Genomic DNA, 72,089 nt, shown 5'->3' with positions numbered 1-72,089 from the left:
CACTGTTCTGGAGTCCTGGGGTTGAGGGAGTTAGCAGTCAGTGCCAGTGCCACCTCTCTCCAGGTACCCACACTCACGAGTCTGTTCGTCGTACCTTTAGTGCCTTTCAGGAGGTCTGAATGAGTAACATTTTGTGATATTCTCTGGCTTGGTGCCATGGCCTGCTGATAGGAAAATCAGACGGAGTGTATAACGGATAGCCAATCCGCTACCCCTCCCCTCTTTTTCTGCCCAGCAATAAAGGTCAAAATTACTCACATATATTTAAAACTTTATTGGGTAAACTCAGTGATTCTGTGCTCCCAGTGCAGAGGCCTGCTGCAAGTGCTATCAAGCGGCACTTACTCACTAATAACCTGCTCACTGATGCCCAGTTTCAGTTCTGCCAGGACCACTCGGCTCCAGACCTCATTACAACCTTGGTCCAAATATGAACAAAGGAGGTGAATTCTAGTGATAGAAACATAGAAAAATAGGAGCAGGAGTAGGCCATTCGGCCGTTCGAGCCTACTCCAGCATTCAATATGATCATGGCTGATCCTTTATCTCAATACCATATTCCCGCTCTCTCCCCATACCCCTTAATGCCTTTTGTGTCTAGAAATCTATCTCCTTCTTAAATATATTCAGTGACTTGGGTTCCACAGCCTTCTGTGGTAGAGAATTCCACAGGTTCATCACCCTCTGACTGTGACCCCTCTTTCTAGACCCCCCAGCCAGGGGAAACATCCTTCCTGCATCCAGTCTGTCTAGCCCTGTCAGAATGTTATAGATTTCAATGAGATCCCCTTTCATTCTTCTAAACTCTAGTGAATATAGGCCTAGTCGACCCAATCTCTCCTCATACAACAGTCCTGCCATCCCAGGAATCAGTCTGGTGAACCTTCGCTGCACTCCCTCTATGGCAAGTATATCCTTTCTTAGGTAAGGAGACCAAAACTGCACACAGTACTCCAGGTGTGGTCTCACCAAGGCCCTGTACAACTGTAGTAAGACATCCTTGCTCCTGTACTCAAATCCTCTTGCAATGAAGGCCAACATACCATTTGCCTTCCTAACTGCCTGCTGCACCTGCATGTTTGCTTTCAGTGATTGGTGTACAAGGACACCCAGGTCCCTCTGTACATCAACATTTCCCAATCTAGCACCATTTAAATAATACTCTACCTTTCTGTTTTTCCTACCGAAGTGGATAACTTCACATTTATCCACGTTATACTGCATCTGCCATGTATTTGCCCACTCACTCAACTTGTCTAAATCGCCTTGAAGCCTCTTTGCATCCTCTTCACAACTCACAATCCCACCTAGTTTTGTGTCGTCAGCAAACTTGGAAATATTACATTTGGTTCCCTCATCCAAATCATTGATATATATTGTGAATAGCTGGGGCCCAAGCATTGATCCCTGCAGTACCCTACTAGTCACCACCTGCCACCCCGAAAAAGAATCATTTATTCCTACTCTCTGTTTTCTGTCTGTTAACCAATTTTCAATCCATGCCAGTATATTACTCCCAAACCCATGTGCTTTAATTTTGCACACTAACCTCTTATGTGGGACTTTATCAAAGGCCTTCTGAAAATCCAAATACGCCAGATCCACTGGTTCTCCCTTATCTATTCTACCAGTTACATCCTCAAAAAACTCCAGTAGGTTTGTCAAACACGATTTCCCTTTCATAAATCCATGTTGACTTTGTCTAATCCTGTTGATATTTTCTAAGTGTCCTGTTTTTATATCCTTTATAATAGACTCTAGCATTTTCCCTACTACTGATGTTAGGCTAACCAGTCTGTAGTTCCCTGTTTTCTCTCTCCCTCCTTTTTTAAATAGTGGGGTTACATTTGCCACCCTCCAATCTGCAGGAACTGTTCCATAATCTATAGAATTTTGGAAGATGACAACCAATGCATCCACTATTTCCATGGCTACCTCTTTGAGTACTCTGGGATGCAGATTATCAGGCCCTGGGGATTTATCGGCTTTCAGTCCCATTAATTTCTCCAGCACTATTTTTTTACTAATACTAATTTCCTTTAATTCCTCCTTCTCACTAGACCCTTGGTTCCCTAGCATTTCTGGGAAGGTATTTGTGTCCTCTTCCGTGAAGTCAGAACCAAAGTATTTTACCAAAGTCAGTCCAGTGTTGGGAGCGGTGAGAGTAGAGGTTCAGTGAGTATTTAAACTCACTTTTGCGGGCTTTTTTTCACAGGCCATTGCCGGGAGCGGTGAGAGCGGAGGCTCAGTGAGTATTTAAACTCACTTTCGTGGGCTTTTTTACAGTGGCTTACTAATCTCGCAGACCGGCAGCGGCGTTCAAGAACCACGTCACAATTCCAAACGTGACGCAGGCAGGAGGAAGCAGCTGATTGGGTGAGTACTTATACTGCTCTATAGTTTGACAGTTAAGGTTCATAGTTTATAAAGTTTAGAAGGTCTTAATTTTGTAGTTATTGTTTCTAAGGTCTCTGTTGTGTAGCGGGGAGTGCTAGGAAACAAGGGCCCTTGAGTATATCATTTAATTGTAGTATAATTGGTGGTATTGATTTAATTTAAATTAATTAAAGGGTAAGTCATGGTAGCAAAGCTCGGCCCCGTGGCATGCTCCTCCTGCACTATGTGGGAAATCAGGGACACTTCCTGTGTCCCTGACGACCATGTGTGCGGGAAGTGTATCCAGCTGCAGCTACTGGCAGACCGCATTGTGGCGCTGGAGCTGCGAATGGATACATACTGGAGCATTCGCGATGCTGAGGACGTCGTGGATATCACATTTAATCAGTTGGTCACACCGCAGGTAAAGGCTGCACAGGCAGGAAGGGAATGGGTGACCGCCAGGCAGAGTAGTAGGCGCAGGCAGGTAGTGCAGGGGTCCCCTGTGGCCATCCCCCTCTCAAACAGATATACTGCTTTGGATATTGTTGGAGGCGATGGCTTATCAGGGGAAGGCAGCAGCAACCAACTTCCTGGCATCATGGCTGGTTCTGCTGCATGGGATGGGAGGAAAAAGAGCGGGAGAGCTATAGTGATAAGGGATTCTATTGTAAGGGGAATAGATAGTCATTTCTGCGGCTGCAAACGAGACTCCAGGATGGTATGTTGCCTCCCTGGTGCAAGGGTCAAGGATGTCTCGGAGCAGCTGCAGGGCATTCTGGAGGGGGAGGGCGAATAGCTAGTTGTCATGGTGCATATAGTACCAACGATATAGGTAAAAAATGGGATGAGGTCCTAAAAGCTGAATATAGGGAGTTAGGAGGTAAATTAAAAAATACGACCTCAAAGGTAGTAATCTCAGGATTGCTACCAGTTCCATGTGCTAATCAGAGTAGAAATAGAAGGATATTTCAGATGAATATGTGGCTAGAAGAATGGTGCAAGGGGGAGGGATTCAAATTCCTGGGGCATTGGAACTGGTTCTGGGGGAGGTGGGACCAGTACAAACTGGATGGTTTGCACCTGGGCAGGACCGGGACCGATGTCCTAGGGGGAGTGTTTGCTAGTGCTGTTGGGGAGGGTTTAAACTAAAATGGCAGGGGGTTGGGAACCTGTGCAGGGAGACAGAGGAAAGGGAAGAAAGGATAGAAGCAAAAGACAGGAAGGAGAAAAGCAAAAGTGGAAGCCAGAGAAATCAAGGATGTAAATCAAACATGGCCGCAGTAAACAATAATTCTAAAAGGTCTAAGAGTGTTAATAAAACAAGCCTGAAGGCTTTGTGTCTTTATGCGAGGAGCATTCGTAATAAGGTGGATGAATTAGCTACACAAATAGATGTAAACGGATATGATATAATTGGGATCACGGAGACATGGCTCCAGGGTGACCAAGGCTGGGAATTCAACATCCAGGGGTATTCAATATTCAGGAAGGACAGGCAAAAAGGAAAAGGCGGTGGGGTAGCATTGCTTGTTGAAGAGGAGATTAACACAATTGTAAGGAAGGATATTAGCTCTGATGATGTGGAATCTGTATGGGTAGAGCTGAGAAATACCAAGGGGCAGAAAACATTAGTGGGAGTTGTATACAGACCCCCAAACAGTGATGCAGAGGTTGGGGATGGCATTAAATGGGAAATTAAAGATGCGTGCAGTAAGGGCACAGCAGTTATCATGGGTGACTTTAATCTACATATAGATTGGTCTAACCAAATTAGTAACAATACTGTGGAAGAGGAATTCCTAGAGTGTATACGGGATGGTTTCCTGGACCAATATGTCGAGGAACCAACTAGAGATCAGGCCATCTTAGACTGGGTATTATGTAATGAGAAAGGATTAATTAGCAATCTTGCTGTGCGAGGCCCCTTGGGTCGGAGCGATCATAATATGATAGAATTCTTCATTAAGATGGAGAGTGAAGTAGTTGATTCAGAGACTTGGGTACTGAATTTAAATAAAGGAAACTACGATGGTATGAGGCGCGAGTTGGCTAGGATGGATTGGGGAATGTTACTTAAAGGGTTGACAGTGAATAGGCAATGGCAAACATTCAAAGATCGCATGGATGAACTACAGAATTTGTTCATCCCTGTTTGGCATACAAATATAACAAAAAAGGTGACTCAACCATGGCTAACAAGGGAAATTAGGGATAGCATAAGATCCAAGGAGAGGACATATAAATTGGCCAGAAAAAGCAGCAAACCTGAGGATTGGGAGCAGTTTAGGATTCAGCAAAGGAGGAAAAAGGGATTAGTTAAGAGGGGGAAAATAGAGTATGAGAGTAAGCTTGCAGGGAACATAAAAACTGACTGTAAAAGCTTCTATAGATATGTGAAGAGAAAAAGATTGGTAAAGTCAAGCGTAGGTCCCTTGCAGTCAGAATCAGGGCAATTTATAATGGGGAACAAAGACATGGCAGACCAATTAAATACATACTTTGGTTCTGTCTTCACAAAGGAGGACACAAATAAACTCCCAGAGATGCCGGGGAATATAGGGTCTAATGAGAGGGAGGAACTGAATGAAATCAGTATTTATAGGGAAATGATGTTAGGGAAATTGACGGGATTGAAGGCCGATAAATCCCCAGGGCCTGATAATCTACATCCTAGGGTACTTAAGGAAGTGGCCCTAGAAATAGTAGATGCATTGCTGGTCATCGTCCAAAATTCTATAGATTCTGGCACAGTTCCCATGGATTGGAGGGTAGCTAATGTAACCCCACTATTTAAAAAAGGTGGTAGAGAAAAAACAGGGAATTATAGACCGGTAAGCTTGACATCGGTAGTGGGGAAAATGCTAGACTCCATTATAAAAGATGTAATAGCAGAGCACTTGGAAAACAGTGACAGGATCGGACAAAGTCAACATGGATTTACAAAAGGTAAATCATGCTTGACTAATCTACTGGAATTTTTTGAGGATGTAACTGGTAGAATAGATAAGGGAGAACCAGTGGATGTAGTGTATTTGGACTTTCAGAAGGCTTTCGATAAGGTTCCGCATAAGAGACTAGCGTATAAAGTTAAAGCACATGGAATTGGGGGTAAGGTACTGACTTGGATAGAAAACTGGTTGGCAGACTGGAAGCAAAGAGTTGGAATAAACGGGTCTTTTTCCGAGTGGAAGGCAGTGACTAGAGGGGTATCGCAGGGATCGGTGCTAGGACCCTAGTTATTCACAATATATATTAATGATCTAGACGAGGGAACTAGATGTAATATCTCCAAGTTTGCAGACGGCACAAAGCTGGGTGGGCGTGTGTGCTGTGAGGAGGATGCAGAGAAACTCCAGTATGATTTGGACAGGTTGGGCGATTGGGCAGATGCATGGCAGATGCAGTATAATGTGGATAAATGTGAGGTTATCCACTTTGGTGGCAAAAACAGGAAGGCAGATTATTATCTGAATGGCAATAGATTGGGAAAAGGGGAAGTGCAACGAGACCTGGGTGTCCTTGTGCACCAGTCGCTGAAGGTAAGCATGCAGATGCAGCAGGCGGTTAAGAAGACACATAGTATGCTGGCCTTCATAGCGAGAGGATTCGAGTACAGGAACAAGGATGTCTTGCTTCAGTTGTACAGGGCCTTGGTGAGACCACACCGTGAGTATTGTGTACAGTTTTGGTCGCCTTATCTGAGGAAGGATGTTCTTGCCATGGAGGGAGTTCAGCGAAGATTCACCAGATTGATACCTGGGATGGCAGGAATGACGTATGAAGAGAGATTGGGTCGATTAGGCTTATATTTGCTAGAGTTTAGAAGAATGAGAGGGGATCTCATTGAAACTTATAAAATTCTAACAGGACTAGACAGACTAGATGCAGGAAGGCTGTTCCCGATGGCGGGGGAGTCCAGAACCAGGGGTCATAGTCTAAGGATAAGGGGTAAGTCATTTAGGACTGAGATGAGGAGAAATTTCTTCACCCAGAGAGTGGTGAACCTGTGGAATTCTCTACCACAGAAGACAGTTGAGGCCAATTCATTAAATATATTCAAGAAGGAGTTGGATATATTTCTTAAGGCTAAGGGGATCAAGCGATATGGGGAGAAAGCAGGGACAGGGTACTGAATTTGGATGATCAGCCATGATCGTATTGAATGGCGGAGCAGGCTCGAGGGGGCCGAATGGCCTACTCCTGCTCCTATCTTTCTATGTTTAATTGTTCTGCCATTTCCTTGTTCCCCATTATAAATTCTTCCTTTTCTGACTGTAAGGGACCTATATTTGTCTTCACTAATCTTTTTCTTTTTACATACTTGTAGAAGCTTTTACAGTCCACTTTTATGTTCCTTGCATGTTTACTCTCATACTCTATTTTTCCCCTCTTAATCAATCTCTTGGTCCTATTTTGCTGAACTCTAAACTGCTCCTAATCCTCAGGCTTGCTACTTTTTCTGGCAACTTTATATGACTCCTCTTTGGATCGAATACTGTCCTTAATTTCTTTTGTTAGCCATGGTTGGGCCGCTTTTCCTTTTGTGTTTTTACGCCAGTAAGGAATGTATAACTGTTGTAATTCATGCATTCATTCCTTAAATGTTAGCCATTGCCTATCCACCATCATGCCTTTTAATGAAGCCCCCAAATCTATCATAGCCAACTCACTCCTCATACCTTGAGGTGGGAGTGACTGATGTTGACATCAAGGCAGCATTTGACCGAGTGTAGCATCAAGGAGCCCTAGTAAAACTGAAGTCAATGGGAATCAGGGCAAAAACTCTCCACTGGCTGGAGTCATACCTAACACAAAGGAAGACGGTTGTGGTGGTTGGAGGTCAGTTATCACAGCCCCAGGACATCGCTGCAGGATTCCTCAGGGCAGTGTCCCAGGCCCAACCATCTTCAGCTGCTTCATCAATGACCTTATCTCCAACATAAGGTAAAATATGGGGAGGTTCACTGATGACTGCACAGTGCCATTCACAACTCCTCAGATAATGACGCAGTTCATGCCTGCATGCAACAAGACCTGGACGACATTCAGGCTTGGGCAGATAAGTGGCAGGTAACATTCATGCCACACAAGTGCCAGGCAATGACTATCTCCAACAAATGAGAGCCTAACCACCGCCCCTTGACATTCAATGGCATTACCATTGCCGATTCCCCACCATCAACATCCTGGGGGTCACCATTGACCAGAAACTTAACTGGACCAGCCACATAAATACTGTGGCAACAAGAGCAGGCCAGATGCTGGGTATTCTGTGGCGAGTGTCTTACCTCCTGATTCCCAAATCCTTTCCACCATCTACAAGGCACAAGTAACAAGTGTGATGGAGTACTCTCCACTTGCCTGGATGAGTGCAGCTCCAACAACACTCAGGAAGTTCGACACCATCCAGGACAAAGCAGCCCGCTTGATTGGAACCCCATCCTCCACCTTAGACATTCACTCCCTCCACCACCGGCGCACTGTGGCTGCAGTGCGTACCATCTACAAGATGCACTGCAGCAACTTGCCAAGGCTTCTTCGGCAGCGCCTCCCAAACCCGCGACCTCTACCACCTAGAAGGACAAGGGTAGCAGGCAATGGGAACACCACCACCTCCAAGTTCCCCCTCAAGTCACACACCATCCTGACTTGGAAATATATCGGCTATCCCTTCATCGTCGCTAGGTCAAAATCCTGGAACTCCCTCCCTAACGGCGCTGTAGGAGTACCTTCACCACACGGACTGCAGCGCTTCAAGAAGGCGGCTCACCATCACCTTCTCTAGGGCAATTAGGGATGGACAATAACTGCTGGCTTTGCCAGCGACGCCAAGATCCCATGAATGAATTAAAAAAAAGTGAGTGCAGGTCAGAGGATTGGCGCTACAGTGTTGTAGCCCTATGTCTGAATGTGGCTCCCCACTGGGAACGAGGGATTGCTGACTTTAACCTTTTACATGACCCCCTAAGTCTCCATAGTTTGCACCTAAGCAGCCCATGGCGACAAAAGGCTTGCACGCTCCTTTGGATCTTTCCCAAACAGCAATAAATGACACATTTCAAAGAGAAAAACAAATATAAACCCACAAGATTCAGTTATTCATCAAAAAAATGCAGAGCAGGAACATCTTCTCTGAGGCCTGTATTTTCCTTTGTGCCCACTTCTCGTGAGAAAGCTGACATGTGTAAACAGTAAGGCTCTTCTGGTTTAAAAAAAAGTGCTAATAGACTATTCATCTGTTCAGTGCTCCTCTGACGACTGTGGCTTTCCAAAAATGGTTTTATGAAAAGCAAGTGGAAAAGTGGGCACCCCTGAAAATTTGCACCCCCTGTACATCTGCCAGGAGTGCAGCAGAGGGGGTGGAAATTCGGCTGGGACCTGGGTACATCGGGCTAAGGAGATTCTTCCTCAGTTCTTCGGGTGAGTTGTGTGATGAAATATATGCCTTCATCAGCCCCTGTGTTTTACCTGCTTTGTATTGTGTGTACCGCCCCCTTTTTCCTATTGTGTGTATTGGCTACGCCCCTGTCTTTTGTCATATAAAGGTCTCAAGAGCTGTATGAGTCATTCTATCAGACGAACCCGATGTGGAAAGACCTGCAATGTTCTTAGTGATTAAAAGCCTTTAGTTGAATCCTTTAAACTCCTTGGCCTAGAAATTCAGTCGCGTTTGCGCCCACTTATTGGCTATAAAGTGGTTTGCGCCTGAAGTTTTTTATCGCCCGAAATTCAGATGGACCCTAACATCGGCGTTAGCCGGTAGCGCCGCGCCGGCACCGATGACGTCATCGGTGTGCGCAGCACCCCGGTTGCAATGCTATTCTGGCCCGATGACCGCATCGGATGCCGCAGCGGGAGCTGGACGCCTGAAAGTGACATTCATCGCCCCTAGCGAGGCGGCCAAACCCTGCAATAGCGCCCGCCGCCGTCTTGGCCCGTCGCAACTGAATTTTAGGCGGGCGCTACGGGAATCCTGGCGGGCGCAAAATTTCGGGCGCAAAAGACCTGGCGGGGCCATACCGAATTTCTAGGCCCTTGTCTTTGAGTTATTGATGGCACATCAATTTTAATCACTAAAACACCAAGATGGATCGACTCCTGAAACCAGAGCGCTTGGATCTGGACCCCCATGCCTCAGACGCAGCCATACAGTTCGGACACTGGTTCCAATGCTTCGAATTTTTCATCGCAAACTCATCCACCGCCATAGCAGCCGCAACCGCCACCGGAGACGTGAAACTGGGAATCCTGCGAAACTGGGTGAGCCATCGGATCTCCCCTCTCATCCAAGATGCCACCAGCTACGGGGATGCCTGCACCATTCTGAAGGCCCACTACGTGCGGCCAATAAACGAGGTGTACGCCAGGCATCTTCTGACTACTCACACGCAGCGGCATGGTGAGTCACTGGAGGACTTCATGCTAAGCCTAAAAGTACTGGGCAGAGACTGTAACTGTAAGGCCGTGTCTGCCATCGTGTACACGGAGGAGCTGATCCGAAACTCCTTTATTACGGGCCTCAGTTCAAATTACATTCGGCAGAAACTGTTTGAAAAGGAGGGACTGGACTTAAAACAGGCTATGGGTATAGCGCGATCGCTGGATATGGCCCAGAGGAACTCTGAATCCTGTTCCTCAGGCCACGCGGCCCACTCCGCCTCGTGCGCGCGTGGGGGCTGCCATCTTGGAAGCCATCTTCACCTCCCAGGTCTCAGGCCAGCCCAGCACCATCGGAGCCCCAGCCCCCACCCAGGAGCCCCACTACTGCCGCGATGCATCGGGGCCCGAAATGCTACTTCTGCGGCCAGGACAAACACTCCAGGCATCTGTGCCCAGCGAAGGGCACCACCTGTTTTAAATGCGGGAAGAAAGGACATTTCAGCAAAGTCTGCAGAGGGAACCCCGCCTCCAACTCCACCACCGCCGCGTGCGCACCGTGGGGGCGGCCATCTTGGACACCATCTTGTCCACCCTCATGGAGTCCACCATCTTGCCCCGACTACACGGACCTCCAGGACCCACTGGTGGCCTCGATCACAGTGGATCAATCCAGGCCGCATCCGTTGTCTAAATCGATGATGGACATAGAGGTAAACGGGAACAAGGTTAAATGCTTGATTGACTGCGGGAGCACCGAAAGCTTTATTCATCCTAGCCTGGTAAAATGACTTTCACTAACGATAGTCCCCACACAGGGCAAAATCGCCATGGCTGATAAGACTCATACCTCAAAAATTACAGGTTTCTGCGCGGTTATGTTGTCGGTAAAAGGCACTGATTACAGAGATTTTAAACTATTGATAATGCCAGATCTCTGTGTGAGCGTGATCTTGGGTCTGGACTTCCAGTGCCACCACCAAAGTATCACGCCTACCTACGGTGGGTCCCAGCCGCCCCTCACAGTGTGCGGTCTGGCTACCCTGAAGGTCAAGCCGCCCTCTCTGTTCGCCAACCTCGCACCCAACTGTCGACCCATAGCGACCAAGAGTAGGCGGTACAGCTGGGAGGATAGACGGTTCATTGCGTCGGAAGTAGAAAGACTCAAGCGGGAGGGTATCATCGAATGCAGTACCAGCCTGTGGCGCGCCCAGGTAGTAGTAGTTAAGGGTAGTGAAAAGAAGCAGATGGTGATAGATTATAGCCAGACGGTTAATCTATACACCCAGCTAGGCGCCTACCCTCTGCCCCGCATAGCGGATATGGTTAACCAAATTGCGCAATACCGGGTGTTTTCCACCACTGACCTAAAATCGGCATACCACCAGCTCCCCATTAGGCCGGAGGACCGTCCATACACCGCCTTCGAGGCGAACGGATGCCTCTACCACTTCCTCAGAGTCCCCTTTGGGGTAACGAATGGGGTCTCGGTCTTCCAGCGGGAGATGGACCGCATGGTCGATGAGAACCAGTTAACAGCCACCTACCCATACCTAGACAACGTCACCATCTGCGGCCATGACCAGCAAGATCACGACTCGAACCTCGCGAGATTTCTGAAAACCGCCCTCAGACTCAATCTCACCTACAACGAGGATAAGTGTGCCTTTAGCACCACGCGCCTCTGTATCCTGGGCTGCGTGGTGGAAAACGGGGAAATCGGTCCGGACCCCGACCGATTGCGCCCCCTACGGGAGCTACCCCTACCAAACACTCCCAAGGCCCTGAAAAGGTGCCTGGGGTTCTTCTCCTATTACGCCCAATGGGTCCTCAATTATTCCGACAAGGCCCGTCCCCTCCTGAAATCAACGTCCTTCCCGCTCACGGCCGAGGCCCACGCCACCTTCAACAGCATTAAACACGACATTGAGAAGGCCGCGCTGCAGGCAGTGGACGAAAACATCCCTTTCCAGGTCAAAAGCGATGCGTCCGACTTCGCTTTAGCAGCCACCCTCAACCAGGATGGGCAGCCCGTAGCCTTTTTCTCAAGAACCCTCCAAGGGCCCGAGATCAGGCACTCCTCGGTAGAGAAGGAGGCCCAGGCCATAGTGGAGGCAGTGCGGCACTGAAGGCACTACCTAGCCGGCAAACGCTTCACCCTGCCTACCGACCAGCGGTCGGTAGCCTTCATGTTTAACAACAAACAGAGGGGGAAGATCAAGAACGACAAAATTCTCAGGTGGCGGATCGAACTCTCCATGTTTGAGTACGACATAATATGTAGGCCAGGGGCCCTCAACGAATCCCCCGACACCCTATCACGAGGTATGTGTGCCAGCATCCAGGGGGACAGGCTACAGGGCCTCCACAATGGCCTCTGCCACCCGGGGGTCACCCGGTTATTTCACTTTATAAAATCCCGTAACCTCCCCTATTCCATCGAGGAGGTCCAGTCGATGACCAGGGACTGCCGCACCTGTGCGGAATGCAAGCCCCGTTTTTTCAGGCCCGACCGAGCCCACCTGATCAAAGCTACACGGCCATTCGAGCGCCTGAGCTTAGATTTCAAGGGACCACTCCCCTCCATCGACCGCAATGTGTACTTTCTCAACATTGTGGACGAGTACTCCCGCTTCCCATTCGCCTACCCCTGCCCAGACATGACCAGTGCCACGGTCATCAAGTGCCTCGGCAACCTGTTTTGCACGTTCGGCATGCCTAACTACATCCACACTGACAGGGGGGCGTCGTTCATGAGCGACGAACTGCGCCAATACCTGCTGTCGAAGGGGATAGCCACGAGTCGGACCACTAGTTATAACCCCCGGGGTAATGGGCAAGTGGAGAGGGAGAACGCGACAGTGTGGAAGGCGGTCACCTTAGCACTAAGGTCTAAAGGCCTCCCCACCCCCCGCTGGCAAGAGGTCCTCCCAGACATACTCCACTCGATAAGGTCGCTACTGTGTACTGCTACTAACGCCACTCCTCACGAGAAGATGTTTGTTTTTCCCCGCAAATCAACCTCAGGAGTGTCCCTACCCTCGTGGCTCTCCACCCCAGGGACAGTCCTATTACGGAAGCATGTGAGGGGCCACAAAACGGATCCCCTCGTGGAGGCAGTACACCTACTCCACGCAAACCCACAGTACGCGTACGTCAAGCACGCCGACGGGCGTGAGGACACCATGTCCATAAAAGACCTCGCCTCGGCAGGAAGCGACGACGACCCATCACCACCACCCCCAGAAGAACCTCCACCATCCCCAGGCTCACCACCCCCAGAAGTACCTGCAACACCCCCAACACATGGGTATGCCCAGGAGGGCACCACGGACGCCCGGTCGGAACCCGAGGTACTGTTGCGACGTTCAGGAAGGACTATCACGCCCCCGGACAGACTAAATCTGTAGAAGGGGTGAATGTGATGAAATATATGCCTTCATCAGCCCCTGTGTTTTACCTGCTTTGTATTGTGTGTACCGCCCCCTTTTTCCTATTGTGTGTATTGGCTACGCCCCTGTCTTTTGTCATATAAAGGTCTCAAGAGCTGTATGAGTCATTCTATCAGACGAACCCGATGTGGAAAGACCTGCAATGTTCTTAGTGATTAAAAGCCTTTAGTTGAATCCTTTAACCTCCTTGTCTTTGAGTTATTGATGGCACATCAAGTTGCACAGCTGGGCACTGTCATTTTCTACTGGATATATTTACCATCACAGTCCTGCTGTACGCTTCATTCATATTCTTGTTGTATTTATTTTTTGCCCTGTTCAAAGTCGGTTTTGTTTGATTGCTGCCTTATTTGACTAAGCGCAATTTAAGGTTTTTAGAGCACAACAGCTAATGCTGATAATAGTCGAGGTTACTTTGAAAGCTTTTTTTTAATGTGAACTTGGGATTTTTAAGAGGTAATGGCGGGGGGTGGGGTGGGGGGTGGGGGGAAGGAGAGGAGGTAATACAGCTGTGGTAAACCACTGTTATTGTTGTTCACCGTTGTTGTTGTTGTTGCACACTGTTGTATCTATGCATGCCTCAGCTGGCTCCGCCCCTGGCTCCACCCACATGCCCAGGTATAAAGGTGACTGCTCTGCAGCCCCCTGCCTTCTTGGAAACCAGTCAACCACGAGAGGCATGCTCTGTTCTTTGTTAATAAAAGTGTTTTTGTTACTCTCCTAACTCTCCGTCTTTTATGAGTAATTGATAGCGCATCAATTTTATTAACAAAAACAAAATGTCGGCACCAAACGCTGAGCAGCAGGCGCTGCAGCAAAGGACGGCACCAAACGCTGAGCAGCAGGCGCTGCTGCATGCCCTCAGACCAACATGCCTGGACCTAGACCCTCAAGAGGCGGGTTCATCTACCAAGTTCGCACAATGGCTGCGTTGCTTCGAAGCTCACCTGGAAGCCTCAGCCGTGACACTAGATGGAAACAAACTAAAAATCCTGGCCTCCAAGGTGGGCCACCAAGTCTACACGCTCATCCAGGACGCGACTACCTACGCGACGGCTATCGATCTGCTAAAAGGACAATACACACGCCCGGTAAATACGGTTTATGCCAGCCACCTCCTGAGATCCCGCAAACAGCAGTCCGGGGAATCGGTGGAGGCATTCCTACGGGCACTACAGATACTCGGCCGAGCCTGCGATTGTAAAGAGGTATCGGCCGCGACACACACGGAGGGACTTATCCGAGATGCTTTCGTTGCGGGCCTCAAGTCCGACTACTCCCGGCAGAGACTGCTGGAGAAGGGCGAAATCGACCTGAAGAAGGCAGTGTCCCTCGCGCTCTCGCTAGACGTGGCCCACCGGAATATGGACACATTCTCCCCTAACCGCTCCGCACCGTGGACGCCGCAACCTTGCCACCCCCGGCACCAACTGCTGCAGCGATGTCCAAGGGCCCGAAATGTTACTTTTGTGGCCAGGCAAAACACCCCAGAGCACGCTGCCCGGCGAAAAACGCTACCTGCTCTGGCTGCGGGAAGAAAGGACACTACGTCAGCGCCTGCAAAGGTAAAACCGCTAACGCCAGCAGCGCCGCGTGTGAACCGTGGGGGCAGCCATCTTGTCCGCCATCTTGGACACCTCCAGCCGCGTGGGGATCGGGATCATGGGCGCAGCCATTTTGTCCACCATCTTGGACGCCTCCAACTCCAATCGCGGGTGACCCGGACTCAACCACCGCCTCGTCTGACGACCACAGCGGCTCGCTCGACCATACGCTGGCCTCCGTGACGCTGGACCAATCTCTCCCTCACCAACTGTCCAGGTCCATGATGGACATTATGGTAAACGGCCGCGCCACTACCTGCCTTTTCGACAGCGGGAGCACGGAGAGCTTTATCCACCCCGACACGGTGCGCAGTTACTCTCTCCTGGTCCTGCCAACGCGCCATCGGATCTCTATGGCTTCCAAATCCCATTCAGCAGACGTCGGTGGCTACTGTGTAGTGACCCTTTCAGTAAGGGGCACAGAATACAAAAATTTTAAACTTCTTGTCCTGCCCCATCTCTGCGCTGCCGTTCTACTGGGGTTGGATTTTCAGTGCCACCTTAAAAGTGTCACATTAGCATACGGCGGACCCCTCCCCCCACTCACAGTCTGCAGCCAGCAGCTTTTAAATCGCCCGCCGCGCACCATTTGCAGCCTCTCCACACTTAAAGTCTCCCCCCCCCCTGTTCGCTAACCTCACCTGCGACTGTAAGCCCATCGCTACCAAAAGCAGGCGGTACAGTGCCGGGGATAGGAGCTTCATTAAATCCGAAGTAGCAAGACTCCTGAAGGAAGGGATTATTGAGGGTAGCACTAGCCCATGGCGAGCACAAGTGGTGGTAGTGAAGACTGGCGAAAAACAGCGCCTAGTTATTGACTACAGCCAGACGATCAATCGCTACACCCAGTTAGATGCGTACCCACTCCCCCGCATATCTGACATGGTCAATCAGATAGCACAATACTGGGTGTTCTCGACGATTGATCTGAAGTCGGCATACCACCAGCTCCCCATCAGGGCTGAGGACCACCAGTGCACAGCTTTTGAAGCTGACGGTCATCTCTACCACTTCCTCCGAGTCCCCTTCGGCGTCACCAACGGGGTTTCGGTCTTCCAAAGGGAGATGGACCGAATGGTTGACCAGAACGCGCTGCAGGCCACCTTCCCCTATCTAGACAACGTCACCATCTGCGGCCACGACCAGCAGGACCATGACGTTAACCTAGAGAAATTCCTCCGTACGGCCCAGCGGCTGAATCTAACATACAACAAGGACAAATGTATGTTTCGCACCACGCGCCTCGCCATTCTTGGCTGCGTAGTGGAGAACGGAGTCATCGGCCCCGACCCCGACAGAATGCGCCCCCTTATGGAGCTCCCCTTCCCCCACTGCCAAAAAGCACTGAAGAGATGCCTAGGGTTTTTCTCTTACTATGCTCAGTGGGTGCCCAACTATGCGGACAAAGCCAGACCCCTCATCAAGTCCACCTCCTTCCCCCTGACAGCAGAGGCATGTGCAGCCTTCACTCTCATAAAAAGAGATATTGCGAAGGCCACAATGCACGCAGTGGATGAGTCCATCCCTTTCCAAGTGGAGAGCGACGCATCCGACTTCGCCCTAGCTGCAACCCTTAACCAGGCGGGGAGACCCGTGGCCTTTTTCTCAAGGACCCTCCAGGGCCCCGAGATTCGACACTCCTCTGTCGAAAAGGAGGCCCAGGCCATTGTGGAAGCGGCGCGACATTGGAGGCATTACCTGGCCGGAAAACGATTTACCCTGCTCACTGACCAGCGTTCAGTAGGTTTTATGTTTAACAATAAGCAGAGGGGCAAAATCAAGAACGACAAGATCTTGAGGTGGAGAATTGAACTCTCCACCTACAATTACGATATCTTGTACCGGCCCGGGAAACTCAATGAGCCCCCAGACGCCCTATCACGTGGTACATGTGCCAACGCGCAGGTTGATAGACTGCAGACCCTCCACAATGACCTCTGCCACCCGGGGGTCACCAGGTTCTTCCATTTCATCAAATCCCGTAACCTGCCCTACTCCATCGAGGAGGTCAGGACCATGACCAGGAACTGCCAAATCTGTGCCGAGTGCAAACCGCATTTTTATAGGCCAGACAGAGCAAGCCTGATCAAGGCCACTCGCCCCTTCGAGCGCCTGAGCGTCGATTTTAAAGGGCCCCTCCCCTCCTCTGACCGCAATGTGTACTTCCTCAACATAATCGATGAGTACTCCCGTTTCCCGTTTGCCATCCCTTGCCCAGACATGACCAGTACCACGGTCATTAAAGGTCTGAATGACCTTTTCGCCTTGTTCGGCTTCCCTAGCTATATCCATAGCGACCGGGGCTCATCCTTTATGAGCGACGAACTCCGTCAGTACCTGCTCACGAGAGGTATTGCTACAAGCAGAACCACCAGCTGCAACCCCCGGGGGAACGGCCAGGTGGAAAGAGAGAATGCGACGGTTTGGAAGGCTGTCCTCTTAAACTTAAAATCTAAGGGCCTTCCGACCTCTCGCTGGCAGGAGGTCCTCCCTGCGGCGCTCCACTCCATTCGGTCACTGTTTTGTACGGCCACCAATGCCACCCCCCATGAAAAAATGTTCACTTTCCCCAGGAAGTCCACATCGGGGACCTCGCTACCGACATGGCTGACGTCTCCAGGACCCGTCCTACTGCGGAAGCACGTGAGGTCCCATAAAACGGACCCCCTGGTCGAGAGGGTGAGCCTCCTCCACGCCAACCCCCAGTATGCTTACGTGGCGTACCCGGACGGGCGGGAGGACACAGTCTCCATACGAGACCTCGCACCTTCGGGTGCCCCTGAAACACTGCCATTGCCATCCACTACTACCCACAACCCAACCCCGGTAGACGGCATGCCGCAGCCCCAGGACCCGTCATTGACCACCCAACCACTCAATGAGACGCCAGATTCAACGTTGGATGCTGCACCATCACCGCGGCCACCACGACGATCAGGACGGCATACAAGGCCACCTGATAGACTTACTTACACGAACCTTTAGTACACTTCACCCCGCCGGACTCAATTTTAAACAAGGGGTGAATGTGGTAAACCACTGTTATTGTTGTTCACCGTTGTTGTTGTTGTTGCACACTGTTGTAGCTATGCATGCCTCAGCTGGCTCCGCCCCTGGCTCCACCCACATGCCCAGGTATAAAGGTGACTGCTCTGCAGCCCCCTGCCTTCTTGGAAACCATGGTGTGGAGATGCCGGAGTTGGACTGGGGTGGACAAATGTAAAAAGTCACACAACACCAGGTTATAGTCCAACAGCTTTATTTGAAATCACAAGCTTTCGGAGCGCTGCTCCTTCTTCAGGTGAAGTGGAGAAATGCATAAAGACACAGCTTATATAGTCAGAGAATCATGTCAGATGTTTACAGGTAACCTTTCCAACTGCCATTAATCACACCTCGGCAGAGAGATAATCACAGCAGTCAAAGGTGTGAATGGTGTCCAAACAGGTCAGTTAGGGAAACATTACATCAAAGAACAAACAGGTGAGGTCACAAGGGGTCAAATATTGCAGATGCTGGTGTCTGTATGAAAAACAAAAAAACAGACAAAAAACATTTTTTTTTTTGGCTGGAAATCACAGCAGGTCCGGCCGCATCCGTGTAGAGAGAACAAGCCAATGTCGACTCGAGTCTGGATGACCCTGCATCAGGTGGGGTTACATGTAGCGTGACATGAACCCAAGATCTCTGTTGAGGCCGTCCTCATGGGTGCGGAACTTGGCTATCAGTTTCTGCTCGACGATTTTGCGTTGTGTGTCTCGAAGGCCACCTTGGAGAATGCTTACCCGAAGATCGGAGGTTGAATGTCCTTGACTGCTGAAGTGTTCCCCGACTGGGAGGGAACACTCCTGCCTGGTGATTGTTGCGCGGTGTCCGTTCATCCGTTGTCGCAGTGTCTGCATGGTCTCGCCGATGTACCATGCTCCGGGGCATCCTTTCCTGCAACATATGAGGTAGACAACGTTGGCCGAGTCACATGAGTATGTACCATGTACCTGGTGGGTGGTGTCCTCACGTGTGATGATGGTATCTGTGTTGATGATCTGGCATGTCTTGCAGAGGTTGCTGTGGCAGGGTTGTGTGGTGTTGTGGTCGCTGTTCCCGGAGCGGAGAAACTACGCCATGTTCTTCGCAGCCTTCAACATGTCATCGATGATGACGAACACCTCGCTAAGGCCATCCCCACGCCTCCACTACTCGCTTTCAAACAGCCGCCTAACCTCAAACAGACCATCGTTCGCAGCAAATTACCCAGCTTTCAGGAGAACAGCGACCACAACACCACACAACCCTGCCACAGCAACCTCTGCAAGACATGCCAGATCATCAACACAGATACCATCATCACACGTGAGGACACCACCCACCAGGTACATGGTACATACTCATGTGACTCGGCCAACGTTGTCTACCTCATACGTTGCAGGAAAGGATGCCCCGGAGCATGGTACATCGGCGAGACCATGCAGACACTGCGACAACGGATGAACGGACACCGCGCAACAATCACCAGGCAGGAGTGTTCCCTCCCAGTCGGGGAACACTTCAGCAGTCAAGGACATTCAGCCTCCGATCTTCGGGTAAGCATTCTCCAAGGTGGCCTTCGAGACACACGACAACGCAAAATCGTCGAGCAGAAACTGATAGCCAAGTTCCGCACCCATGAGGACGGCCTCAACAGAGATCTTGGGTTCATGTCACGCTACATGTAACCCCACCTGATGCAGGGTCATCCAGACTCGAGTCGACATTGGCTTGTTCTCTCTACACGGATGCGGCCGGACCTGCTGTGATTTCCAGCCAAAAAAAAAAAAAATGTTTTTTGTCTGTTTTTTTGTTTTTCATACAGACACCAGCATCTGCAATATTTGACCCCTTGTGACCTCACCTGTTTGTTCTTTGATGTAATGTTTCCCTGACTGACCTGTTTGGACACCATTCACACCTTTGACTGCTGTAATTATCTCTCTGCCGAGGTGTGATTAATGGCAGTTGGAAAGGTTACCTGTAAACATCTGACATGATTCTCTGACTATATAAGCTGTGTCTTTATGCATTTCTCCACTTCACCTGAAGAAGGAGCAGCGCTCCGAAAGCTTGTGATTTCAAATAAAGCTGTTGGACTATAACCTGGTGTTGTGTGACTTTTTACATTCTTGGAAACCAGTCAACCACGAGAGGCATGCTCTGTTCTTTGTTAATAAAAGCCTTTTTGTTACTCTCCTAACTCTCCGTCTTTTATGAGTAATTGATAGCGCATCAACAGCCAAGCTAGTTTCTGCTACTTTAACATCAGTTTGAAAGAATGAGGGGATATCCTTGAGCATTCTTTGTATTTTTCTTACTCCTTCGAGATGTTTTACCTGATGAAAGTGACTGTTGCTGAATTTAATGTACGAACAGGGAGGGGTCTTTGTTTTTCCTCGGGATTTGGGTGACACTGGCAAGGGCGCACTTATTGCCTATCTCTAGATGCACTCATAAGGTGGAGGGCTGCCTTCTCGAACCTCTGCCGTCCTTGTGGCAAAGTTCAGTAAAGAAAAATCTGCAGGGCACCAGGACTAGATGGCACACACCCGAGAGTGCGGAAGGAAATAAGAGAGAAAATAGATGAGACCAAAAATAGTTTTGAGTAGCTCAATAAATACAGGTGTTGTAGAGTTATAGAGTAATACTGCACAGAAAGAGGCCCTTCGGCCCATCGTGTCCGCGCCGGCCATCAAGCCCTGTCTATTCTAATCCCATTTTCCAGCACTTGGTCCGTAGCCTTGTATGCTATGGCGTTTCAAGTGCTCGTCTAAATGCTTCTTGAATGTTGTGAGGGTTCCTGCCTCTACCACCCTTTCAGGCAGTGAGTTCCAGATTCCAACCACCCTCTGGGTGAAAAAGTTTTTCCTCAAATCCCCTCTAAACCTCCTGCCCCTTACCTTGAAACTATGCCCCCTGGTTATTGACCCCTCTACTAAGGGGAAAAGTTCCTTTCTATCTACCCTATCTATGCCCCTCATAATTTTGTACACCTCAATCAGGTCCCCCCTCAGCCTTCTCTGCTCTAAGGAAAACAATCCCAGCCTGTCCAGTCTCTCTTCATAGCAGAAACGCTCCAGCCCAGGTAACATCCTGGTGAATCTCCTCTGCACCCTCTCCAATGCAATCACATGCTTCCTATAGTTTGGCGACCAGAACTGCACACAGTATTCCAGCTGTGGCCTAACTAACATTTTGTACAACTTCATCATAACCTCCCTGCTCTTATATTCTATGCCTTGGCTAATGAAGGCAAGTATCCCATATGCCTTCTTAACCACCTTATCTACCTGTCCTGCTGCCTTCAGGGATCTATGTACATGCATACCAAGGTCCCTCTGATCCTCTGTCCTTCCTAGGGTCCTACCATTCATTGTGTATTCCCTTGCCTTGTTAGTCCTCCCAAAATGCATCACCTCACACTTTTCAGGGTTAAATTCCATTTGCCACTGTTCTGTCCATCTGACCAACCCGTCTATATCGTCCTGTAGCCTGAGGCTTCCCTCCTCGCTATTTACCACTCCACCAATTTTCGTGTCATCTGCGAACTTACTGATCATACCTCCTACATTCATATCTAAATCATTAATGTACACTACAAATAGCAAGGGACGCAGCACCGATCCCTGTGGTACACCACTGGACACAAGCTTCCAGTCACAAAAACAACCTTCGACGATCACCCTCTGCCTCCTGCCACTAAGCCAATTTTGGATCCAATGTGCCAAATTGCCCTGGATCCCATGGGCTCTTACCTTCTTGACCAGTCTCCCATGTGGGACTTTGTCAAAAGCCTTCCTGAAGTCCATGTAGTCTACATCAACTGCACTACCCTCATCTACACACCTAGTCACCCCCTCGAAAAATTCAATCAAATTGGTTAGACATGATCTCCCCCTGACAAAGCTGTGCTGACTATCCTTGATTAATCCTTGCCTCTTCAAGTGGAGACTAATTCTGTCCCTCAGAATTTTTTCCAATAATTTCCCTACCACTGATATTAGGCTCACTGGCCTGTAATTCCTTGGTTTATCCCTACTACTCTTCTTGAATAATGGTACTATGTTAGCTGTCCTCCAGTCCTCTGGCACCTCCCCTGTGGCCAGAGAGGTTCTGAAAATTTCTGTCAGAGACCCTGCAATCTCCTCCCTTGCCTCACACAGCAGCCTGGGATACATCTCATCTGGACCTGTGGATTTATCCACTTTTAAGCCCACTAAAACCACTAGTATCTCCTCCCTCTCAAAGCTAATTTGTTCAAGTATATCACAATCCCCCTGCCTGATTTCTATGCCTACATCGTCCTTCTCCATAATGAACACAGATGCAAAATATTAATTTAAAACCTCACCTACATCTTCCGGTCTACACACAGATTGCCACTTTGGTCCCTAATGGGCCCTACTCTTTCCCTGGTTATCCTCTTGCCCTTAATATACTTATAAAACACCTTGGGATTTTCCTTTATTTTGCCCGCCAGTGTTTTTTCATGCCCCCTCTTCGCTCTCCTAATTTCTTTTTTTAAGTACCCCCCTGCACTTTCTATACTCCTCTCGGGCTTCCACTGTTTTTAGTCCTTTGTATCTGCCAAAAGCCTCCCTTTTTTTCCTAATCCATTCTTGTATATCCCTTGACATCCAGGGTTCCCTGGACTTGTTGGTCCCACCTTTGACCTTTACGGGAACATGTTGGTGCTGTACTCACTCTATTTCCTTTCTGAATGATTCCCACTGCCCTGATGTGGATTTTCCTACAAGTAACTGATCCCAGTTCACTTTGGCCAGATCCTGCCTTATCATATTAAAATCGGCCTTCCCCCAATTTAGAACCTTTATTTCCGGTCCATCTTTGTCCTTTTCCATGACTACCTTAAATCTTACCGAATTATGTTCACTATTACCAAAATGCTCTCCTACTGACACTTCTACCACTTGCCCGGATACATTCCCTAGAACTAGGTCCAGTACCGCCCCCTCTCTTGTAGGACTTTCTACATGCTGGCTCAAAAAGCTCTCCAGGATGCATTTTAAGAATTCCGCACCCTCTCAGCCTTTCACACTCTGACTATCCCAGTTAATATTGGGGAAGTTGAAATCCCCTACTATTATTACCCTATTATTTCTACACTTCTCTGAGATTTGCCTATATATCTGTTCCTCTATCTCCCCCTGACTGTTTGGGGGCCTATAGTACACTCCCAACAAAGTGCTTGCCCCTTTTTATTTTTAAGTTCTACCCATATGGCCTCATTAGAGTAATCTGCTAAGATATCATCCCTCCTTACTGCAGTAATTGACTCCTTGATTAATATTGCACCTTTTGCTCTTTTACACCCCCCTCTGTCTCGCCTGAAGATTCTATACCCGGAATATTGAGCTGCCAGTCCTGCCCCTCCCTCAACCATGTCTCTGTGATAGCAACAATATCATACTCCCATGTGTTCATCAACACCTGCAATTCATCTGCCTTGTGGAGTGGAAGTCTGGCAAGTTCAGATACAGATGTAGAATGTTTTAGACACTAATTGACTCAAATGAATAGAGTTCTAGACAACCAGTAAAAAAAACATGTAGAATACATGTAGAATTTTATTGTTTTTATCTTATACAAAGCTACACATTATAGAAACGGATAATTACAACACTCTGTGCAGCAGCTTTAAAATAGCAAAGTCTTGCAATATATTTCAAAAGAATAGGGAAAGGCAACCGCTAACGTGGGGTTAGGAGAAAGGTTAGGGGAGGTGGCGGAAGTGTCGTTCACAACATAGGTTTTGAAATAACAGCAGAAAATGCTGGAAAAACTCAGCAGGCCAGGCAACATCCGTGGAGAGAAATTAGAATCGACGTTTCGGGTGAACCCTTTTTCAAAACTGGAAAGGAAATGAAATAGATCGAAGGCAGGGCTGCGATAGAACAAAAGAAGTAAAGAGACATTAAGAGGTATTCAAAACCAGACGAGATGGTAATAGGATTAGTGGAGACAAAAGACGGCTGAGATTAGGTGTGAAGTGTACTGGCAGAATGAGAGACAACTGCCATGTGGGAGAGAGAAAAAAAAGGAAAGGGGGGGGTAAGGGAAAACCCAAAACAAAGGGGCGGAAAAAAAATATAAGTAAAAATGTAATAGCGGCCGAGGTTATGATCTGAAATTGTTGAATTCGATATTGAGTCCAGAAGGCTGCAAAGTGCCTAATCGGAAGATGAGGTGCTGTTCCTCGAGTTTACATTGAGCTTCCGTGGAACAATGCAAGAGGCCAAGGACGGTGAGGTCCGAGTGGGAATGGAGCGGTGAATTAAAATGACAGGCGACCGGAAGCTCGGGATCACCCATACGGACTGAACGGAGGTGTTCCACAAAGCGGTCACCCAATCTGTGTTTGGTCTTGAAGTTTTTGAAGGTGAGTAACGGTGTGATAAGGCAACCAGGAATTGCCGCGCTGCATTCCTCCCGGATGTGATTTTTTTTTATTAGAAATTTGCTGCCTAGCAAAGTTGCCTAATTATAACCCCTGCAGCAGCACATGACTTCTCACCCAGCAACGGGCAAACGCCCCCTAATTATAGCATTCTACACACCCAAAGGTCGCTCACATGATGCTGACCCTAGAAATTCACACAGAATCAGTGCACTACAGATGGTGGGTGATTCTCGCACTGCCCCACTTCCCATCAAATTCGTGTTTGATTGAAATATCCAGGCCGCTGTCTCACCTGTGCTTAGTTAGTTGGAGCAGATGGTGCTGACACTGAGGAGCAGCATGGTAACTAAAGTCCAGGCCACTGGTACGGCAACTTGAGAACAACCTGTTTAAACAAAACGCACAGTAATTGGCATCTTGAACATACAGTTTTAGACAAGTGAAGTGAAGGGCTCTGTTGTGATTTAACTACAGAGGGAGTAAAATTATTTAATAAATAACTAAAATGAAATGTTGACTGAAGGACAAATCTGTTACATGTATTGGCTAAGACAAAAGCTAGAATATATTCAACGAAAGAAAGATCTTGTATTTATATAGCGCCTTTCACAACCTCAGGTGCCCCAAAGCGCTTCACATCCAACTAAGTACATTTGAAGAGTAGTTACTGTTCAAGATTCAAGATTATTTTATTGCCATATGTAACTGGTACAATGGAATGCTTACTCCCCACTCACTCCCACATATAAGTATAAATATAAAAAGCAAAAGTAAAAACAAGTATAAATATAGAAACAATAAGCAAATAAGTATAGCAATGACAGTCCAAGTTGCAGGATATGATGAATAGTGCAAAAAGCCTCTATTACCACTGGAAGTAATAGTAATGTAATATGATAAGTATATGGTAGTATAAGTATAATATATATAAGAGTTGGTTTGTCTGTTTGTCTGTCTGTCTGTCTGCTATACACTCAAAAGTTATAGAGCGTACCTACACACATGTTATATCAAAAGAAAGCTTATCATTAGGGGAGTCTAATAGGCATATTTACTTTTTGGTCAGACAAAAATTGTTCGGACACTATACACTATGCAACGTTCAAAAAAAGGACAAAATCCGCTCATTAGCGGTTGACCAATCCTACCGCTCATTAGCGTTGAGTGACGTGATGGTTGACCAATTGGGGGGCGTTTCATGGCATTTGTGGGCGGGGCCCAATCGTTCAAACTGCCGAGTGGGAGCTGAGCTGAAGTGAGTGGCAGCCATTAAACGCCTGCTGGGCCTCAAGCTCAAAAAATGGTAATGGAGGTGAGGAAATTGTTGATTCATTAGTATTGACACATTAAATACAGATTTCCAGCAAAAGAAAAGTTGGCTTAAAAGAAAATAAAATCCATTTGCAAAGGGGACTCGGGCTTTCCCCCCCTCGGCGGTGGATCAGCTGCCTGCAGGCCTCAGGCCTTGAAGCCTCTCCTCGCCAGCCACGCCGGAGCTAGGCACCGCCCGTCCCGCTGGGCCCGATTCCAAACCAGCGGCCCGCGATCGCCGCCATCTTGGTAAAGGCTGGCGGGGCGGAGCCGAGCGTAGCCATCGCCGCCACCTTGGTAAAGGCTGGCGGGGCGGGACAGAGCCTAGCGGGAGGTGAGTTGGGGTCACTCAGCCCGGTCCTCGGCTCCGTTTACAGCCGGGGACTCGGGCTTTGCCCCCCTCGGCCCGGTCCCGGGGCTCGGCTCCGTTTGCGGCCGGGGACTCGGGCTTTCCCCCCTCGGCCCGGTCCCGGGGCTCAGCTCCGTTTGCGCCCATGGGCCGGGGACTCAGCCTTTCCCCCCCTCGGCCCGGTCCCGGGGCTCGGCTCCGTTTGCGGCCGCGGGCCGGGCACTTGGCCTTTCCCCCCCTCGGCCCGGTCCCAGGGCTCGGCTCAGTGTCCGGGCCTGAGGCGCTAGGGAGGGAGAGGGGAGGGAGGGAGGGACAGAGAGGAAAGCAGGGAGAGACAAGGGGAGGGAGAAAGAGAGGGGGAAGGAGGGAGAGAGGCAGGGAGAGGAGAGGGGGAGAGGGAGAGAGAGGGAGACGGGAGGGAGGGAGAGAGGGAGGCAGAGAGAGTGGGGAGGGAGGGGGAGAGACAGGGGCAGGGAGAGAGAGAGGGGAGTGAGAGGGGCAGGGAGTGAGAGGGTGAGGGAGAGAGAGAGGGTGAGGGAGGGAAAGAGTGAGGGGGGTGGGAGAGGGAGGGAGAGCTCGCCTTCCTTCCTTTGCAGGGGTCCATCGGGCCGGGCCTGAGGCGCTCCTTCCCCCCCTCTCTCTCCAGGCTAATCACGAACTAAATCCAGCAGTCTCTCTCTCTCTTCCCCCCCGTCTCTCTCTTCTCCCCCCAGTCTCTCTCTCTCTCTCTCTCTTCCCCCCGTCTCTCTCTTCTCCCCCCAGTCTCTCTCTCTCTCTCCCCCCCCACAGTCTCTCTCTCTCTCTCTCTCCCCCCAGTCTCTCTCTCTCTCTCTCCCCCCAGTCTCTCTCTCTCTCTCCCCCCCCAGTCTCTCTCTCTCTCTCGCTCCCCCAGTCTCTCTCTCTCTCTCTCCCCCCCCCCCCCCGGTCTCTCTCTACTCCCCCCAGTCTCTCTCTCTCTCTCTCTTCCAACAACAACATGCCCTCAAAAAACACTCGGCACCGCCGGGCACTCCAGCTAGTTTATATATAAATAAATATAAGTTATAAGTTGTACTCTTGGGAAACACTTTATATGGAAAAAATGTTTTTTGTGTCAATAGGACAATGGTTTTTTAACTTCTTGCAACTTTAAAATGAAATTGAATATACTTTTAAGGTTAACAATGAACCATTAGATTTTAATTAGCATTCAGATGCCAATGAATGGACCTCAGCACATATGTGAATCCATTTTTCCTGTGCAGAGAGTGACACGGGGCTGATATTACTATAACAGTTTATTTTTTCAGGATCTCTGTGTCTGCGTGAATGCATGTATGAGATGTTGGAGGATAGAAGATTGGGAAGCATTTAAAAGCCAGCAAAGAATAACTAAAAGATTAATTAAGAAAGGGAAGATAGATTATGAAAGTAAACTAGCAAAAAATATAAAAACAGATAGCAAGAGTTTCTACAGTTATATAAAAAGAAAAAGGGTGGCTAAAGTGAATGTTGGTCCCTTAGAGGATGAGACCGGGAAATTAGTGGTGGGGAACATGGAGATGGCAAAAACGCTGAACAAATATTTTGTATCAGTCTTTACAGTAGAGGACACTAAAAATATCCCAACACTGGACAAACAGGGGGCTATGGGGGGGGGGGGGAGGAGCTAAACACGATTAAAATCACTAAGGAGGTGGTACTCGGTAAGATAATGGGACTAAAGGCGGATAAATCCCCTGGACCTGATGGCTTACATCCTAGGGTCTTGAGAGAAGTAGCGGTAGGGATTGCGGATGCATTGGTGGTAATTTTCCAAAACTCCCTGGATTCAGGAAAGGTCCCAGCAGATTGGAAAACTGCTAATGTAACGCCCTTATTTGAAAAGGGAGGTAGACAAAAAGCTGGAAACTATAGACCAGTTAGCCTAACATCTGTGGTTGGTAAAATGTTGGAGTCCATTATTAAGGAAGCAGTAACAGGACATTTGGATAAGCATAATTTAATCGGACAGAGTCAGCATGGTTTTATGAAGGGGAAGTCATGTTTGACAAATTTGCTCGAATTCTTTGAGGGCGTAACAAACAGGGTGGATAAAGGGGAACCAGTGGATGTGGTGTATTTAGACTTCCAAAAGGCATTTGACAAGGTGCCACACAAAAGATTACTGCGCAAGATAAAAAATCACATGATTGGGGGTAATATACTGGCATGGGTGGAAGATTGGCTATCTAACAGAAAACAGAGAGTTGGGATAAATGGTTCATTCTCGGGTTGGCAATCAGTAAGTAGTGGTGTTCCGCAGGGGTCAGTGCTGGGACCCCAACGCTTTACAATCTATATTAACGATTTGGAGGAAGGGACCGAGTGCAACATATCCAAGTTTGCCAATGATACAAAGATGGGAGGGAAAGCAGTGAGTGAGGAGGACATAAAAAACCTGCAAAAGGACATAGACAGGCTAAGTGAGTGGGCAGAAATTTGGCAGATGGAATATAATGTTGGAAAGTGTGAGGTTATGCACTTTGGCAGAAAAAAATCAAAGAGCAAGTTATTATCTAAATGGAGAGAAACTGCAAAGTGCTACAGTACAAAGAGATCTGGGGGTCCTGGTGCATGAAACACAGAAGGTTAGTATGCAGGTACAGCAGGTGATCAGGAAGGCCAATGGAATTTTGGCTTTTATTGCAAGGGGGATGGAGTATAAAAGCAGGGAAGTCTTGCTTCAGTTATACAGGGTACTGGTGAGGCCACACCTGGAATACTGCGTACAGTTTTGGTTTCCATATTTAAGAAAAGATATACTTGCTCTCGAGGCAGTTCAGAGAAGGTTCACTCGGTTGATTCTGGAGCTGAGGGGGTTGACTTATGAGGAAAGGTTGAGTAGGTTGGGCCTCTACTCATTGGAATTCAGAAGAATGAGAGGCGATCATATCGAAACATATAAGATTGTGAGGGGGCTTGATCGGGTGGAAGCGGTGAGGATGTTTCCACTGATGGGTGAGACTAGAACTAGGGGGCATAATCTTAGAATATGGGGCTGCCCTTTCAAAACTGAGATGAGGAGAAACTTCTTCACTCAGAGGGTAGTAAATCTATGGAATTTGCTACCTCAGAGAGCTGTGGAAACTGCGGCATTAAATAAATTTAAAACGGAGATAGACAGTTTCCTAGCTGATAAGGGAATTAGGGGTTACGGGGAGCGGGCAGGGAAGTGGATGTGATTCTAGGTTCGGATCAGCCATGATCCTATTGAATGGCGGAGCAGGTCCGAGGGGCCGTATGGCCTACTCCTGCTCCTACTTCTTATGTTCTTATGTTCACTGAACAACATTTTCCATTGTGGCCAGACAGTGCTATTTGCTGTTCATAGCAGGTTCACATTTGAACTTTTAAGCACTGAAGTTTGCACTGTGGTAAATGCTGAAACGCTCGCTTATTATCTGCATTTTGAATGTGTAGAACTTCCTGTGTGGGAGTGGTGTTAGATTACATCTTTATTCTGCTAAACATTTGTAGTTTCAGATATGCACTGCCAACTTTTACAAAACCGCAAAACATTTGTACATAACATTGACGGTGTAGCTGTATAAACTGTCTCTACTGGAAATGGAGCTGTTAACATCGAGAAAATTATAGGCGTGAGATTTTTCAATCCTGGGCTGTATACTCGAGTTGTCACCTCACACCTTTAAACATCACTAACAGTAACAAACATTGTGGGCCACATGAGCGAATGGAGTTGCCAATAGACTCTTTCCTCTCATTTTCTTTACTCTGTCCTTTCCTTTTGTCTTTCTCTATTACCCTGCTCGTTCTCTTAACTTTTTCCTGCATTTCATTCTCTCTTAATAGCTTGTCTGGCTGTGGGATTTGAGAGTGTTTTCTCTTGTTGGACAAGAAGAGAAAAAAAGAGAATGATATGGAAGTGGGGTTATCCCAACAGTAACAGCCCTCTGTTAAAATCTACACTGCATCACAGAACCACCAGTGAGGTGAGCTCGTATTCTCGAACTGCCATGCTGGGATTTGAACTCACGTTCGTTGGATTATTAGTCCAGTAACATAACCACTACATTCCCTCACATGGTCCATCTCTGATTCTTCCCTTCCCTTCCTCGACTTCTCTGTCTCCATTTCTGGGTATAGGCAATCGACCAACATCCACTATAGGCCCACTGACTCCCACAGCTACCTGGTCTACACTTCCTCCCACCCCGCTTCCTGTAAGGACTCTATCCCATTCTCCCAGTTTCTCCGTCTCTGTCACATCTGTTCTGACGATGCCACCTTCCATACCAGTGCTTCCGATAGGTCTTCCTTTTTCCTCAACCGAGGATTCTCCTCTACTGTGGTTGACACGGCCCTTGACCGTGTCCATTCCATTTCCTGCACTTCTGCTCTCACCCCTTCCCCTCCCTCCCAGAACCATGATAGGGTTCCCCTTGTCCTCACCTTTCACCCCACCAGCCTCCACATGCAACGGATCATCCTCCGCTATTTCCGCCACCTCCAGCGTGATCCCACCACCAAACACATCTTCCCCTCCCCTCCCCTTTCAGCATTCTGAAGGGACTGCTCTCTCCACGACACTCTGGTCCACTCCTCAATCACCCCCAACACCCCCTCCCCTTCCCACAGCACCTTACCATGCAAGTGCAGGAGATGCAACACATGCCCTTTTATCTCCTCCCTTCCCACTGTCCAGGGCCCCAAACACTCCTTCCAGGTGAAACAGCGATTTACTTGTACTTCGTGCGATTTAGTATACTGTATTCTCTGCTCACGATGCAGTCTCCTCTACATTGGGGAGACCAAACACAGATTGGGTGACCGCTTTGTGGAACACATCCGTCAGTCCGTAAGTGTGACCCTGAGCTTCCGGTCACCTGTCACTTTAATTCTCCGCTCCGCTCCCACTCTGACCTCTCCGTCCTCGGCCTCTTACATTGTTCCAATGAAGCTCAACGTAAGCTCGGGGAACAGCACCTCATCTTTCGATTAGGCACTTTACAGCCTTCTGGACCCAACATCGAGTTCAACAATTTCAGACTATAACCTCGGCCCCTGTTTTTTCACATGGCAGCTGTTGATGATTCTGCCATTCCCATTTACACCTCCTCTAGATCCATCTTTTATTTCTTTTCTTGTCCCATTACCACCCCTTTTTGCCTCGCACCATCACCCCTTTTGTCATTTAATCTCTCCTGTCTTCCCTTTTGTCCTCTCCTCTCCTCCCACTTGCCCTGTCTCTGCACTTGCTTAAAATCTGTTGCATCTCTGACTTTTTCCAGTTCTGATGAAAAGTCCTCAACCTGAAACGTTAACTCTATTTCTCTCTTCACAGATGCTGTCTGACCTGCTGAGTATTTCCAGCATTTTGTTTTTATTTCACATTACTGTACCAGTTACCCACAGTAGGTGGTGGTGGGGTGATTGTATTTTTAATTGAGTGGCTTGCTCAGCCACTTCAGAGAACATGTAGGCCACGATTTTGCCAGTGCTCAGAGGGCGGATTCGGAGGCGGGTCAGCTGTTAAATTCAGATTGATTGATGACGGGTTGCGAATACGCCTCCATGTGAGTTTCCAAAGTGTCGGGTCTGCGATTTCAGAACAGACCCGACGTCAAGCGGCGGGGTAGGCATTTAAGATACTTAACTGCTTGTTAAGTGCTTGTTACTTGCTATTTTGCCAGCCTTTTTCTATTTTGCCACATTTTCAATGGGTTTCACGTCGTTCGGAGATCACGTCAGGTAAGTATGTCGTGAGTTCCAATGAGCTAAATAGTTCACAGCTGCAACTTCAGTATAAAAGCTAAACTCTCACATCTGTTCTCTGTCAAATGTCAGAGGTTGCTGATTTCAGGATTTGGAAGACACCTTGGGCTGGATTTTGATACTGGAGGCGTGTAGGAGGCGGGACTACAAGTTTTGGGGTTGTAGTTCTGCCTCCATCGAGTTGTAGCCAACCCACTCGATTTTCCCTTGATTGACCTTGTTGAGCCCGCCCAGTGGGCTCAGCAGGCCAATTAAGGGCCACCCGGCAACAGGTGACGTTACAGATTGACATTTCATCTGTCAAGACCTTTTGACAGATGAAATATCAGCATTTGACAGCTCTTTGAAGCTGTCAAACACTGACAATATGTACACTAAGTTAATTCCTTCCTCTCAGGCTGATTTAGAGATCTCCCCAGAACAGAAAGCAGAATGCGGCAGATTTTGATAGCTCACGGCCATTCTGCTTTCTGTGCCCGTGAGATGAGGGACTCCCAAGACCTGAAGGAAGGAAGGCTGTAAAGGTGAGTAAAACTTCTTTAAACACTTTACACACACCAAACGCACTTACCTCTTCACTCATGCACCCATCACTCACCTGAACACCGGAGGACATCTCGAACCCTCCAAGCCCTTCAGCCCGACGGTCCGCCTTGCTAACTTGGTGTGGTTTGGAGCCGTCAGGAATCCCACACTTCAGGGATAAAAATAGGGATTAGGCTAAAAACTGCCTGTTAACTACCTGTTAACAGGCAGTTAATTGGCACTAATCCCCTTCCCGCCTCGGGGAGGCGGCTCCCAGCACAGGTCGGATATCCGCCTCCTTTGAAACTGGCATGGAGGCGAGTTGGGGGCGGGATGGGTTCGTGCCCCCCGATTTTGCGATTTTAACCCCCCACACGCCTCCAATCCCGCCTCCACGGCCCAATGAAAATCCTGCCCATTTGATCTGTATTGAGGCTGCAAGTGTATGTTGTAAACTTTATATGCACTGTCACCTCTTTGGAATAACCTCTCTCCCCATTGACTGACTGCTTCTAAGATCTCATCCTCAACTGCCATATATAACAGCTGAATGGGAACGACTTATACTCTGTCATCCTGGTCCTCAGAATCGGAAGATGATCATCCGCAGCAGCAGCAAAACCAGGCACACCAGCAGCACCAACAACAAGAGCGCCAACCTTCTCCTCAACCACCTGATGCTGCACAGGGCAGAGGCCGCCAGCACAGGGCTGCACCGCGCCGCAGGAGATACCCCTAACACAGGATTTACAGACAGAGGATGAGCTTCCTCTACATGACCGAGCAGTAGTGCCGAAGGAGGCTGAGACTTTCATGAGAGGTAGTCGCAGACATCTGCACAATGCTTGATCAGGACCTGCAGCCCAGAGGAGCGGGTGGACATGCCTTACCAGTGGCTGTCAAAGTCACCACCACCCTCAACTTCTTTGCGTCAGGCTCCTTCCAGGGATCAGCAGCAGACATTAGCGGCATTTCCCAGTTGGTCGCCCACAGATGCATCACGCAGGTCACCGATGCCCTCTTTGACAAGTCCGCCAATTACATCCACTTTTCCACTGATGAAGCCAGTGTTACTGAGCGGGCACTCGGTTTTGCCACTCTGGCTGGCTTCCCATGGGTGCAGGGCATCATCGACTGCACACATGTGGCCATCAGGGCACCCCATCAGAACCCAGCAGCATTTGTAAACTGCAAGGGCTTCCACTCCCTTAACATGCAGCTGGTCTGCAACCATAGGAAGAGCATTATGCATGTGTGTGCGAGATTCCCTAGCAGCTGCCATGACTCTTACATCCTGCGCCAGTCCACTGTCCCTCAGCTGTTCCCACTACCAAATGAGCTTTCTGGCTGGCTCCCTGGTGACAAGGGCTACCCCCAAAGACATGGCTAATGACACCGTTGAGGAGGCCCTCAAACGAGTCTGAGAAGCGTTATAATCAAAGCCACATTTCCACTCGATCTCTCATAGAGCAAACAATAGGGTTGCTCAAAATGCACTTCAGATGTCTGGACAGATCTGGTGGAGCCCTTCAGTATGCACCAGCCAGGGTCTCCAGAATCGTTGTCTGCTGCGCCCTGCACAACATCGCACTGCAGCGAGGATTAGCGCTGCATGAGGAAGAAGGCGCAGAGCGCACAGCCTCTTCAGAGAAGGAGGAGGAGGATGAGCAGAATGAGATTCAGCAAGAGGAAGACCTGGAGGAGGTGGATGACCCAGTGCGACCAGCACGCGAGCACGTTGCTGCCCGTGATGCCAGGGATGGCCTAATCAATGCCAGATTCATGTAACTTTATGCAGCACAGACATGTGGCTGCCACATACACATGAAGGTTAGCATTACCACACTGCAACACCATAGAGCATCTCTACAATGAACTGTTCAATCCTTGCACTCTCACCACCATTGCTGGACAATAAAGGCACCCTTACCCTTGTCTGTGCCACCTCAATTTGTGACCAAACATGGCAACAACATCGATCATTCACTTTATTACAACAAAATAAAAGAACTGAGACTTAGCATTCATTTATAGGAAAACACCCAAGTGACTACCCTAGTGACTATTTATGTGTGAGCTTTCTTTTACGCGTGCTTCTATGAGGTGCAACCGCTGTGGCTTCACCAGATGTAGAGGCAGGCTGCTCACTTCCCTGCTGCGCCTGCTTAGACACCTTTGGTGGTCGTCCTCTGGGTTTTAGAGCCTTTGAGGGCCCCGCCAAAGCCTGCTCCTCCTGTGGCTGTGCAGGAGTCGACTCGGCCATCATTGTTCGGGGAGGCATATGAGGCTCTGACCAAGGGGTTGGCAATGGGGGGGGAAGTTGGAGCACTTGGAGAGGAGCCCCTACTTCCATGTCCCCTCCCACCATCATCCCTCTCATGGGCCACCTGCACTTTACTGCTAGCACTTAGCTGGAGAGCACCTTGCTGCACATCAGTGGGGCCATGAGGACCCATTTCTGTGCTAACATTCCTCATAGCAAGGATATCCATGAACCTCTGGTTTCTCTCCTCAATAGATGCCCATCGATCCTCCATAGATGACCAAATATTTAGAAGTGTTACCATGTTCTCCCGAGTCTGGCGAATTATAACCTCCATGGAGGTTGCCATCCTTTCCATGGCAGAACCTACATTTGCCAGTGCGTGCGCCATGGTGTTGCTCATATTTGAGATGGACTCCTCCATTCTCTGCACACTCGCAGTCACCGTGGTTGCAAACCCTGTCAGAGCCTCCTGAACTTGTTCCTGAAGCTCCAGGATCGCCCTCTTCCTGGATGGTCCCCGAGGCTCAGTGTCTGCATGCAGCTCAGCAGAGCTAGGAAACTCCTGTGGCCTCCGACGAGGACTCTCCACTGCTGTCCCTGTCTCCACCATCTGATCTTGCTCACTCGTGAGTTGTGATACACCGGGTGACAACACTACTCTATCTCGCAAACGACCCACCGAGGTGTGCATCTCTGCGCTGGTGCTGGGTGTGCTCATTGCTGCTGACGCTGCTCCCTCAGAGACTGGAGCATCCTCTGGGGAGTGCTCATGCTCTTCCTCCTCGACAGTGGGGACCGGGCTCTTGATGGTCCTGTGGGAGAGTAAAGACATGAGTTAGACATGTGATATGTAGATTGCAGACACATCCCATTGTGCACATGATTAGCACTCAATTTCTATTGACATCAGATCCCAATCGAGTCATTCATGATTGCAAAATAAGATGTCTGGAAAATAACTCTGTCACCAGGTTGTTCTAATGAGCTCCTCTCTCCGTCCCCCACTTCAGGCTGGTCAACTTCTCCTGCGATGTTCAGAGCTGCCTCCTCAGCGTTGATGAGATCAGCCAACGATGGTGGTCCTTCTCCTGTTCTCTCCCTCTCCCTCTTATTGTGGGCTCTCTTTTCCTGCAATGAGGGAAATAAGTGCAGTTTTAGTGAGAGTGATGGAATGAGTGTGAAGAATGGATAGCATAGATGTTTAGAGGGAGACTATGATGGAGTGGGGTGCCAATACCAAGTTGCTTCCTTTTGAGTTGTTAGTTGTTGTCATTGCATAACATTGAGGGTGAGTGTGAGAGGTGCATAGTAAGATGGAGATATGATTCTGTAGATAGGGAGACAGGGATGGGTGATGGTGCAAGGGATATTGGAGTGAGTAAGGATGTGCAGGAGTAGGGTTGGCAATGCAGAGTGATGGGGATATGATGACGGACACAGCAGAATTATAGTAAGTGTGCTTTTATACTCACTTTTCCTGAACGTAGAAGATCATCGAACCACTTCCTGCACTGGACCCAGGTACCAGCAACAACAGACCTTGCAGTGACCTCCTCAGCTATTTGCAGCCAGGCTGCCTTGGTCTGGTGAGGAGGTCTCCTCCTTCCATTCCCAGAGAACAGAACCTCCCTGCGTCCTCTGACTCTCTCCACAAGAACATGGAGGGAGTCATCATTGAAGCGTGGCGCAGCCCTCTGTCTCTGTGCAGTCATTTTGCGCTTAAGCAGTACTCAGGAGTGTGGAAGTAGAAGTGAGAGTAAATGTGGACATGGCCCCCTTAAATACACCGGCAGCAAATGCGTCATCAGAGGAGCTCAGCAGACCCGCACCTAGTGAGTGGGCCGAGCAATGCCCACTGAGGGCTTAACAAGCCCAATCGTCGCAAAATTCTATCAGCAGAGCGGCTACAACCGGGAGCGGGTCCAGAACCCGTCAACTACCTCTCCCGACGCTAACCTGCCTCAGCTGGGAAAATCCAGCCCGAAGTGTGGGACTGGAGTCACATATAGGCCATTCTGGGGAGGGGTGGTAGGTTCCCTTCCTTGAAGGATGTTAGTGAACCTGTGGGTTTTAACAATAATCTGTCAGCTTCCAATCTGTCATGTTTTCCTGATGCGGATCATGAGATTTATTACATTCAGTTTCACAACTTGCCATGGTGGGATTTGAACTCTTACCCCATTACATAGGAACATAGGAACAGGAGTAGGTCATTCAGCCCCTCGAGCCTGTTCCGCCATTCAATGAGATCGTGGCTGATCTGTGACCTAACTCCATATACCTGCCTTTGCCCCATATCCCTTAATACCTTTGGTTAACAAAAATCTATCAATCTCAGATTTAAAATTAACAATTGATCTAACACCAATTGCTGTTTGTGGAAGAGAGTTCCAAACTTCTACCACCCTTTGTGTGTAGAAGTGTTTCCTAATTTCACTCCTGAAAGGTCTGGCTCTAATTATTAGACTATGCCCCCTAGTCCTAGACTCCCCAACCAGCGGAAATAGTTTCCCTCTATCTCTACCCTATCTGTTCCCCTTAATATCCTGAAATCTTCGATCAGATCACCCCTTAACCTTCTAAATTCCAGGGAATATAACCCGAGTTTGTGTAATCTCTAGTTTGTGTAATCACTAGTTTGTGTAATCACTAGTCCAGTACAAGAACAACTACACTGCCAGATGTGCTAAACAAATAGAAAACTGGGAATTCAGTCCTCAAAGAGGACTTGAATGAATACGTGTAATGATAGCTGCAATATGTGGCTGGATTATAAATCCCCAAAACGATTGTGAACAAAAGTTTTCTTGATTTCCCCCATCAGATCAACATTACAGCTTTCACAGGCTTTCCAGGCTAATTTTTGGAATTCTATATATCACATGGAGAATTTTCTCAATCACAATAAATAAAGTCGACAGAGGAACAATTAGTAAGTACTTTCTGATCTTACCAGTCACTTTTATATTAATACTGTCGCTCTGTTTTGCTTCAGGAATTGCTGCATTTGATGCCGCACAGTAGTACCTTCCACTGTGACGTTTGTTCACAGAGTTAATGGGATACACTGCTTCATTAGAAGATAAAGTTATGCTAAAAACGATTGGTCCATTGAAAAACATGTAGGTGATGGGAAAGGATCCTTTTGATACGGTACATTTTAGACTCAAAGCCTGCCCCTTCTTCAGGGTATCCTTATTGGGCTCTGACTGCAAGGTCGGCTTAGAGACTGCCAGTGCTATTGAAAAAAGCAAAACAAAGTCAGTCACTGTCTAGCAATGACTCTGTATATGTCACTGTGGAGGCTATTACTTTCTTAATGCAATTGTTATATAATGTGGAAATTAATAATTTATTAAACATGCTGGTAAAATTTGGAAACAAGCTGCAGAGCGATGTCACTGTGTTGTTGAATTAAACAGTAACAAGTTAAGGTGCTAACTTGTTTATTTTAACACATTTTATTTTAAACTAGTTAACAATCCTATTAAAATAGCAGAGAGCAGTTTAATGTGAATATTAAACATTCTTATGTTAATACTGTATTGCTAACAATAATTAATGGCTTGTAGAGAGAAAGTGTGTGAGGAGCATACAGAGACAGTAGGGAGTATACAGAAAAGACTAGACAGAGCCAATGAGAGACTTACAGAAAGAGAGAGAAAGTGAGAAAAAGTTGAATGTAAACAGAGATTGTGAGTAAAAGGCCTGGATATTAACAGGGGCAGGTTACATAGGCGGGTGGGGGGGGGGGGGTGGAGTTTCGGACGGGAAACCCGGAAGTCCGGGTTTTCCCATATGCTGTGGAGTTTTAACTCCACAGTGTGTGTCTTTTTTTCAACAGGTTCACTGCCTGGAAGCTAGCCTGATTGACAGGTAAGGAACCTGCTGCTGTGTTAGTGGGTGGGGGTGGGGTGGGGGTAGGTTGTTGTGATGGCAGGTTGGGTGGGGGGGGGCGGTCTGATGGCAGGGAAGAAGGTAGCTTGGCGGGCTGGGAGGAAACACTCCTGCTCCTCCTGGCCCACAAGCAGTGCTGTAAAGGGCACTTAACTTTTCCCCGAAGCTGTTCTCGCCTCCCTTGAGCTGCCGGGTTTCCTGAGGCCTGGGAAACCTGGCTGGCCAGGGTTAAACCTGTAAAAACAGGTTAAGTGTGAGGCTCCCAGCCTCATTATAATATTTAAATGGCCAACCCACCTTCTGGGAGCAGGTTGGCTGTCCGCTCCCCGTCCCGCCTCCATTAAACCTGTAATTGGGCAGGTTGCGATCAGGTTTGAGATTGTGAACATTTTTACATCTCACCTGACCCCAACCAACCCGTTTTTGGGGGTTAAACTTACCCCATGAAGTCCAGTGCTCCGAAATATGTCTGTTCTTTGCTTGGATTTTAGTGTTTGAGAAGATGCTTGAAGATTTGGTTGCTACAGGATGCAAGAGTTCCTGTAGTGCCTTCTTACTGAATAACCACCTCCTTAAACAGACCTCTTTTGATCCTTAAAGGAATAGCATGGTCTGTAGACAAGTTCTGGAATTAATTCGCTAAACCTCCCAGCCTCTCCACCTCTCTCTCCTTTAATACGCTCCTTAAAACCTACCTCTATGACCAAGTTTATGTGGCTCGGTGTCAAATTTTGTTTGATAATGCTTCTGTGAAGCACCTTGTGACATTTTTACTACATGAAAGGTGCTATATAAATGCAAGTTGTTGTTGTTGTGGTGGTAGGATACCTCCGACTTGGTCTTCTACCTTGGAGCAGGCATATCCTGCATGCCTCTCATTTTCTTTTCACCCTGTTCCTGTTCTGCCACCATTAGAAGCACGTGTATGGGAATGCCCAAAGGGAACCCCATGGCAAGAAGGATAGAAAAAGCAGAATTCCCTGCCTGAAACTGCAGCACAGGGGGAAAAAAATAAACGTTTTAAATCGCACCAATCAGAGCTGCGATATCAGAGGAAGTTCTTGGGCAGTTGTTGCCTGTGAAATCAACCACTTCCTGGTTTGTCAAGTCATGCAGCAATTCACGTCTCTGTCGTACAGGCTTGATGCAATGTCAGGTGCAATGTGGCTGAAACAATGGGATTTCACTTCATTATTCTGCCGTTTGCTCCTGCCTCTTTAGCGGCAGAACTCTGGTCTATCTGAATCCCACCGCAAATCCCAACCTTCCTCTACCATTTTTGTCCCAAAAAGATTGAGGAATTTCTTAAGCAGAATTTTAAAATGGAGGCCCTGTACTTCACGGGTTCTTCAACTATATGTATTAATTTAAGTATTTTGAAAGCTGCATCGCAGCTGACTTACCTCGCACAGTGATACGTACTATTTCACTGTGGTTTGAGGTACTGTCCTTGTCGCTCCCATAGACTGTACAGCTATAGTTTTTCTCTGTACTTTCTGTCACTTTCAGTGGGTACGTTACAACATTTTTACTGCTGTCTTTTGTCTCAGTGAGGCGGGACTGTCGTCCATTCTTGTGTTTATAGAATATGAATGTAAAAGGAGGAATTTCTCCAGATGTTTCACAGCGCAGCTCAATTGAATTTCCCACAGTCACCTCCAACGGATTTATGGTGAGTACAGGCCTCTGTAATTTTCCTAAAGTGGAATATAAAATGGAAATTAAGCCAAGTTTGTGCCGTTTAAAATCTGTTGTGTTTTTACTGCTTTAGAAAAGAAAAAGAAAAAGCTGTTCAGTCCTTCCAATTCTCCCCTTTGTGTTTTTGGCAGGATCCCCAGATCCCCATCTGCACCGTGGAGCCTACTTTGTGAGAGGGGGAAGTGCTTGCTGCAGGCCCCATGTGCCAGAAAAGGGCAGCATAAGTATTTTTGTGCCCAAAATTAAAATTTCGAGTGGGCAAGGAGTGATTCAGTCACCCAACAATTGATTCACTCTTTCGGGGAGGGGGAAGTTTAAACTATAAAGAGCCTTCCAAGGTGTCAGCCTTGGCAAGAACCCCTTTTCCATCCAGAGGTTCTGGAAAATAGACCGGTACCTGGCTCTGCACAGATTCCACCCCATTTAGACCGGACCTTTGAATCCTGGTCTGGGAGGCCGTGGGCCGATCTTCTACCCGCGCCCCCCACGTCAAGGAGATGTGTTGGGCTGGGCGTTCCTGAGCTACGCACCTTGAATTGCCTCAGGTGGAACTCGTGCCCCTAAGACCTAGCGTGAGTCATCTGAGGTCTTCAGAAGGCCCCAGCCTTTACTAGAATAAGCTACTCAATCCTGGAAGTGATTATTTACCTTCTCTAGCGTCGAGTGGCTCCAATGGGAGCTGAAGATCTTAATATTTATATATATATATATATTTTTTTTAATTAAAAAATCCTTCAGCAGTTTGGAACTTCAGACTTAGAAGGGCAGATTGGGATGGGCTGAGGCAGAGGCCACTGATGCCCTCCCGCAGGCCCCAGCTATCTGCCCGGATATGCAAATAAACCTGTCTCCAGGATTTGGACTGAGGTCTCCAGGATTTGGACTGAGGTCTCCAGGCAGGCAGGGGTTTCACTCCATGCCAGCAAAGTGAGGGTCGCAGGAATCTCTGGGCCTGTATGGCCCCACTTCTTCCATCTGTGGCCACCGAAGCATCGTGGTATTGGTGGCTTCCATCATGGCAGGGAGGAATGAACAAAATCGTGAAGTTCTTAATTTCCTTAGCGCTGCTCCTCCTCACTACCGTAACTTCATGGAAGTGCGGTGGAAACCCTGATTACGCGCATAAACAGGATTTCCGCTGGGCTTCCAGCAAAGTTACAGTGACAGAGTGACAGGTCCAAGGAAATTCCTGGCCTGTGATTCCGGGAAAAACCTCACTGGGCTGTATCGCAGAGCGCTACCAGATTAATCCAGGCACTGAAAACGAGAATTGAGAATTTCTATAGTCTGCTCTATGACACTTCTTGTAGTGGCATGGACCTCATTGTATCTGTTGCCCCCGCCCCCTCCCTCCCCATTGCCTGCGGAGGCCTTACTGGAGTCATATGCCATGACTGCAGGACATAGCCCTTAAGACCAATGAACCATCCTGATGTTCTGAGTCATGAGGGATGGTATGGTGGATTGTCACATGATGAAAGCATCATAGCAGCTTCCTGGGTACCTTGCAATGATGTGCAGGAGTGACATCATACTAACTGTACATTAATAGAATGGCAACTTTGCCTGTTCAAAAAAATGAGGGGGTTGTCATTTGGGGCTTTGAATCATAGGCATTTACAGCACAGAAGGAGGCCATTTGGCCCATTGTGCCTGTGCCAGCCAAAAAAGAGCTATCTAGCCTAATCCCACTTTCCAGCTCTTGGTCCGTAGCCTTATAGGTTATGGCACATGCACTCCATCAGTTGCTCCATGCACCTATGGGAACCCTGCCAGTCTCGCTTTGTCTGTCTGCTTCCATTGGGAAGGATATGAATTGCACAACAAAATGAGGTGGAAGCCGTGCCCGCTGACTTATCACCCCAAAATCAGACCTCCCAAGTTGCCTAACGCTCCTCCTGTGTTGTGCCCACCAATCCCATAGTGAACTCATTATAACATATGGTAAAAGGGACAATAGTGCTGCATCCTCAAATTTCCCGGTTTTATACTTGCAGTGGACTTGGGATAAGTTAGAATGAGAAATATAAGGCATAGCTGCTACCAGGGTCTGCTGAGGCAGGCAGTGAGGAGTTTGTGAGCCTGATGACTATGAAGGGTTTGCATCGTGATTACTGCAGCTGGGACTGACTTTTGAGCAGTTTTTTTTGACATTCCGTCTACACAACTTTGGGCTTGCTTCTCGCTCCTGTGAGTCTGAGCCCACTGGGAAATCTTGACCCCTTGCTGCTCAGGAGCAGGTTTGGCATTCCCCACAGGCATACCCATGTATGACATTATAATGGAGGAAGAGCAGCAGCAGTGGGCAGAGGCAAGGATAACATAATAACCACAGATACACATTGAGGTACAATTTTCCAGAGTTGGTGGGAACACTTTGGTTGGAATCATGTTACTAGTCCCATATCTTATGTTGTGCTGTTAGACATTTCATATTTCACATTACCTTTAACTTTTATAAATGTTGTTCCACTTTTTTCCTTTGTCCTTCCTGCTTCCACAACACATTGATAGTATCCGGAATGTGATGCTCGAGCAGGTTGTATAGTATACTGGGAATCTTGCTTATCAGACGTGACGTTTTTTAGCAGGAAATCGTTCTTTGATTCCTTATAAAATAAGTACGAAATCCGAGATGATAGATCAGGAGATATCACAATATTTGCTGAACAAGTCAGGGTAATGGTGCTTCCCTCTTTAACATTTTCTGCCTGTTCAGGGTCAGATTTTATTTGTACATTGCTTATAGTCACACCTGTGAGAGAAGAACAGAAACAGAAATTAGCTTCCATTTGTACAATATTGTTTTCCCCTGTGCAGTACCTGCACAGAAAGCAAAGTTAGAGTTCAGTATTAGTGTTTATTTATACTTATATATTTTACAGAAATTCTGTGCAGAAGACTGGGACATTGCTGTAGTAACCAAACCATATTGTTAAAAATATAAACATTCAGTAACATATACCTTTTAACATTAAACTTTAACTCACTAACTATTGTACTGAGGTCGCTGTAGTCTTACTAACTCGAATTGTGATAGTTTATTTAGAAATTTGAGGAGTAATAAAGGCTATAATTGCTTCTGATGGAATCAAGACGTAACAGTGAAACTTTCTTATGGATGGCAAATATTTATTTTAAATTTCTTGTTGTGAGGTAAGAATGCCGCACTTGAGCCAAGAATCCGAAACACGACACAATGCAACTCTTATTCCCAACACAAACTAGGATGAACTTTAATGCCAATTTCTAACAGATAAGATTAGTGCATCACAGGATTAATATGTGTACAAAAGGCTGATATTTAAAGATATTTAGTAGACGAGACTCATATATGTATAACTTCAAGTGTAGCCATTGACCAAATAATATTACCCATAATTACTCCTGGGTAACTAAAAAGCTAAGACTTGTTCAAGATGTAGCTGCGAGGACAGTCAAAAGCAGTTTTGACTAAGTTTTGATAACAAACAACCACAGACTGCGAGTGAAGGTTAAATCATTAAATAACATATTATGATGCTAAGTAGAAATTAGAATTCGCTTAATAAAACTAATTGCAACGATATTTAAAAAATAATTAGTATAAAGACATAAAATGAGAGAGATCATGGAGATAAAGGCCTAGAAATTCAGTTGCCTTAGCGCCGTTTTTGAGGCGCTAGAGGGACTAGCGCCAGAGTTATGGCCAGTTTAAAAATTCCCTGGGGCCCTAAATCGGCGTTGCACCGGTAGCGCTGCGCCGGCACCGATGACGTCATCGGTGTGCGCAGCGTCCCGGTTGCCGTGGTAACCCGCCCGAACTCCGAAATTGAGTTGCGGCCGCCTCGCCCGTGGCAGCTGCAAGCAACGTTCTGTCAGAGGTGCCTTACTCCAGTTTGCGCCGGCGCATTAAAGGCCCCGCGGCGGCCGGCCACTTTCCCGCCGGCCGCCTGCCCGCAGCTCCCTCCCCGGACTTCTCCCCCCCCCCCCCCCCGGAACAGATGCAAGCCCGGCACTTGTCCGAGGTGCCGGGCTCATTTTTAAGCTGATTTGCGCGGGCCGCGGCCGGGTGCAGGCAGCTCCTCCTTAACAGGAGGAGGAGGCCTGCACGTCCCCAGCCTGCCGCACCGCATCGGGTGCCGCAGCGCCGGAATTGCGGCGCGAAACGGCAGTTAGCGCCGATGTACCGCCGCAAAGACCCTTCAGTAGCGCCGGCAGCCGTTTGGGCGCGGCACTACTGAATTTTTGGCGCGCGCAGGGGGACTTAGCGCCGGCACTAACTTCCGGCGCTAAAGCCCTGGCTACGCCAGAACCCAATTTCTAGGCCAAAGTATTTATCTGGTAGATTAAAGTGAGATAGTTTGGATACCTCAAGACTAGTGAAACAGCGCTGATATGGGCCCTTGGTATAAAGGCCTTGTACCAGGGAAGCTACAAATGAAAGAGATAAAGTAAATTCCAATGGGGTGAAAAACTATAAACAAGATAACACTCAACATGGCAAAGTTGGTGGAAAAATACTGGAAAGGCAGGATGCTACCTTAGTCTGAGTGACAATGGTATTTTGACCATTAGAACCAATTATAAAAAGTGATTTTGTTAAAGACCATATATGGACACTGGCCAAACCAACTTTTGATAAGAAAAGGGTTAAAACCTTGATACCCAAAAGAACAACTTCACACTGACGTACTGCGAGGACAAAGGAACAGACTTAAGATGACATCATCTGTGTCCGAGAGGTTCCAGAGACCGAGGGCTGTGAGCTACTCGTTAAAACTATCGCCTAATATTCAGTATATTACGCTGTATGCTTAATGAATCTTGATCTATTGCTCAAACATACTTGCTGCTGCCTATTGGTGTCTTGTCCAAGAACTCAGAGATCATTAAGATCTTACATACGTGACCATGAATATTGCAGATTCAGATACAGTTAATGGACAGATTTAATGTAAGCTCACAGTTAACCACTGTCTGTGGGAGAAATTACACTGCCCACTGAGAAGAAGTATCAAGTACTGCATTCATCGGGTAGGAAGCTGTGAGGCACTCGTGATTTTCCTACTCCCATTCACACAGGTCCTATAGACGTAAGGACTTAGGCTGACAACAACAACTTGTATTTATATAGCACCTTTAATGTAGTAAAACGTCCCAAGGCATTTCACAGCAGTATTAAAAGGCAAAAAATTTGACACCGAGCCACATAAGTAGAAATTAGGGCAGATGACCAAAAGTTTGGTCAAAGAGGTCGTTTTTAAGGAGCGTCTTAAAGAAGGAAAGAGAGGTAGAGAGGCGGAGAGGTTTAGGCAGGGAATTCCCAAGCTTATGGCCTAGGCAACAGAAGGCACGGCCACCAATGGTGGAGTGATTATAAGCAGGGATCCTCAAGAGGGCAGAACTAGAGGAACACAGATATCTCGGGGGCGGGGGGGTGGGGAGAGAGAGGGGAGAGGGATTGTGGGGCTGAAGGAGATTACAGAGATAGGGAGGGGCGAGGCCATGGAAGGATTTGAAAACAAGGATGAGAATTTTGAAATCGAGGCATTGCTTAACCGGGAGCCAATGTAGGTCAGCGAGCACAGGGGTGATGGGTGAATGGGACTTGGTGCGAATTAGGACACGGGCAGCTGAGTTTTGGATGACTTCCAGTTTACGTAGGGTGGAATGTGGGAGTTCGGCCAGGAGTGCGTTGGAATAGTCAAGTCTAGAGGTAACAAAGGCAAGGATGAGGGTTTCAGCAGCAGATGAGCTGAGGCAAGGGCGGAGACGGGTGATATTACGGAGGTGGAATATGCGGCAGATATGTAGTCAGAAGCTCATTTCAGGGTCAGATATGACACCAAGATTGTGAGCAGTGACCGACGCAAGTTACTTTCTGTATCGGCCGCTGAAAAACCAGTCCTCCAATTGTTTGGTTGCTAGGAAGCATGAGTCACCGCAAGGGTTGCCAACCCTCCCCGATTGCCTGGGAGTCTCCTGGAATGGGGTGTGCATCACCCGGGAGCTGCTGCCAGCTTTAGATTCCCCGCCGCAGCAGTGCTTTCCCTCTTGCTTCCGTGGCATCACCTTCCACCACCGTAGAGAAGCCTCTGTCTTGCTGATGTCACCTCTGCTGCCCAGGGAGAAGTTGGGGGGGGGGGTGCAGGTTGGTGGAGAGAGGGTAACTGGGGAATGGCATGGGGGTGTGGGGGATTTTCTGCAGAGCCAGGAGCAGCAGCAACGTGGTGAGTGGGAGCGGCACCGAGAGCGGAGCAGTCAGTAAAGGGGCGAGTGAAACCTGGGGACTGTACTGAGGGTAAAGAGTGAAAGATTATTTCCATCAGTGGGCGAATGGGGAACAAGGGGACGGAGAGTGAGGATTCTCACTGGAAGAAGGGAGAAGCACACCTTCCACTCTTCCCCAGCAAGAATTCCATCTCCTCCTCCTCCACAGTTCTTCATAGCCTTGAAGACCTCTATCAGATCACGCCTCAGAGCATAAATAATTTAAAATATTTTTCAGATCTAAGTAGAAAACAGCAATATCTATGGAACAAAAGTGACCCATTAGAACATTGATATGTTCTACCGGTGCTTGTTTACCAAGAGATGGGCTTTCGTTATGAGGAGAGGCTAGAGAAACTAGGGCTCTTTTTCTTAGAGCAAAGAAACACAAGAGTTAACCTGATAGAGATGTTCAAAAGGACCGGAGGCCTTGATGAAGTAAATCACTTATCAGTGAGTTGGTAAATCGAGAGCATAAATTTAGCATCACCAAAAGTCACCCCTCAGTCTTCTCTTTTCTAGAGAAAAAAGTCCCAGACTGTTCAATCTTTCCTGATAGTTATAAGCTCTCAGTTCTGGTATCATTCTAGTAAATCTTTTTTGCACCTTCTCCAGTGCTTCTATATCCTTTTTATAATACGCAGTCCAGAAATGTTCAAATATGGTCTAACCAAGGTTCTATACAAGTTTAACATAACTTCACCGCTTTTCAATTCTATCCCTCTAGAAATGAACCCCAGGGCTTTGTTTGCTTTTTTATGGCCTTATTAACTGGCGTTGCTACTTTTAATGATCTGCTTATCTGTACCCCCAGATCCCTCTGTTCCTCTAACCCATTTACACTTATTTTTCAAGGAGTATGTGGCCTCCTTATTCTCCCTACCAAAATGTATTACCTTGCACTTATCTATATTGAAGTTCATTTGCCAATTACATAACAACAACATGCATTTATATAACACCTTTAATGAAGTAAAACATCCCAAGGCGATTCGCAGGAGCGTTATCAAACAAACTTTGACACCGAGCCACATAAGGAGCGCCTTAAAGGAGGAAAGAGAGGTTTAGGGAGGGAATTCCAGAGCTGAACGACGGGCAGGTATGGCAGCTCAACATTCCTGGTTACAGGATTTTCAGACGGGATAGAGAGGGAGGTAAAAAGGGGGAGGGGGGGTCGCGGTATTGATTAAAGAAACTATTACAGCTGTGAGGAGGGATGATATGTTGGAGGGATCATCAAACGAGGGCATATGGGTCAAATTGAAAAACAAAAAAGGGGCGATCACACTGGGAGTGTACAACAGACCCCCAAACAGTGAGAGGGAGATAGAAGAACAAATATGTAGACAAATTTCTGAGAAGTGCAAAAACTATAGGGCAGTAATAGTAGGGGATTTCAACTGGGATAAAATTAGTGTGAAGGGTATAGAAGGTGCGGAATTCCTAAAATGCATCCAGAACTTTTTTAGCCAGTATGTAGCAAGCCCAACAAGGGAGGGGACGGTTCTGGACTTAGCTTTAGGGAATGAAGCTGGGCAGGTAGAAGGCGTATCACTGGAGGGGCATTTTGGTGCTAGTGACCATAATTCTGTTAGATTTAAGGTAGTTATGGAAAAGGACAAGGATAGACCAGGAATAAAAAATTTAAATTGGGGAAAAGCAAATTTCGCTAAGCTCAGAGGGGATTTAGCCATAGTGGACTGGAAACAGCTACTTGAAGGTAAATCAGTGTCAGAGCAATGGGAGGCATTCAAGGAGGAGATCCAGAGGGTTCAGACAAAACATGTGCCCTTAAAGAAAAAAGGTAGGACTAACAAATCTAGAGCCCCCCTGGATGTCTAGAGACATGTAGGGTAGGATAAAGAAAAAAAGGGAGGCGTATGACAAATACCGAGGGCTAAATACTGCAGAATCTTTTGAGGAGTACAGAAAGTGCAGGGGTGCAATTAAAAAGGATATTAGGAAAGCAAAGTGAGAGTATGAAAAATTCTTGGCAAGTAAAATTAAGGAAAACCCAAAGATGTTTTATAAATATATTAAGAGTAAGAGGATAACTAAAGAGTAGGGCCTATTAGAGACTATGAGGGTAATCTGTGTGTGGAGGCGGGAGACGTCGGTAGGGTTCTTAATGAATACTTTGCATCTGTTTTCACAAAGGAGAGGGGCAAAGCAGACATTGCTATCAGGTGTGGGGGGGGGGGGGGGAGTGTGAAATATTAGATGAAATAAACATAGTGAGAGAGAAAGTATTAAGGGGTTTAGCAGCTTTAAAAGTGGATAAATCCCCAGGCCCGGATGAAATGTATCCCAGGCTGTTAAGCGAAGCAAAAGAGGAAATAGCAGAGGCACTGACCATCATTTTTCAATCCTCTCTGGCTTCAGGTGTGGTGCCGGAGGACTGGAGGACTGCTAATGTGGTACCCTTGTTTAAAAAGGGAGAAAAGGATAGACCGAGTAATTACAGGCCAGTCAGCCTAACCTCGGTGGTGGGAAAATTATTGGAAAGAATTCTGAAGGTCAGGATAAATCTTCATTTAGAAAGATACGGATTAATCAAGGATAGTCAGCATGGATTTGTTAAGGGAAGGTCGTGTCTGACAAACTTGATTTAATTTTTTGAGGAGGTAACAAGGAGGGTAGATGAGGGTAGTGCATTTGATGTAGTGTATATGGACTTTAGCAAGGCTTTTGATAAGGTTCCACATGGCAGACCGGTCACGAAGTTAAAAGTCCATTGGATCCAGGGCAAAGTGTCAAGTTGGATTCAAAACTGGCTCGGAGACAGGAAGCAGAGGGTAATGGTTGATGGGTGTTTTTGTGACTGGAAGGCTGTTTCCAGTGGGGTTCCGCAGGGCTCAGTACTAGGCCCCTTGCTTTTTGTGGTATATATCAACAATCTTGACTTGAATATAGGGGGTATGATTAAGAAGTTTGCAGATGATACTAAAATCGGCTGTGTGGTTGATACTGAACAAGGAAGCTGTAGACTGCAGGAAGATATCAATAAATTGGTCAGGTGGGCAGAACAGTGGCAAATGGAATTCAATCCAGAGAAGTGTGAGGTAATGCATTTGCGGAGGGCTAACAAGGAAAGGGAATGCACATTAAATGGTAGGACACCGAGTAGTGTAGAGGAACAAAGGAACCTTGGAGTGCATGTCCACAGATCCTTGAAGGTAGCAGGCCAAGTTCTGACAAAAGGTCATGGACCTGAAATGTTAACTCTGTTCCTCTCTTCACAGATGCTGCCTGACCTGCTGAGTATCTCCAGCATTTTCTGTTTTTATTTTAGGCCGAGTAGATAAGGTGGTTAAGAAGGCATACGGAATGCTTGCCTTTATTAGCCGTGGCATAGAATACAAGAGCAGGGGGGTTATGCTTCAACTGTATAAAACACTAGTTAGGCCTCAGCTAGAGTACTGCGTACAGTTCTGGTCACCACATTACAGGAAAGATGTGACTGCACTAGAGAGGGTACTGAGGAGATTTACAAGGATGTTGCCGGGAATAGAGAATCTTAGCTATGAGGAAAGACTGGATAGACTGGGTTTGTTTTCCTTGGAACAAAGGAGGCTGAGGGGAGACATTATTGAGGTTTATAAAATGATGAGGGGCATAGATAAAGTGGATAGAAAGGAACTATTTCCCTTAGCAGAGGGATCAAAAACCAGGGGGCACAGATTTAAAGTAACTGGGGGAAGGTTTAGAGGGGATTTGAGGGGAAATTTCTTCACCCAGAGGGTTGTGGGGGACTGGAACTCACTGCCTGAAAGGGTGGTAGAGGCTGAAACCCTAACCACATTTAAAAAGTACTTGGATGTGCAATTGGGATGCTGTAACCTGCAGGGCTACGGACCAAGAGCTGGGAAGTGGGATTAGGCTGGATGGCTCTTTGTTGGCCGGCGCGGACACGATGGGCCGAAATGGCCTCCTTCTGTGCTGTAACTTTCTATTCTTAGGGCCTCGGCAGCTGAAGGAAACGGCCACCAATGGTGGAGCGATGAAAATCGGGGATGCTCAAGAGGCCAGATTTGGAGGAGCGCAGATTCTGCAAGCTTATTAATGTCATCCTGTATTTTGTCTCAGCCCTCCTCTGTATTAACTATAACCCCCAATTTGGTGTCATCTGCAAATTTTGAAATTTTACTTCCCAGACCATAGTTAAATTCTCAGAGTTGCTGTGCTTTTCTGTGTAGCTTTGCCATATCCCCTGTGACTTTCTTATTGTATTGTCATAATTTAAAACACATCCAAAATATTTGGGAACAATGCATTTTCCCTTTCTTTAATTTACAGAAACCATATAATGCTTTCTATTGCATAGTATTTATCACATGCTTGTTATATTATTCTCCAGTACAATCTTATAGTAAGAGCTCAGAATATTTAAGGATTAACGTTAAACACCTCCTTACCTTGCTGTGACGTCTTAACAGCTTGAACTGAAACAATGAAAACACAGTGAAGTTTAGATATTGGAGCTTCAAATTTACACAGTGTATTAAACACACACTACAGTGATCAATCTGAAAGGATATATATTGTAAGTTTTAAATCGCTTTGTAGTAGACCGTCCGTTATTGGCACAAACTTAGAGTCATAGTCATAGAGTCATAGCGTTTTACAGCACAGAAAGAGGCCCTTCGGCCCATCGTGTCTGCGCCGGCCATCTAGCCCTGTCTATTCTAATCCCATTTTTCAGCACTTGGTCCGTAGCCTTATATGCGATGGCGTTTCAAGTGCTCATCTAAATGCTTCTTGAATGTTGTGAGGGTTCCTGCCTCTACCACCCTTTCAGGCAGTGAGTTCCAGATTCCAACCACCCTCTGGGTGCAAAAGTTTTTCCTCAAATCCCCTCTAAACCTCCTGCCCCTTACCTTGAAACTATGCCCCCTGGTTATTGACCCCTCTACTAAGGGGAAAAGTTCCTTTCTATCTACCCTATCTATGCCCCTCATAATTTTGTACACCTCAATCAGGTCCCCCCTCAGCCTTCTCTGCTCTAAGGAAAACAATCCCAGCCTGTCCAGTCTCTCTTCATAGCTGAAGCGCTCCAGCCCAGGTAACATCCTGGTGAATCTCCTCTGTACCCTCTCCAATGCAATCACATCCCTCCTATAAAGTGTGGCGACCAGAACTGCACACCGTATTCCAGCTGTGGCCTAACTAACATTTTGTACAGCTCCATCATAACCTCCCTGCTGTTATATTCTATGCCTTGGCTAATGAAGGCAAGTATCCCATATGCCTTTTTAACCACCTTATCTACCTGTCCTGCTGCCTTCAGGGATCTATGTACATGCACACCAAGGTCCCTCTGATCCTCTGTCCTTCCTAGGATCCTACCATTCATTGTGTATTCCCTTGCCTTGTTTGTCCTCCCAAAATGCATCATCTCACACTTTTCAGGGTTAAATTCCATTTGCCACTGTTCTGCCCATCTAACCATCCCGTCTATATCATTTTGTAGCCTGAGGCTTCCCTCCTCGCTATTTACCACTCCACCAATTTTCATGTAATCTGCAAACTTACTGATCATACCTCCTACATTCATATCTAAATCATTAATGTACACTACAAACAGCAAAGGACCCAGCACCGATCCCTGCGGTATACCACTGGACACAGGCTTCCAGTCACAAAACCAACCTTCGACGATCACCCTCTGCCTCCTGCCACTAAGCCAATTTTGGATCCAATGTGCCAAAAGCCTTACTGAAGTCCATGTAGACTACATCAAATGCATTACGCTCATCCACACACCTAGTCACCCCCTCAAAAAATTCAATCAAATTGGTCAGATATGATCTCCCCCTGACAAAGCCATGCTGACTACCCCTGCTTAATCCCTGCATCTCCAAGTGGAGACTAATTCTGTCCCTCAGAATTTTTTCCAATAATTTCCCTACCACTGATGTTAGGCTCACCGGCCTGTAATTCCCTGGTTTATCCCTACTGCTCTTCTTGAACAATGGTACTATGTTAGCTGTTCTCCAGTCCTCTGGCACCTCCCCTGTGGCCAGAGAGGTTCTGAAAATTTGTGTCAGAGCCCCTGCAATCTCCTTCCTTGCCTCACACAGCAGCCTGGGATACATCCCGTCAGGGCCTGGGGATTTATCTACTTTTAAGCCCGCTAAAAACCGCTAGTACCTGCTCCCTCTCAATGCTAATTTGGTCAAGTATATCACAATCCCCCTGCCTGATTTCTATGCCTACATCACCCTTCTCCATAGTGAACACAGATGCAAAATATTCATTTAAAACCTCACCTACATCTTGCGGCTCTACACACAGATTGCTACTTTGGTCCCTAATGTGTCCTACTCTTTCCCTGGTTATCCTCTTGCCCTTAATATACTTATAAAACACCTTGGGATTTTCCTTTATTTTGCCCGCCAGTGTTTTTTCATGCCCCCTCTTCGCTCTCCTAATTTCTTTTTTAAGTACCCCCCTGCACTTTCTATACTCCTCTCGGGCTTCCACTGTTTTTAGTCCTTTGTATCTGCCAAAAGCCTCCCTTTTTTCCCTAATCCATTCTTGTATATCCCTTGACATCCAGGGTTCCCTGGGCTTGTTGGTCCCACCCTTGACCTTTACGGGAACATGTTGGCACTGTACTCTCTCTAATTCCTTTCTGAATGACTCCCATTGCTCTGATGTGGATTTTCCTACAAGTAGCTGATCCCAGTCCACTTTGGCCAGATCCTGCCTTATCATATTAAAATTGGCCTTCCCCCAATTTAGAACCTTTATTTCCGGTCCATCTTTGTCCTTTTCCATGACTACCTTAAATCTCACCGAATTATGGTCACTGTCACCAAAATGCTCTCCTACTTCCCAGATCATAGTTAAATTCTCAGAGTTCCTGTGCTTTTCTGTGTAGCTTTACCACAGTCCCTGTGTATTTCTTATCGTATTGTCATAATTTAAAACACATCCAAAATATTTGGAAATAATGCATTTCCCTTTTTTTAATTCCTTATCTCTCTGCCAACAATTTTTAGTTTTTATCATGATGCTTGTTGCCCCTGCAATCATGGCGAAATGCAGAACTTTCCAAAAAAAAAGGTTAACTCTATAATCCTGCCCCCCAACCTAACCACATTCATGTCAGGCTTTCTGTCTCTGGTTCTAATGCTGACCATTTACGTTGATGCTGATAAAATCATTTTAAAAATTAGTTGTTAAAGAAGATATATACTGTACTTACATAGCAGAACAATCCAAAGAGGAAAGCTTGTTTTCAACATCTTAGTTGAACTGCGATGATCAAAAAGTGCTTTTTTCTGGAGTAACAGTTAGTGTGAGATAAGCGTGTGCACATACGTCTGGCAGTGTAGATTAGGAAGTGCTATTTTTTGTTGTTACCGCATGACTTCCGTGCCTCATGCATATCGAATTAGATTCAACAACATTTAGCCCTTTCATCTGCTGAAACAAAGCTGCTTTTTTATTTGGACTTACTTCAACAAGTCATTTATACAGCACCTTTAACGTAGTGAAACATCCCAAGGTGCTTCACAGGAGCGATTATCAAACAAAAATCTGACCCCGAGCCGCATAAGGAGGTATTAGGGCAGGAGACCAAAAGCTTGGTCAAAGAGGTCGGTTTTAAGGAGTGTCTTAAAAGAGGAGAGAGAGGGGGAGAGGTTTAGTGAGGGAATTCTAGAGCTTAGAGTCATGATCTTGTATTCATAGAAACATAGAAACATAGAAGATAGGAGCAGGAGTAGGCCATTCGGCCCCTCGAGCCTGCTCCGCCATTTAATGAGATCATGGCTGATCATCCAAATTCAGTACCCTGTCCCTGCCTTCTCCCCATATCCCTTAATCCCTTTAGCCCTAAGAAATATATCTAACTCCTTCTTGAATATATTTAATGAATTTAATGAACAGTTGTAGAGAATTCCACAGGTTCACCACTCTCTGGGTGAAGAAATTCCTCCTCATCTCTGTCCTAAATGACTTACCCCTTATTCTTAGACTGTGACCCCTGGTTCTGGACTCCCCGCCATTGGGCACTTCCTGCATCTAGTCTCTCTAGTCCTGTTAGAATTTTATAAGTTTCAATAAGATCCCCTCTCATTCTTCCAAACTCTAGTGAATATAAGCCTAATCGACCCAATCTCTCTTCATACGTCATTCCTGGCATCCCAGGTATCAGCCTGGTGAATCTTCGCTGCACTCCCTCCATGGCAAGAACATCCTTCCTCAGATAAGGCGACCAAAACTGCACACAATACTCAAGATGTGGTCTCACCAAGGCCCTGTACAACTGCAGCAAGACATCCTTGCTCCTGTACTTGAATCCTCTCGCTATGAAGGCCAACATACCATTTGCCTTCTTAACCGCCTGCTGCACCTGCATGCTTACCTTCAGCGACTGGTGCACAAGGACACCCAGGTCTTGTTGCACGTCCCCTTCTCCCAATCTATTGCCGTTCAGATAATAATCTGCCTTCCTGTTTTTGCCACCAAAGTGGATAACCTCGCATTTATCCACATTATACTGCGTCTGCCATGCATCTGCCCAATCACCCAACCTGTCCAAATCATGCTGGAGTTTCTCGGCATCCTCCTCACAGCACACACGCCCACCCAGCTTTGTGTCGTCTGCAAACTTGGAGACATTACATCTAGTTCCCTCATCTAGATCATTAATATATATTGTGAATAGCTGGGTTCCTAGGACCGATCCCTGCAGTACCCCACTAGTCACTGCCTGCCACTCGGAAAAAGACCCGTTTATTCTAACTCTTTGCTTCCTGTCTGCCAACCAGTTCTCTATCCAAGTCAGTACCTTACCCCCAGTCCCATGTGCTTTAACTTTGCACGCTAATCTCTTATGCGGGACCTTATCGAAAGCCTTCTGAAAGTCCAAATACACCATTCCACTGGTTCTCCCTTATCTATTCTACCAGTTACATCCTCAAAAAATTCCAGTAGATTAGTCAAGCACGATTTACCTTTTGTAAATCCATGTTGACTTTGTACTATCCTGTCACTGTTTTCCAAGTGCTCTGCTATTACATCTTTTATAATGGACTGTAGCATTTTCCCCACTATTGATGTCAGGCTTACCGGTCTATAATTCCCCGTTTTCTCTCTACCACCTTTTTTAAATAGTGGGGTTACATTAGCTACCCTCCAATCCATGGGAACTGTGCCCGAGTCTATAGAATTTTGGAAGATGACCGGCAATGCATCTACTATTTCTAGGGCCACTTCCTTAAGTACCCTCGGATGTAGATTATCAGGCCTTGGGGATTTATCGGCCTTCAATCCCATCAATTTCCCTAACACCATTTCCCTACAAACACGGATTTCATTCAGTTCCTTCGTCTCATTAGACCCTATGTTCCCCGACATCTCTGGGAGGTTATTTGTGTCCTCCTTTGTGAAGACAGAACCAAAGTATGTATTTAATTGGTCTGCCATTTCTTTGTTCTCCATTATAAATTGCCCTGATTCTGACTGCAAGGGACCTACGCTTGAGGGCGGGAGGTTTAGAGGGGATTTGAGAAAGAACTTTTTCACCCAGAGGGTGGTTGGAGTCTGGAACTCACTGCCTGAAAGGGTTGTGGAGGCAGGAACTCTCACAACATTTAAGAAGCATTTGGATGAGCACTTGAAATGCCACAGCATACAAGGCTACGGACCAAATGCTGGAATATGGGATTAGATTAGACAGGGCTTGATGGCCGGCGCGGACACGATGGGCCGAAGGGCCTCTATCCGTGCTGTATAACTCTATGACTCTATGACTCTATAAATTCCGCTGATTCTGACTGCAAGGGACCTACGCTTGACTTCACCAATCTTTTTCTCTTCACATATCTATAAAAGCTTTTACAGTCAGTTTTTATGTTCCCTGCAAGCTTACTCTCATTCTATTTTCCCCCTCTTAATTAATTCCTTTGTCCTCCTTTGCTGAATCCTAAACTGCTCCCAATCCTCAGGTTTGCTGCTTTTTCTAGCCAATTTATATGCCCTCTCCTTGGATCTTGTGCTATCCCTAATTTCCCTTGTTAACCACGGTTGAGTCACCTTTTTTGTTTTATTTTTATGCCAAACAGGGATGAACAAATTCTGTAGTTCATCCATGCGATGTTTAAAAGTTTGCCATTGCCCATCCACTGTCAGCCCTTTAAGTAATGTTCCCCAATTCATCTGAGCCAACTCGCGCCTCATACCATCGTAGTTTCCTTTATTTAAATTCAGTACCCTAGTCTCTGAGTCAACTACTTCACTCTCCAGCTTAATGAAGAATTCTATCATATTATGATCGCTCCTCCCCAAGCACAAGATTGCTAATTAATCCTTTCTCATTACATAATACCAAGTCTAAGATGGCCTGATTTCTAGTTGGTTCCTCGACATATTGGTCCAGGAAACCATCCCGTATACACTCTAGGAATTCCTCCTCCACAGTATTGTTGCTTATTTGATTAGCCCAATCTATATGTAGATTAATGTCACCCATGATAACTGCTGTGCCCTTATTGCACACGTCTCTAATTTCCCATTTAATGCCATCCCCAACCTCAGCATTACTGTTTGGGGGTCTGTATACAACTCCCACTAACGTTTTCTGCCCCTTGGTATTTCTCAGCTCTACCTATACAGATTCCACATTGTCAGAGCTAATATCCTTCCTTACTACTGTGTTAATCTTCACTTTAACCAGCAATGCTACCCCACCTCCTTTTCCTTTTTCCCTGTCCTTCCTGAATATTGAATACCCCTGGATGTTGAATTCCCAGCCTTGGTCACCCTGGAGCCATGTCTTCGTAATCCCAATTATATCATATCTGTTTACATCTATTTGCGCAGCTAATTCATCCACCTTATTATGAATGCTCCTCGCATTAAGACACAAAGCCTTCAGGCTTGTTTTTTAACACTCTTAGTCCTTTTAGAATTATTATTTACTGTGGCCCTGTTTGATTTACACCCTTGATTTCTCTGCCTTCCACTTTTGCTTTTCTCCTTCCTGTCTTTTGTTCCTATCCTTGCTTCCCTTTCCTCTGTCTCCCTGCACAGGTTCCCAACCCCCTGCCATTTTAGTTTAAACCCTCCCCAACAGCACTAGCAAACACTCCCCCTAGGACATCAGTCCCGGTCCTGCCCAGGTGCAAACCGTCCAGTTTGTACTGGTCCCATCTCCCCCAGAACCGGTCTCAATGTCCCAGGAATTTGAATCCTTCCCCTTTGCACCATTCCTCTAGCCATGTATTCATCTGAAATATCCTTCTATTTCTACTCTGACTAGTACGTGGCACTGGTAGCAATCCTGAGATTACTACCGTTGAGGTCCTATTTTTTAATTTACCTCCTAACTCCCTATATTCAGCTTTTAGGACCTCATCCCATTTTTTACCTATATCGTTGGTACCTATATGCACCATGACAACTGGCTGTTCACACTCCCCCTCCAGAATGCCCTGCAGCCGCTTCGAGACATCCTTGACCCTTGCACCAGGGAGGCAACATAGCATCCTGGTGTCTCGTTTGCGACCGCAGAAACGCCTATCTGTTCCCCTTACAATAGAATCCCCTATCACGATAGCTCTCACGCTCTTTTTCCTCCCATCCTGTGCAGCAGAACCATCCATGGTGCCAGGAAGTTGGCTACTGCTGCCTTCCCCCGATAAGCCATCTCCCCCAACAATATCCAAAGTGGTATATCTGTTTGAGAGGGGGTGGTCACAGGGGACCCCTGCACTACCTGCCTGCGCCTACTACTCTGCCTGGTGGTCACCCATTCCCTTCCTGCCTGTGCAGCCTTTACCTGCGGTGTGACCAACTCCCTAAACGTGCTATCCACGACGTCCGCAGCATCGCGAATGCTCCAGTATGTATCCATTCACAGCTCCAGCGCCGCAATGCGGTCTGCCAGTAGCTGCAGCTGGATACACTTCCTGCACACATGGTCTTCAGGGACACAGGAAGTGTCCCTGATTTCCCACATAGCGCAGGAGGAGCATGCCATGGGGCCGAGCTGTCCTGCCATGACTTACCCTTTAATTAATTTAAATTAAAGCAAATCAATACCACTAATTACACTACAATTAAATGATATACTCAAGGACCCTTGGTTACTAGCACTGCCGCTACACAACAGAGACCGTAGAAACTATAAACCACAAAAATTAAGCTTGGAAGTTCTGCAAGGAAAAAAAAACATGCTCTTAATTAAAATAGAAAGCCAGACACAGTGGATGGATGCATTTGGAGGAATTTATGATGTGGTGTTTAGATATGTTTCTGTTTTTTTTTGAAAAATTAGAAATTAGCATGTGCAACTCAAAAATCTTGCTGTAAGTGATTACTTTATGTGCTACCCAGAGTCAGATTCTCTCACCACCCGCCACAGGCCCAGCCTGGCAGCTATGTCCTTCAGGACTCAGTCAGCTCGGTCAGTCCTGAAGGACATAGCTGCCAGACTGGGCCTGCGGCAGGTGGTGAGAGAACCAACACGAGGGAAAACCTTTCTTAACCTCGTCATCACCAATCTACCTGTCGCAGATGCATCTGTCCATGACAGTATTGGTAGCAGTGACCACCACATAGCCCTTGTGGAGACGAAGTCCCGTCTTCACACTGAAGACACCCTCCATCGTGTTATGTGGCACTACCACCGTGCTAAATGGGATAGATTCAGAACAGATCCAGCAGCTCAAAACTGGGCATCAATGAGGTGCTGTGGGCCATCAGCAGCAGAATTGTATTCCACTACAATCTGTAACCTCATGGCTTGGCATATCCCTCACTCTACCATTACCAGCAAGCCAGGGGATCAACCCTGGTTCAATGAGGAGTGTAGAAGAGCATGCCAGGAGCAGCACCAGGCTTACCTAAAAATGCGATACCAACCTGGGGAAGCTGCAACACAGGACTACATGCATGCTAAACAGTGGAGGCAGCATGCTATAGACAGGGCTAAGCGATCCCACAATCGACGGATCAGATCAAAGCTCTGCAGTCCTACCATATCCAGTCCTGAATGGTGGTGGACAATTAAACAACTAACGGGAGGAGGAGCCTCCATGAACATCCTCAATGATGGCAGAGCCTAGCACGAGTGCAAAAGACAAAGCTGAAGCATTTGCAATGATCTTCAGCCAGAAGTGCCGAATGGATGATCCATATCGGCCTCATCCTGAGGTCGTTAGAGGTCAATCACCTCAGCCCCAGGACATCGCTGCAGGAATTCCTCAGGGCAGTGTCCTACCCCGAAACATCTTCAACTGCTTCATCAATGACCTTCCCTCCATCATAAGGTCAGAACTGGGGATGTTTGCTGATGATTGCAGAGTGTTCAGCGCCATTCGCAACTCCTCAGAAAATGGAGCAGTCCACGCCCGCATGCAGCAAGACCTGGGCAACATTCAGCTGGGCTGATAAGTGGCAAGTAACATTCGTGCCACACAAGTGCCAGGCAATGACTAAGTCCAACAAGCGAGAGTCTAACCACCTCCCTTTGATATTCAACAGCATTACCATCACCAAATCCCCCACCATCAACATCCCGGGGGTCACCATTGACCAGAACCTTAGCTGGACCAGCCACATAAATACTGTGGCAACAAGAGCAGGTCAGAGGCTAGGTATTCTGCAGCAAGTGTCTTACCTCCTGACTCCCCAAAGCCTTTCCACCATCTACAAGGCACAAGTAAGGAGTGTGATGGAATACTCTCCACTTGCCTGGATGAGTGCAGTTCCAACAACACTCAAGAAGCTCGACATCATTCAGGACAAAGCAGCCCGCTTGATTGGAACCCCATCCATCACCTTCAACATTCACTCCCTCCACGACCGGCGTACCGTGGCTGCAGTGTGTACCATCTACAAGATGCACTGCAGCAACTCACCAAGGCTTCTTCGGCAGCACCTCCCAAACCCGCAACCTCTACCACCTAGAAGGACAAGGGCAGTAGGCGCATGGGAACACCATCACCTCCAAGTTCCCCTCCAAGTCACACACTATCCTGACTTGGAAATATATCGCCGATCATCATCGCTGGGTCAAAATCCTAGAACTCCCTCCCTGACAGCACTGTGGGAGTACCTTCACCACACGGACTGCAGCGGTTCAAGAAGGCAGCTCACCACCACCACCTCGGGCAATTAGGGATGGGCAATAAATGCTGGCCTTGCCAGCGACGCCCACATCCTGGAACTAATTTTTAAAAAGCGTGTATTTGTAAAGTGGTTTAGCATGGTTTCTGTAGCTCAGTGAAAGCCAAACCACCTGTTCCACCTGTTGCAGTGCAGCTGTAGGCAGCACCGGAAAGAGCTGCCAAGCTCCGTGCAAAGCGGCTGCGATACCCCAGACACACAGAAAGGGGAGATTTTCAACTCCTAGCTACCCATAGACGCGAAAGGCTGCTGTTCATCCACTGAGGATATTTGAGATGGCCCTAGTGGGTGACTTCGGACCTCTGACCAGAGAGCGCCCGGCTGCAGATTGTAGCATCGCGGCTACGGCTGGAGTAGTGTGGCCCTGCTGCTTTCTAGCACCAACACGGGCACTGGTTGAGGGGACTGGCAGGGGAGCAGAGTACGCTGTCGTCCTGAGAGAGGATGGCATGCGCCTCTCCCATGGCGACACTGCCACTTACATGGAGCTGCGGCTCAGCACTCCCACTGCTCTAAGCAAGAGCAGAGTGTAGGGGTGGTGTAACGGTTTGGAAGCCCCCAGTCATGCTTTCTTTCACGCTTAGCGAGCTGAAAGAGAGAGCGGAGCCCAGAGTCTGAACTACAGTAATCTGAGCTTCCATCAAAGCTGTCAGAGCTGCCACCACAGGCTGCGTAACTGAGAGGCCCACTGCTGTGGGTATAGAGGTGACCACATGCTCCGTGATTGACTGCATTAATTCAATGCTATGCACGTTGACCCCACATAAGTAGAAGGTGGACATCTCCACACTGTCCGATATTGTGTGCAGGCTTCCTGGCAGGCAGTCCAATTCACTGGGCTGTTGGTGGTAAACAACCCTCTTATAGGCAGGACCCACCAGGTGGGGCCCGCGTGCACTCTTATGGAGACCCCTACTCCTCCACTCACTTAGGCCTCCACTACAACTCCAGGTCCCAACTGTGGATCAGGAGTGGGAACTCCTGGCTTAGGGAATCCTGGCCATGCCCCTCTGCCCATCATTTGTCTTGTGAGAGGCCAGAAGAAGTTCCATCCCATGCAAATCAATGAGGAGACTTGGTGGAACCCCTTTGGACTTTCAGGGCCAGTATTTTCCAAGAAATGGCGTACATGGAAATAATATCACTGTGTATTGGGACCATCAGTAAATAGATTACTGCAATAACACGTCAATAACTCATTGGTGGAATCGTTTGGTGGAATTGTTGCAAAGTTCAAAAAGTAGCTTTGTCCGACTGCCCCTCCCTGTCACTCAGAAATGTCACTCTGAATCCCGAGCTTAGGTTTGTCGTTGGTTGCTCCACTCATGCGTGGCCTTCTGATAAACCTCAAGTATCTACATTTTCACAGCGGCTTCACGCACAATCATTGCGTGCTCCACAGCAGGATTGCTGTTGTTTGCATCACTTATACCAGTTGAGTGGCAATTTAGGTGCTTGTGAAAGGGGCTTTTTTTGCAGGTTTCTCATGATTGGTTCTTGCTAATGGAATTGTGCTTTGTAAAATCGCCCATAGAAATATCACCCCAGCCGCGATTTTAATTAGTAGCTGTTTGAGTGAGGGCTTCTGCTGAAATAACAGAGGAATCATTTCAGAGAAATATGTTCTGCATTAGTACACTACTATCCCATGGCATAATTTCAGGGACAGTTATTAGCCCTTTTTTAATAGAAAGTGAATACCCTTCTGCAGTGACAGATAGTGTGGACCCTAGTGGTGGGGGCTAATATGGATAGCCCCTGAAAACAGGCGCGAGGACCACAATGCGCAATTACCTCGTGCCCATGCAGGCAGCATGCTGTCTTCATGCTGCCTGCTCATTATCATGTTTTCTGCATGCAGCCATCACTAACCACACTGTTCATTGGCTGCACGCATCAGCAGGGAGCCCAATATCGTTACTTGCTAGCACTACCTAAAGCTAGCCTGCACTGCTTAAAGCTAGCCTGCACCTCATAAAGGGAAGGTGCATTGTGGCTACTGGAAGTGCTGACATCATTCGGAATAGTGCTCTGCAACAAAGAACAATAGCTGACCATGGGAGAGGGCATGCACCAAGGTTTTCGGATGCCGCACTGGAGGCCTTGGTGGAGGAGGTGGAAAGGAGGAGAGATGTCCTATATCGCAGTGGGGCAGGAGGCCCTTCAGACACATGGTCAAAAGGAAGTGGGAGCAGAATGCCAGGAGTTTAGCCCTGATGACCTGGATGCAGTGCCAGAAGTTTAATGACCTCACATGAGTGGTCAAGGTCAGTGAATGCGTCTTCAAATACCATCTCCTACCAACTGCACCACTAGCCTCAGCCACTGCTCAATGCACCATACCCCAATCACTCACCTACCAACAATCTCTATCAATCAGGACTCATACTGAACATTCATAAGCTTCACCTCCCCCTCACACACTTAGCACTGTTGCAAACCTAGCACACATTGCCAGCTATTCACCATGACAGCCACATCACCCAAACATATTGCACAATACTCACTGACACACTTCCCTCTCTCTTGTAGGAGAAGGTGCTGCACAAATGGAGACAGCAGGAACTAACCAGAGGGGGAAAGGTGCGCCTGCATGTTCTAACCCCACTTGGAGGAAATGGTGCTGACCATTAGTGGAAGGGCCATTGCTGAGGCTGTGGCCAGCGGCGGGACTGAATCCATTGAAGAGGACGGGATCCCCATACCTGATCCTCCTTCTCACATCCCAGTTCCCCCTCATCCCATAATCTCTTCTGACTTACAAGCTGCGGATGGTGTAAGCATGCACTTCGTACTTTCCCCTCTCCCCTCACCACAACCTTACACTTGTGCCCTTTTCCTTTCAGATACTCAAGAAGTGCAACCTGGCCAGGCAGTGGAGGAAGACCAAGAGGACAGTAATGATGAAGACACATCGTCGCCAATGTTCCCGTTAAGCTGCGCAGCCGCGTTGCAGCGCTCTGGAGGTCCCGCACCGGCTGCTTGCCGGCTTCACAATGGAAAATCGCACGTGTGCGGAAATTTGAATGGGCCGCGCAGCCAAGAAAAATTACAGGGATCATTGATCGTCACTAGATTTCACACTCGCAGCCACCAGCTCAGATACTGACACTGCGCGTAATTTAGAGGATAGCATAGAGGCGGGATCTGCACCTGGTGAGATACTGGGCACGAGTGGGCTGCAGCCAGGGCAGGGGGGCAAGGATAGCACAGGTGCCAGCTTGCCGGAGGGCGAGGTCGCGCACGAGTTCTGCTGCAGAGGACTCAGATGAGGACTACGATGGGGCAGGCCACAGAAGAACGCTGATGGGTTTGCACAATGAAATGCTTGGTGCATTGGGATGCTTGCCAGAAATCCAGCGTTCAATGTCAAAGGAGCATGGCACAGGGCTTTGCGCAGAGCTTGGAGCCCACCCTTTCCGGCATGGAAGTGGTGGCCAACACTTGTGGACCCAACCATGATGCAGCGTCTGATGGCCGATGTCTTAGCTTCCATTGCAGCACAAGCAGCAGCCACCCAACGTCGGAGTGCTGCAGTGGAAATGTAGACTGCTGTCATGCAAGCTCAGACTGCTGCCATCATGGCTGTGGATTACAGTCATAAAGTCATAGAGTTATACAGCACAGAAAGAGGCCCTTCAGCCCATTGTGTCTGCACCGGCCATCAAGCCCTATCTATTCTAATCCCATTTTCCAGCACTTGGTCCGTAGCCTTGTTCAAAGGGGCTTGCAGGGTGTCACGGTAGTCCAGCACACTGTCCTCCAACAGATTACTAGAATTGCTGAGGCGCCGCCCTGGGTGGTGGCTGAATTGCAGCTGGCACAGCGGACTGCCGCAGAATGAAGGCATTATGACTGCTGCCAGTATAGCGGGCATCGACCTGCATTATTCGCTGCCTAGGATCGCATGCTAGCTGGACGTTGAGGGAGTGGAATCCCTTTCGGTTCCGGTGTATGGCAGAGCTGACATGCGGCGGCCACAAAGCGATGTGCGTGCAGTCAATGGCACCCTGCACCCTGGGGAAGCCTGCAATCCTAGCGAAGCCGCGTGCTCGCTCCACCTGCTTCTCTCTGGCAAGAGAGAATGAAATGTAGCCAGCTCTCTTGGAATAGAAAGTCTCAGTGACCTCCCTTATGCAACAGTGGATGGCAAACTGTGAGATGTTGTAAATATCTCCAGCTCCCGCCTGGAAGGAGCCCGACGCATAAAAGTTCATCACCACTTTTGCAGCCACTGGCAACGCGGTCCTTGCTCTGCTCCGAGGTGCAGTTGTGGCTATAGCAGGTGGCAGATTTCAGTGAGAACGTCCTTACTGAAGCACAGACGTCTCACACATTGTTCCGCGCTGAGGTTCAGCTCGGAGAATTTCTCCCTAAACACCCTGGGTGCATATGGCCTCCTTCTGAGAGCCCTTCTCCCCCTCTTCCTTCTTCCTCTTCCAGCAGCTTGTCCTGCTCTGCGTGCCCTCGGTTCATTCTCCACGTCTGCCAGCAAGTGGTTTGTGCAAAAGCTTTGAAGACAGGAAAAGGTCCTTCAGCACCTGCCACACCACTGCCTGTAGACTTTAGCAACTTTAAGCAACTATAGAAAGAACCAAGCACTTGTAGAATCGTAGCAACAGCCGGTAGAAATAAATCAGCAATTAACCTGTGATGATCCCTTTAAATAGTGCTGGTGGCGGGCCCTTCCTGCTGCTGAGCATTTGTTCAGCTGTGCAAGGTTAAGAGAGGGCGTTAGCTGGAGCGTTGCGCTCCGAAATGGCACCGCTGGCGTCAAATCAGCGTTGTACGCTGATAGACGTCGTGATCTGCCGGCTCTGCGTACTTCCAGTGGATGTTCACTGCGCGCGCGTTAACGCCCTCATCAATATGGCAGCTGGCGCGATTTGCCCCATAATTGTGCGCGTGCGCCGCGGACAGCATTGGAACCAAAACGGCGCTAGTAGCTCTGAAAAAAACAGGCGCTAAGGATCCGAATTTTGCGCCCATGGTCTTTTTCTTTTACAATCTGTGGGCACTTTGCAATGTCCGGTTGTTTTTGTGTCACTTCTGTTCGGAAGGAGATTTGAAAATGTGGTAATACCATCAAAAAAAAGTGATAGGGCCAGAAATTCCAGGCCAGAAGCGTGAGTGCGCTCGGTGTACTCACGCTTCTGGCCGTTGGAAATGCCGGCGTTCAGCAGGAACAGCGCATGCGGGGAACGCCGGCATTTCCAGACCTCGAGCGCGTGCGACTGCACAGGCAGCGCTTGCGCAGTGAACTTCGTGGATTTCGTTCATGAAATCCGTGAGGGTAAGTCCTCAGAACTTACACTGAAAAAAAGCAAGGGCCAGAAATTCCAGAACGGGGCTTGCAGCGCGTGCAAGCCCCGTATTTGCACTTACCCCGCGCTCCTGCCAATCAGCTCCAGGGACGCCTGCACTTCCAGAAACTGAAACAAGAATCCCGGGCAGCGTATGACGTCACGCCGCCCAGGAGTGCAGCCAGCGCGGACCCAGGAGCGTGCAGTGTAAGTGAGACACGCCCCTTGAGGTCTCAGTTTCACTGGACACGCCCCCAATGTTTCTGTCAAGCTGCTTTGCTTTTTTACATGCAAAGCAGCAGTTTAAATAGGTTTTTGGAAGTTTTTTCAAGATTTTGGTAACTTTTATAAAATTTTTAAAATGTTTACATTATTTTGAGTAATCTGAAGTAGTTTTAAAGAGAATTAAAGCAATTTAAAGACTTTTAAAAGCCCTAAAAGAATTTTTTTAATTCCATTTATTTATTTAGCAATGTCGTCGTCATACGTGTCTTCACACTGTTCCCTTTGGGGAACTGTATGAAGTGGTGGAAGGATTTATGGTCGTGATTAACGCTCATTCCGTGACCGTAACCATCTTTGAACCAGCCATTAGGGCGGTTAGTCCTATGGCGGGAGGGTTTTACGGGCTCCCACAAGCTATACAAGGAGGGGGGGGCCACCCACACCCACGGACGCAAATATCCCACTGGATGTCAACCCAGAATTTAGAGCCGGAGCTCCGACTCCACTTGCCGGGACTGTCTGGAGCGGGGTTCGAAACCCTACCCAGATCTGGCCCAGCGGCGGGGATCCTACCGCTATGACAAACGCCCAATCCGATTAGCAACGTGAAATGGCAGCATAGGGCTCCAGTCACGGGGAGGGAAAAGGCGCAGGAAACGTATGGGTGTCACCTTTTGTGCGGAGTGGGCCTTTTGCGTAGCAGTAAGCATCCCCTCCGCTGGGCCAGAAGGAGTAGGGTTTTGAACCCCACTCCAGACAGTCCCGGCAAGTGGAGTCGGAGCTCCAACTTTAAATTCTGGGTGGACATCCAGCGGGATACTTGCGTCCGTGGGTGTTGGTGGCCCCCCCCCCCCCCTCAGATGGGTTGTGGGAGCCCGTAAAACCCTCCCGCCATAGGACTAACCACCCTAATGGCTGGTTCAAAGATGGTTACGGTCACGGAATGAGCGTTAATCACGGCCATAAATCCTTCCACCACTTCATACAGTTCCCCAAAGGGAACGGTGTGAGGATACGTCCGATGATGACCTCTTGCGCAATGCACCTCCTTGGACCCTCAGTCGCAGATGCGAGGGGGCAAGTCGTGCAAGTGTTAAATTTTTTATTTTATTGACATGTAAAATGTTGGCCCAATAATTCCCTTCCAAATGCGCTAGTACGGTCGGGGTACTTACGCATCTGGCCGGATGAAATGCCGGTTTTCAGCATGCACAGTGCATGTGGGGAAAACCGGCATTTCCTGTCCTCTGAACGAAGGGGTTCAGGGGCAGAACGCGTGTGACTGCACATGCAGCGCGTGCGCAGTATAATTCGCCGCTTTCATTAATGCTTTCAGTGAGGTCCAGTCATTACAACTTACACATGAAAAAAGCATGGGTACAGTTGCTACAGAGGCTGCGGAGGAAGATATTTCTTATCGTGGAGCTTCTGAAAGTATGTATGTCTGTATATATTCCTTTGCGTGTAATGTATATATTCCTTTACTTATGTGTATGAATGTATTATTTAATTATGACTTTCAGAGAAAGTAACTTATTGGAAAATCATAATTAAAAACATACATTCATAGTAAAGGAATATAAAACATACATACATATACGTAAAGGAATATATGTGGACATACATACATAACTCATTCTCACATTCCATTCACACAGCCACAAATGCTCCTTCTACCTACCGTTCTGAAAACCCTTTAAAAAAATAAAAAAAAATTTAACTTTAAAACTTACTTAAAATTTCTTAAAATAACTTCCCTCCCTTTCCCAAACAAAAATATTGCATTTCAAAAGCTCCGCGATAAAATATATCTTCCTCCGCAGCCAATGAATACACACCCCACCCCACCCGAAACCATGTGATCGCAAGGGTTACCTCTCAGGACCTAGGCTTGCGAATAATATAAACACTGCTATGTGGAGCGCCCTGGCTGTCTTACATTTGTCAGTTGAAGTGTCCTCATGGCTGTTAACGCTACTGAAGTGCTTTTAGCGGCTGCACGCATGGGGATGCTTTGGAGAAGGCAGCAAGAGACGCCGTGATATCAAAGTGGATGAGCGGGCGTCAACTTGGTTTTGCACAGCGATTGACGTCACGCTGCGACTAATCAGAATCAGGCCATTCGGCCCTACAGCTCCACGCCGGCGTTTATGCTCCACACCAGCCTCCTCCCACCCCACTTCATCTAATCCTATCAGCATAACCTTCTATTCCTTTCTCCCTCATGTGCTTATCTGGCTTCCCCTTAAATGCAAAACACTCTAAGCAACGTGCGCGTATAGATACAGAATCCCAGAATGGGAGGACAGGGCTTGAAACCGTTCCTCGCTCATTCGTTTTAGGCCTTCCATTTCTCCGCCCTTCTCTCCTGAAGACACTGACCCGTGCTGGACAACAGCCCCCGAGGTAACCCATGGGAGGCCGCCAGTACACAGCCTTCATATGTGAAATAACAACAGAAAATGCTGGAAAAACTCAGCAGGCCAGGCAACATCCGTGGAGAGAGAAACAGAGTTAACGTTTCAGGTCAAAGACCCTTCGTCAGAACTGAGAAAAAAGCCGGAAATGAAACAGATTAAAAAGCAAGTTTGGGGGCTGGGAAATGGGGGAGGGGATGAAAGAACAAAAGGGCAAACACGAGACGGGAAACTGAAAGCAATGAAGATGAACAAGGTTGAAGAGCCAAACGGAGATCCCGTCGAAGAGGAGCAGAACTTCTTCAAGTTGGGCATGCCTAGAAGAGAGGTGGCAGTGAACCAAACACTAATAAGATAGCAAAATATTGCTATCATATGTGAACCTTCTGGTTAAATTGAGAACCCTGGGTGGCAGGGTCAAGGCCCAGGGTGTGAAACACTGTCAAGGTTGAAAAGTGCAGGAGTCAAAGGAGGATAAACCAGAAACTAGGTGACCAAAAGCTTGGTGTTTTAAACACCTACAGGCTGCAGGAGGGAACAAAGAGCGAGGGAGGCAGAGTGTTCAGTTTTGAGCGCCTGGGAAAGAATGGGTTGGGTTAGGAGTTTTAGCCTTTAAATAGTTAAAATCTTCTGAAAAGACAACATTTAAAAAAAAAACATTAAAAAGGAAAATATTTCAAGGGAGGACAAGGCTCAGCACCTTCTGTTTCACAACATGTCCCTGCCTCGGTTGTGTAACATTCACTGGGACAAGTTGACATCAGGCCTTCCCATGGGATCAAATCCAAACTTGGAGTTTACAGTGAAATGCAGGAAACTATAGGACACAGAATTGTGCTGTGCACTTAGTGAGGCTAGCCGAGGAAGGAATCCCATCTTGTGCACTGAGCCCTGTGGGGTGGAGCCTTCTACTGTTCACATGTGTGAGAGAAAGAGCTTCCCTTAGGTCAAAGAAACTTCCAGCCACTCCAAACATTGATGCTGATGGATATTTCCATTTCCTGCAGAAACTCCAAACACCTGACATAACAAAACAGAAGCCAATCCTCGAATCCTCGACACAATAGCAGCAAAGGAAATCAGCATGACGCAGGTATGGAGTCTGATTACCAGCCTGGAGACTTACAGTCAGCATGTCCTGGAAGAGGTCAGACATCTTTTTTCGCACAGAGAACAAATCAGGGTTCTACTTTGGTGTCAAACTGAGGCCATGTTTACACCAGACCTTCCAACCCAACAATGAGGGTAAGGACTCGGCCAAGTGCCAAAGGTGGTGGGTGTAATTACGTTGGCTGGGTATGGGCAGGGTTACACACCCAGCAGCTTCAGGTTGTTAAAAACCCGTCACATGTTGCATTTGACACAGAATATCTCGGTAAGATAACTGTCTGTACTTTCCTGGCTAACATTTATCCCTCAACCAACATCACTAAAGCACATTATCTGGTCAGTATCACATTGCTGTCTGTGGGAGCTTGCTGTCCGCATAATAGCAGCCGTGTTTCCTACATTACAACAGCGACTACACTTCAAAAAGTATTTAATTGGCTTATAAAGCCCTTTGGAATATGCAATATGCACCACTGCCTGCAAGGTGCATCACTACGCGCAACACGCATCACTGCACGCAACACGCATCACTGCACACAACACGCATCACTACACGCAACATGCATCACTACACAACATGCATCACTACACACAACATGCATCATTACACACAACACGCATCACTGCGCAACACGCATCACGCATCACTGTGCAACATGCATCACCGCGCAACACGCATCACTACCCACAACATGCATCACTACGCAACACGCATCACTGCGCAACATGCATCACTGCGCAACATGCATCACTATGCAACACACATCACTACACAAAACATGCATCACTATGCAACACGCATCACTACACACAACACGCATCACTACCTGCAACACTCATCACTACACATAACACACATCACTGCATGCAACTTGCATCACTACCTGCAACACGCATTACTGCACACAACATGCATCACTACCTGCAACATCCATCATTACACAACACACATCACTACGCAACATGCATCACTGCACAACATGCATTACTACACACAACATGCATCACTACATGCATCACTACACACAACATGCATCACTACACACAACCTGCATCACTGCACGCAACATGCATCACTACACGCAATATGCATCACTACACACAACACGCATCACTGCACGCAACACGCATCACTATGCAATACGCATCACTGCGCAACACACATCACTACACGCAACACTACATGCAATACGCATCACTACGCAACATGCATCACTACACGCAACACGCATCACTATGCAACATGTATCACTACATGCAACACTCATCACTACACATAACATGCATCACTGCATGCAACATGCATCACTGCACACAACATGCAGCGTGCATTACTGCATGCAACACACATCGCTGCATGCAACATGCATCACTACACACAACACACACCACTACCCGTAACAGGCATCACTACCCACAACTTGCATCACTGCACGCAACATGCATCACTGCACACAACATGCATCACCACACGCAACATGCATCACCACACGCAACACGCATCACTACCTGCAACGCGCCTCACTACCCGCAACATGCATCACTACACACAACCTGCATCACTGCACGCAACACGCATCACTGCATGCAACACGCACCACTACACGCAATATGCATCGCTACACACAACACGCATCACTGCACGCAACACGTATCACTACGCAATACGCATCACTGCGCAACACACATCACTACATGCAACATGCATCACTACACGCAACACAACACAACACACATCACTACACGCAACACACATCACTACCTGCAACATGCATCACTACACAACCTGCATCACTACACGCAACATGCATCACTACATGCAACACACATCACTATATGTAACACGCATCACTACATGCAACATGCATTGCTACACACAGCACTCATCACCACACGCAACATGCATCACTACATGCAACACGCATCACTACCTGCAACACACATCACTATATGCAACACACATCACTACATGCAACACGCATCACTACATGGAACATGCATCACTACCTGCAACACGCATCACTACGCACAACACGCATCACTACACGCATCATTCATCACTACATGCAACACACGTTACTACACGCAACATGCGTCACTACACACAACATGCATCACTACCTGCAACACACTGCCAATTGTAAGATTATGAGATCTGTAAGATCCGTAATTGATATTTAAATTGTCCGTGACAATAACAAACTTCTCCTGGTACAGGAATATTGTGTATAAGTATAACAGATTTATTAAGCACTTTACATCTAGTACAAAGAAGTAATTCTTAACAAGATGATAATCACAATCCGTTCCTTGAAACCCCAGTAGCGTGCCCACCAGGTGACTGCGGCGCGGTCTCTTTTCTTAGTCTTGCTGTGTTCTGTTGACTGAAGTTTTCTCTTCCTCTGGTTTCGCGCAGCCTTCAGTGTTCAATAACTGTTCATTTATACCTTTTTCTCCCCTGTGCCTATGTGGCCTTCATTAACTGTCTGGTATCTGTTATTTCAGTCGCCCTCTCACTCCTCATTTCTTGCATCTCAAGCTATCCTTATCTGAGAACAACCTTCACGCTAAGTTCTC

General features: G+C 47.6%; 1 protein-coding gene across 1 annotated transcript; it reads right to left on the bottom strand.

The window, feature by feature from the left end:
* Positions 1-23,396: 23,396 nt before the first annotated feature.
* Positions 23,397-65,933, bottom strand: LOC147102930 (platelet endothelial cell adhesion molecule-like). Its single transcript, XM_085963877.1, has 7 exons — positions 65,843-65,933; positions 53,526-53,743; positions 50,731-50,757; positions 42,510-42,818; positions 39,769-40,062; positions 37,422-37,706; positions 23,397-24,645 (listed from the first exon to the last, which is right to left on the bottom strand). Exons 2-7 carry the CDS (start codon positions 53,563-53,565, stop codon positions 24,563-24,565), a joined length of 1,038 nt encoding a protein of 345 aa, XP_085820003.1. The 5' UTR covers positions 53,566-53,743; positions 65,843-65,933; the 3' UTR covers positions 23,397-24,562.
* Between the last annotated feature and the right edge of the window lie 6,156 nt (positions 65,934-72,089).

The sequence above is a fragment of the Somniosus microcephalus genome, chromosome 21 (genome assembly GCF_052327205.1).
Source record: "Somniosus microcephalus isolate GS21.2 chromosome 21, FLI_Smic_1.0, whole genome shotgun sequence".
In the NCBI taxonomy this organism is placed as follows: domain Eukaryota; kingdom Metazoa; phylum Chordata; class Chondrichthyes; order Squaliformes; family Somniosidae; genus Somniosus; species Somniosus microcephalus.
Note: the sequence above shows the minus strand (reverse complement) of the source record. Positions and strands in the feature narration are given on the sequence as shown.

What these genes read in the sequence shown, in the direction of transcription:
- LOC147102930 (XM_085963877.1), bottom strand. Translation starts at nt 53,565, where the DNA reads ATGTTGAAAACAAGCTTTCCTCTTTGGATTGTTCTGCTAT. An exon ending in TGTTAAGACGTCACAGCAAG is followed by an intron (nt 42,819 to 50,730) that starts GTAAGGAGGTGT and finishes CTTCTCTCACAG; the next exon opens with GTGTGACTATAAGCAATGTA. An exon ending in AACATTTATAAAAGTTAAAG is followed by an intron (nt 40,063 to 42,509) that starts GTAATGTGAAAT and finishes ATTCCACTTTAG; the next exon opens with GAAAATTACAGAGGCCTGTA.